Consider the following 72089-nt stretch of genomic DNA (forward strand, 5'->3'; position numbering starts at 1 on the left):
ACAATCTGGAACTTAACTGATAACTATATCATCTCTTTGGAAATTTATTTCTCCGTAAGCAAATACGTGTAGTAACTGATACATGCAATTGTGAAAACCATAGAGGAATGCATGATCTGCGCATAGTAACTAACTGCTTGATACAATATTTCTTTTTTCCAACATGTTTTAAGTCAATGATAATATGAAAATATATGCTTGACTTCATAACGGAAATTTCTCATTTTCTTTATTCCCCTTTTCAATAAACAAAACAAACAAACAGACCAAATTGATCCAGATAAATATAATTATCAAAAATAAACTTAAAAAACAAACTACACTTTCATCCTTCACCCACAATATTGCCTTTTCGATATTTGTCATCGTGGTAGATCCGTGTAACAATCTATTAAGTAGGTGCTTGCACGACATAGAACCGGCCCTTGCTGATCAACGATTTCATTAACGCATATAAAGGAAAAAAAATATTTAGATTTTTTCTTGGATTTTTTTTGATGTTAATAAAAAAGAGAAGAAATTAGTTCTCAGTCTCACTTTATGCTTGTTTGTTAGCGGTTAATCTAAGTTCATTTTGTATATCCTTTTGTAATTTAAAGATATGCGATGTAAATCTTTTTTCCATGCAATATTTCGTATAAAACAACGAAGAGTAGTATCTTGAAACTTCATTCAAAATTTTATTAGACCTTTATTGTAAAATGCTAACATTGAAAATTGTGCCCGATTTCTTTTTTTTTTAAGGTAAAACTTTATTGATTAAAAAAACCTGATTCTTTGAGACAAAATAAATTGACATAATCAGTTTGACATTCTCTAAGTGCAGGTCTGTAGCTCTTAGTCTGAAAAAGAATCGGATGGACGACCTAGGACCCAGATCGTCCATCCAAATTTCTTGAATATTGCCATTTCTTTCGTACGCGGACGCATGTTGGCCGAATACTCACCGAGACTAAATGGTTCGTATTTTAAGTTTTAACTGTGTTTAAAGGTAATATTGGAATTCCGATAATTTTGAAAATGATTAATTAAATAAAAATGGTTAAAATTACCGTTCAATTACCGGCATCGGTCTTCCCCATGCGCGAATCTAGAAGAGTAGGGTGAGGGTTCCAGACCCCACCCCAACCCCCGCAAAATTTCTTTCCATTACATGTACAATATAAAATTACAAAAATATGCCTCGTACATCCCCAGGCAAACTCAAATAACCGTCAGACACTCAACCCCCAACCCAGGAAAATTTTTCTTATCCGCGCATGCCCCCCTCCCCCCCCCCCCCCTCAAAAAACAAAATTATTCTTCAGAACCCCCTGTAAAATTTCCAGGATCTCCGCATACATTCTAAAAGATTCATTGGCCCTTGCTTTTGATAAAAAATGCGAGTAAAATGTTTGGTCTTTTTACGTTCATACCGGTCATACCCACTTTGTGATTATAATCGTCGTCCATATTCTGTGTATATTGAGTCAATTTTGATGATTAGATAAGTTTCTCAAAATAAAATGCCAATGCAAAAAAACAACATGCGGCGAATCAAACTTCAGACAACTTTTAAAAATCTGTATTTGCTTATATACATGTACTTTGTTTCTTTTACACAGTGTTTATTCATCTAATATTGCACCATGGTCAGGTATCAATTTTTGTATTACGTCACAAGTATGACGCAGCTACGACGGAAGACCTAATCGTTGCTTGCAACGAGCTCGTCTCTTGTTACTTGTATAATTCTTCACAAATTAGTTCTGTAAAATTGTGGGAAGTATTATGTTGCGAGTTTAATCGGGATTTATTGTATTATCACAACCTGGTTGGGCTTTTCAACTGTTTAGTGTGTGTTGAATAAACGAGGAAATTGTGTATATCGTGCATTACTTGTACCATTACTTTTTTTTCTTTCTAACAAACAAACAAGTTCTGGAAAACAGTGTCAAGAGTAGTAAGTAGGACAGAGTGCAGTCACTCTACAGTCAGGATGACGTCATGGGTTTTCCCCATAAACGAGGTCAAAGGGGGAGTCTGCAGTCAGGGGGGAGTCTACAGTCAGGGGGTGGTCTGCAGTCAGGGGGGAGTCTACAGTCAGGGGGTGGTTTACAGTCAAGGGTGAGTCTACAGTCAGGGGGTGGTTTACAGTCAAGGGTGAGTCTACAGTCAGGATGACGTCATGGGTTCAGGGGGAGTCTACAATCAAGGATTCTACAGTCAATAAAGTCACCTTAGTTAGCAACAAACATATGCTATCAGGGTCACTATGTGCTATCAGGGTCACCTTAGTTCACATAGCAACAGTTGAAGAATGTTAATATAAATATATGCTATCAGGGTCACCTTAGTTCGCATAGCAACCGTTGAAGGATGATGCCATAAATATCTACTATAAGGGTCACATTAGTCATCTGTAACCACAGCAACAGTGTAAAATATTGTTAAAATTAGAATTACCAAAATATTGTATCCGGGCATGGTTTTAGAACACAGTTTTTCGTAGGGTCAGTCCTTTATTATATAAACGAAAATTTGAGTATAAAGGTGCAAAATTTGAAGCATTTCTTTACTTCACTTTTTTATTTGCAACAGAGGTAGAACCATTCCTCAACCCTTTACAGTAAGTAAACTATCGTTATACTTTTTACAAAGTTTTGAGATTCTCTAGGTCTTTTTGTTATCAGGAAACTTAAAGACAACAGAGATAGTACATGTACAATATCACAAGCTTGAACACCTTTACAGAACTAGAGCGTTGTAAACGCGACCCTTTTAGCCGAGGTTCTGTTATCTCCTTTCGACAACTTGTCTTCTAAAAAGTTTATGATAATTTTCATTTGATCGACGTCTACTGTCACTCTGGCCAGGAGGGTTTTTAACACGTTTACTTGTTCTAGCAAGACATCCTCCTGGGTTTTTTCCTTCATCCTTTTTTCCAATTTTTGAATCTTGTCCTGGTTTGTTCACCTGTTAATGAAACAGAATCAACTTTAGTTACAGAATGTCACATTGAATTTTTTGATATGCCCCATTTGGTGATAATTGATTTGCGAGTTGTAATAACACACATCTTTTATAACAAAGAGTTTAGCAAAAGTAATGCGATCACATTTTTTTAGAACCGTTTTGTAAAGAATTAACATCGATGGTAACCAATAAGACGGTAATGTAAATAATGTGTTTAAACATTTATTACCTTAAAGTAGTCAGAATAGAGTCTTCGGCCTGACTAATGGTACGTGTCACTGGCGTAAAGGCACTACATGAATCCAGGGCCGGCGAGTAGCTGGCAACTGGTGAAAAGGTGTCGCTCTCTGGTGTAGGACTTAGAGGTCTAAAGAGATCGAGAGAGAGAGAGCGTGAAAGACACTAACTTTTTAATATGGTTAAAAACTAAATTATCTAACTTATTTAAATATGCTTTTTTTTAAAGTCCAAATTTGTAATTTTTTTTTATAAAAATCAATTTGCTAATAGTTTAGAAATTAAACAATATGAAAATGTAATGACTAAAGATTCTTTTTAAAAAAAAAAAGTTATTAAATACACATATAACACCTTTTGGTACATTACGCGTTGCACAAGAATCCAATTTTTACCTTTTTAATGACTCATTTTTCTTGCCAAATGTGCTCAATGTGGAATGGTAGTCTGGAGATGGAGGGGGTGGAGTACAGCTTTAGTAAAAGAGTGAGAAAAAAAATGTGAAAATAAGATACATACACACTTACGGTTTTTTCTTTTATATTTTTAATTTTATTTTATTATCATTAAAAGGTGTAATGATGCAAAATTGATTGGAAAATTTAAATTGGTTCTAAAATCATTTCAATTCTAAAATTTAAAGTAGAATTGTTTCGGTTTGCATTCACTTGTTCTAAAAGCAGTTATTTTTACTTTTGGGGTAGGAGTGGAAGGCCTTTACACACTTTCTGAGTTCAATTAAAACCATATAAAACCAAGCCGAAGAAAGATAACTCTAACAAAAGCTGTTGAACTCACCCCTTTGGCAGGACTTCTAACTCCAACTCCTCCCCCATCTTTAACAACATTTCTTCAAACTCATTGAATGAGTTTGCTGAGTTTGTGGCGTCCCTGTAAAAAAAAAAATACAGTAATAAAGAAAATAAACAAAGGTGTTACACCCTACCATGTTTTATATTACTTTCGTTCAAAATGTTAGGCGTTTAAATAATAATGCATAAAATAGCCTTAAAATTTGTAATAATGAAATGAACGAATCTATGCCTACTCAGTTTATAACTTGTGAAATACCGTTTACTTTGTTATGTTTCGTTCACTAATCACAAACCATTTAGGGGTTTTAATATTGTGAAAAGAAATTTTTATTCTTAAACTCTTAAGCTTTACAATTAATGAACTTGTAAAAAATGAAACAAGTTTCAAAAAAAAAAATTAAGGAATTATTTTTTTTTTTAAAAAGGAATATTTTTACTTACAGAAATTCAAGGAATGCTTCTGCCATATTGTCCGATAGTTTGTCAATGATGATAATTCAGTTTTTAACAACCCCTTATTTATACTTTACCAAAACTGTGAACGTGGCATTAGGCACTTTAGAAAATTTGAATTAGATAATTAACCGCGTTTTTAAAAAAAAAATTAGGGTGGGAAAGCCCAAGAGCCAGCTGCTGAGGGTGGGAACAGTGTCAAAATTTCAATTTAAAAACACCGCTCTATATCATGACATACTTGCGTGGTTAGATGCGCAAAAGTAGACTAACACGACCTGACCTCGTTTTACTGAGTAGATGTAAATTTATTCAATCTCTATATCTATCTAAAATGTTTCATCTCACACATGCGTGACGATGGTGCAATTAACGTATCCCGACCTGACCTAATATTAGTACTTTTATTAACGGACAATGCGTCCTTTACTAATTTGTTCAGTAATATTCCAACTTTAAATGAAATTGCAATTAGTAGTTTGATCAAATAAAGGGATGAGATAAGATACTGTGGATTGATCTAAATCTACCTTTTAACCGTTTAAAAAAAAATCACCTAACAATTATTTTTTCATTTAAATAAGGGAATGAAGACAAGTACTTTAAACCAGTATTCATAACGTGTATATACAAGTACAAAGTATGTTGTGTAAGGCCACATCATATGCTCATTTGCGGTTGGAAATGAAATAGTGAAAATATGTACATAAATATTGCAATACTTACTACGGTCTTATAATATTTCTCATGATTGCATTTGTAGTGTACAATGATATATGCATAATTCGATAGAAATTGTTATTTATACGAATCAACCATATACACTCTGTACCATCAAAAATGTTTTTCGAGCCAATTATTGCAACCTGGTATGCGGGTTCTGATAACGTCTTTATTCTGATCAAAAGGGGGTTTTAAAGACCGATCTACCGTGAAACGACACATTTATTTTACAACATGGTCTAATTTTACAGCCTCTGATATAATATACTAGCCTCTTTTTTAAAACTTGTAATGTTGAGATAACGTTAACCTCAAAGAAAAATAAAAGTTGTGTGCATTCAAAGTTCTTTTCATTTATTAATGTATCACTTATTGTAAAACCTGGCCGAGTCTTTATTTCTGTCCGGAATTACTTTTTCATATTCTATACCATTATTTTTGTTTGTTTGTTTGTTAACTATTGTGTTCACATATACAGTGGGACTATTACCATTAAAACAACAGACATAGCATGTATAATGCAAAGCATCAATCATTCATCGAGTCAATTTTTAATCATGTGACGAGTATTATCAAACTGCACGTGCAGATTTTTCAGTTTAGATCACTTTCCAGTTTAAAGTTGTTTTCATAGATTTAGAACAATATATATGGGTCTGTTTGGCTAATTTAAAAACAACTTAATCTAATTACTAATCTTAGTCACTCTAACATTTCTGTCATCCAGTTTAAAAAAGTGGCGCCACTCTCTAAATGATCTGTATTGTCGCGCCCTCATGTTAGAGCTGTATTGTCGCGCCCTCATGTTAGAGTATAATTTACCAAATAAGGTTACATTTTGATCACATGATAATGATCCGGGTACGAATCTCGTGCAATTTTCGCGGCATTGGAGAAATCAAGGCGTGAGAATGAAGAAGATCGCGATCATTGTCTGGTTATTTCCATTAAGTATAGTTTGCGGAACCGTTTTACCATGTCCTCCGTGTACAGGAGTGCACGGGATGTACATTTGTACAGATTCGACTACATGCGTGCGATTAATAAAGGATGAACTCGAGCCTGCAAGGAAAATCCGTTTGTTTACATGTGCTGTTACTGTTAGGGTTCACGGATGGGGCGACGAACGACTGCCTTTAATAACGGACAGACACGGAAAAATCTGCCATCGTGAGTATATATTTTTGTTTTAATATCAACCCCTCTTACTTCATCTTATTTGATCCGCTAAGGTGCTTTTACTAATGAATTGCAAAAGTTGGAAGGCACCGTGGGAAAGACTAATCACGTGACTAAAGTAGACCCAATAGAAAGGATTGAAATTTTACTATGGAATGTGGGGGTCATCTCATAAGTCGCTTGAATTTCGTTTTTTAATATATTATATATATATTTCCGGTAATTCAGTGATTTAGTTTGTAGAATGTTCTATAATGTCCTCTGGACCCGGTTTAACGATAGAATGCGTTCCTTGTTTTTACAATGTAGCAAAGTGGTGCATTTACTATGAACAATCGAGAGAGTTCCGAATGTAAACATGAAGCGAGAAAAAAAGCTGGGGAAATTTGTTTTGAATTTTCGTCTTTATTTTGATTAAACTTTAGGTTTAAATACTTACGCAGCCCCAAAAAGGTTTGCTATGATTAATTTATAAGTTATTTTCAGTGAAAATCCGGTGGTCTGCAGTTTGTTTGCTACGGTGGTATTCTAACTGTGGTGAGGGCTTGTCCCTAGACACATTAGATTATTCTAACTAGATTAATACTAGATTAATACCAGATTTTACAATGTTTCTTCACAGAACCCCAGGTCTCTACTACTACAACTGGGACCCGTACAACTCCAACAGAGACCCGTACAACTCCAACAGGGACCCGTACAACTCCAACAGGGACCCGTACAACTCCAACAGGGACCCGTACAACTCCAACAGGGACCCGTACAACTCCAACAGGGACCCGTACAACTCCAACAGAGACCCGTACAACTCCAACAGGGACCCGTACAACTCCAACAACTGGGACCCATACAATTTTCTCGAGAACCAAGAATCGTTCATCCAACCTCTCTTTTAAGGGTTAGTGTTTCATTTATAATGTACGTATATTAAAGTTTTTTTAAAAAAAAAAAGACTTTTAAAAAAAAAAAAAAAGATACCATGGTATTCATATAATTATTTGTTTTTGCATTAGAATCCCATGGTAGCGAAGATGATGAGATATTTGACGTACCCTCAGCAACAGGTCAGCATATAATAGTTCTTTTGTGTATTAATGTAGGAATTTGTACTTTGATAGGTATATTTATTTCCATCAAAGATACAATTAAAATCTAAAACGAACAAAACGTCATTTAGAAAATGAAAATTTAAAAGACGGAAAATCCATAAATCATCTGAACAGGAAGAAAAGCTATTACTTCTACTTCAGACAATGATTATGATTCCATATTTGAAGTCTCAGAGATTTAATTGGGAGATAAATTTAAAAAAAAAGTTCAGATTTGTTATGCCTTGAGAAAATGTTAAGTTGATCAAGTACACACACTATGTATATCATCATTATGAATCGTTGTTTGAATAATTTCTGTATTTGTTCATTTATTTTAAAATCTATTTGTGATTTCTTAGGGTTTTTAGCCTGGGCTATCACCTGCACCTTAGCCATCATCCTTATAATTTTGAAAAAATACCTGGTAAAGACCTTTCATCCATGCAATCAGTGTAATGTAGAGTCCCAACCACTACCAGACACCCAGCCAACTTCCGCAGACACCCAGGCAACTGCCGCAGACACCCAGACAACTTCCGCAGACACCCAGGCAACTTCCGCAGACACCCAGGCAACTTCCGCAACTTCCGCAGACACCCAGCCAACTTCCGCAGACACCCAGCCAAGTGTCGCAATCCCAACCATTAACACACCATCACATTCCATTGCAACCCCATCATCATCATTTTATGACACCCCTCTGCAGTCAGCTACACTCCCAACACCGTCCTCGACAACTGTACTTGTAAGTCCACCAGCGAAAAACACAAGATCAAAGGCAAAGGGCAAAGTTTTATTTAAGTTGTAAGCTAAAAGGAAATTAAAGTGATTTCCCATGCAAGATAGAATTAGAGAATTAATGTTTAAGATAGTTTCAGTGTTCTTTTTTTCAGAGATACATGTAGGGGTCGAGTTTTGTTTTTGGTGTGTTATTCTTTTGAAAAAAAAAAGTATTGATCAAGAGAGAGAGAGAGAGATGTAAAAAAAAATTAATAAATATTTAATGACAGATGATACAAACAAAATTTTCAACCTCTTTCATTTTTTTACACTAAAGAGTTCCATAAGTAAATATATAAGTTGACACCTGTTTTGTATTTTAGGAGAAAAAAAAATATAAAATTTCGTAAATTTGAAGTTAAGGGGATGAAATATCCCTGTGCAATTTATTTTTACATACTAATGACATGATAAAAAACTCTTTTGCAGATAAAAATTGTGTTCGTATCATCTGTCCTTAAGTTGTAAATTACTGGTTTTTTTCTATGTAGGGGAACATTACAGAACTGACGTTTAAGATGCTGCATGTGGTTGTTTTTTGCTTAGAGATTTTCAGAGAAATGAGGACGAGTTTAATTTCTGTGAGTGAGTTAGTTTTTTCTTTGGACAAACAGAGAGAGAAAAAGGGGTGTTTACGTTGTAAATTAAACAGATGTCATTTTGCATGTAAGACCAAATTAACAGAAAATGATGTTAAGATAGTTCAAGTGGAGGTTTTTTTTTTTGTTTTGCTAAGAAAATTTTCAGAGAAAATGAGGTTGAGTTTTATGTCAGTAAGTGGGATATTTTTAATTTTATTTTTTGGCCCAGAGCCTTTTTTTTTATTCAGTTATGCCATAAAAAGTATTCAGTATTCAGTACATGAAAAGTATTTATGTACTTGTATATCACTATATGATATTTCTTGTCTTTTTTTGTGTGATTTTAAATCAATGTTCATTGTGGTATTTGATGATTTAATCAATATTTGTAATATGTAATCGAAGCTGTGATTATCGGTTTTTTTTGCCTTTCATAGATAATGTTTGGTATTGATTAACATTTTGACAAGTATTTTATTGATTACTCAGATGATTTTTATACATGCTTTATTTTTTTAACATTGGTTGAGATTAAACTGGTGCTTTGTATACATGCCTTTTTTTCCCCATTGGTTGAGATTATACCTTTGTTGTTACTGAATTATGATTTTTTTCGGGTTGTATTTTATTATTGTTGTTAGCAAATTACAATTAAAGTTTTTAAAAGTTGATAGTTTCTGTGTTATTGTTTTATCATAAAGGAATGCTGAATAATTAAAAGTAACAAGTAGTAAGTGATTGGAATACAGGATAAAAAAGCAATCAGAGATCCATGAAAATAATAAAAATTATTTATGAAATAATGAAAGTTTATAGTAAACAGTATGTATGTACATATTGTTTTTGATTAATTTTTTTAACATCATTTTCATGGATAAGATTATATAAAAAAGGTTTTAAATTGGAATACAGATTAAAAAGCAATCAGAGATCCCTGAAAATGATAAATAATGAAACTATTTATGAACTTATGAAAATTTATAGTAAACAGTATGTATGTACATATTGTTTTTGATTAATTTTTTTTAAGAATCATTTTCATGGGTTAGATTATTATAAAAAAAAGTTTTAATTTTTTTGTGTGTGTGTAATTTAGAGAATGGCGGCTGGTAGTTTGTTAAAAGAAATCTTGGACTCATTGGAGGATCCAGATGTTGTTCAGCTATTTGCCGCAGCGAATGGTTTAGTCGGTGATGCTGAGGTCGAGGACCGATTAAGAGAACTCCATTGGGAAAAACACATCGAAGACTTATGGCAGGAGGTTCTTTCCGAGATGGAATCCCCTGCTAAAAAAAGTCGACCTACCCTCGCTGATGACGATCAGCCTTCAACGAGTGTACAGCTTGGGGCAGGTGAGGAGAGCTCCGATTCTGAGGACACATCAACTAAACCTTACTATATTTGGAAGAGGGATACCAGAACTTTTATGAAACATTGGGTACGCGACACAACATTCAAAGTCAAATTTAACGAACAGTGGCGGGGTAAGAAATTAATAGATACACAAAACAATTTGCACGACATGTTTGAAGATCTGTTGCTGCAGGCCAGAGGGCACGATGCGGATCTAGGACGGGTGGTCATCAGTCACCCGAGTCTCAACAATGCAATAGTCGTCCCGCTACAATCCTGGGAAACTCTGAATGCAGATGTTGCAATGTCAGAAATCGTCAAAGTACTCAATTCGAACGAAAGCTTACCCATAGACGAAAGCCTTTTGGTCACCATAGGGTCCATCGATTTGCCCAAAGGAGGAGGTAACCCTAGAAAACTACCCATCACTTCTCTTTTCGGACCCAAAAATAGCATAGAAAGAAAAAAATCACTTTTTCATGTACAAAACGATAACAATTTATGCATGGCTATTTCCATTGGTCTGTGTTTTCTTAAAACGTGTAAAAAAGTAGATGCGGATACCTGGTCACAATTAGTAAAGAATGATTCCAACGAAGAGATGTTAGATAACGTTCTCAAACACCGTACTGTATCCAAGGCTTATTATGACAACGTCCTGAAAACGTCGAGAAAAAAAAAAGCAAACCGAGTTGGCGATGTGGCTGTGTCAAAGAGCAGGGGTGCCCACCGACAGATATTTAGGTCTAAATGACATCGAACCTTTCGAAACCTTACTTGATGTCTCTATCAATGTCGTGTCCTCTAGAGTAGGAAACAAGTTCGTCAGGGTGACGAAGGACCAGGAAAAACCCCGTCTTTATCTATATCACATCGACTCGGAAAACGAAAAACACTGGCACGGGATTGCCAGCATACAAGGGTTTTTCAAAGCGTCATACTTTTGCCATACCTGTTTAAAACCGTATAAAGATAAATCGAAACATTCTTGTGCCACTTCTTGTGAGGTATGTTTACGCAACAACTGTCCGGAAACGGATGTCCAAATGGGCTGTCGTTCCGGTGGCCGAGTTTGTCGATCTCTAGCGAGTTTCAAAAGCCATAAAGAAAAACGAACAGTCAAAAATGAGAGTTATCCCCCTGCCTGCGACCTGTTTTACCAGTGTACAAAGTGTAGAGTCGTTATGAAACGTGTGAAGCGTTCCCCCGAGTTACACGTTTGCGAAGAATGGCAGTGCCCTAACTGCCAAGAATATCAAATTGGAGAACATAATTGTTACCAGAAACCGTTTGGATCTGACATCGAAAAGCGAAACAAGAAATTCTTCTTTTACGATTTTGAGACACGGCAAGATGACGTGTTTCAGTGTGAGGCGGGATACAGTCCGTCTCGTGTCAGATGTCGACATTGCGTTAAAGAGCCACGTCAGTGCGTCAACTGTAAACTATGTCAGAACTGCCGTGATCCTTCCTGTGGTTTAATGCAACACAAAGTTAACTTTGCAGTGCTACAGAGCACTTGTCATCAATGCGAAAAGGAGGAATTGGTAGAGGGTGCCACCTGCAGTCATTGCGGAACACGATGTGGAAGTTGCTCTAGGACACTCAAAGGAGAATACGTTTCACCGCCATGTCAAGACACATGTGGAAAAAGGGAACTGGTGTTTTCCGGGGACTACACCGCCGAACACTTTTGCGCTTACGTCACCAGTAAGCACTGCAAAGACTCGATTTTAATTGCACACAATGCAAAAAGTTTTGACTTGTACCCCGTTTTAGAAGTTCTCATCGACCGACACTCCATTCGACCAAGCAAAATCATATACAATGGTTCCAAAATTATGTACATGCACATAGCCCAAAAACTGAATTTAACCTTTATGGATTCTCTCAATTTTCTTCCCATGAAATTAGCTAAAATACCAGAAGCGTTTGGTCTACAAGAACTCTGCAAAGGGTACTTTCCTCATTTATTCAACACCAAAGCTCATCAAAATTACGTGGGTCCGTATCCAGACTTGCAGTACTACGGATACCAATTCCTGTCGACAGAAGAGCGAAAGAAACTGAAGACTGGCATGCAACGAAAAAAGACGAGACGTTTCATTTTCGAGAAGAAATGTTGCAATACTGCTGCTCGGACGTCGATATATTGCGACGGGGCTGTCTCGAATTTAGAAAGTTAATGATCGACGTGACGACCATCGAAGAAAACGTTGCACAAGCAGACGGAACGTTAAAAACACAAACTACTTATGGAGTCGACCCTTTCGATTACGTCACCATCGCAAGTGTATGCATGGGCATTTTTAAGTCTTTATTTTTGAAAGGCAAGGAAAAAATACAAATAACCAAAGACGGGGACACGAAATGGTACGACATCGAACATTTAAGAGGACTGCAAGTGGTCAACGTCGAGGAATCATGGGTCTCCCTAGTCGACCTTCAAAATGACGAGAACGTGCAAATAGGCAAACGACAGTTCGAGAGTCCCATAGCTGTCGTGCCTTCTCAAGGGTATACGAAACGTGATAACTACAGTAAAGTTTCGATTCAATGGTTAGAGTGGTTAATGGAAAAAAGCCGTCAGCGGGGAAACTCCATTCATATTTCACACGCTCTTAACGGAGGTGAATTTCAGATACCAGGCACCAATTACAGATGTGACGGATTTGTCCCCTCTTCAACCGGAAAAGGAACAGTTTACGAATTTTATGGTTAGTCCATAAACCTATATATCTTTAACATTTACCCCCTCTCCCTCTCAATTGAAGGGGGGGGGGGCGGCGGCGGCGGCGTACCGAGTGTTGACCATAAAAATACGTTTACTGTTTTCTCTCATTTTTTTTTTTTAAATAGGTTGTGTGTTCCACGGTTGTCCGTCTTGTTACGCCGAAGATCGTCATCATCTCAGACATCCTTCCACCAATCAGACGATCCAGGAATTATATGAAATGACGAAGAAGAGAGAACGAGAGCTCAAGGATCTAGGATACAAAGTCGTCTTTATTTGGGAACATCAATTTAAATATCAACTGGAAAAGAATGCGGTCTTACAGCAGTTCGTGTCGACATTGGATATACAGGACAGATTGGACCCGCGTGATAGTTTTTTTGGCGGTCGAACTAATGCCATAAAATTGCACTACAAGGCGGCGGAAGACGAAACCATTCAGTACTACGACTTTACCAGTCTTTATCCATGGACAAACAAATATTGTCGATATCCCGTTGGACATCCTACCATCGTCACGGACAATTTTCAGGACATCTCTCAGTATTTTGGACTTGCTAAAATTAAAATTTTACCTCCCAGAAAACTCTATCACCCCGTGCTTCCTTACAGTTCTAATGGAAAATTGAAGTTTCCCTTGTGTAGAACTTGTGCGGACAATGAAAATCAGAACGATTGCACGTGTTCCCTAGAGGAAAGGGCCATCACAGGCACGTGGTGTACTCCTGAAATTCAAATGGCAATGTCTAAAGGGTACACAATCTTGAATATCTACGAAGTCTATCACTTTGCCGAGTCAGCCATGTACAACGCCGAATCGTGTGAGGGGGGATTGTTTACTCAGTACGTCAACATGTTCTTAAAAATCAAACAGGAGGCGTCGGGATTTCCAGATGATTGTAAAACGGAAGAGGCAAAACGTAAATACATCGAGGATTACAAAGAAAAAGAGGGCATAGATTTAGAATACGATAAAATCATGCTGAATCCAGGGTTGCGATGTTTAGCCAAACTCTGTTTGAATAGCGTCTGGGGCAAATTTGGTCAGAGGTTGGGCATGCAACAGTCCACGTTTATTCACGAAACGGAGGCCGATAAATTTTTTCAAATGCTTTCTGATCCGACCAAAATCCCCCACAATTTCCACATCGTCTCAAAAGACATTCTTCATTTAGAATGGAGCAACAATCCTTTATTTGCTCAATTCGATAACAAAACCAATATCTTTCTGGCATCGTTTACCACTATGTGGGCTCGACTGAAATTGTACAGTGTTCTCGATCAATTAAATGAAAACGTATTGTATTTCGATACAGACAGTGTCATCTTTAAGACGAAACGGTCGGACGATTCCCATAGGCAATTACTTAGGAGAATTAACGAACGAGATCCGCCCCAAAGACGGCTACATTGTTGAATTTGTCTCGGGGGGTCCAAAGAACTATGCCTATCGCACATCGTCTGGCAAAGAAGAATGTAAAGTTCGAGGATTTACATTGAACTGGGCCAACTCGAAATTAATCAATTTCGAGGCCATAAAATCCATCATCTGTACGTCACCCGAAAGTAAAATCGAGATCGTCAATCCTTGTAAAATTTCGAGGGACAGTAGAAATAGAAAACTGCTCAACAGAGTCGAAACAAAAAACTATAAAATGGTTTATACTAAACGTAGAATTCTACCCAATTTAGACACATTGCCATTTGGTTTTTAAAAATTAACGATAACGCTAAAATGTATATTTGTACATCATTAAGGTCTTCCGTTTTCCAACGGAAGACCTTATTGTTTTCGTTCGGTTTCTTTTTAGGGTCTTCCGTTTCCAACGGAAGACCCTCTTGTTATTCTACGGTTTCTTTTTCTTTATTAGGGTCTTCCGTTTCCGACGGAAGACCCTCTTGTTATTCTATTGTTTCTTTTCCTTATTATTATTTTATTTTTTATTTTTTTTCTGACTTTTTTCGAACGCTATGTTTCGTGAACTACTCGACCGATTTGCATGAAATTTACAGGACGTATTGAGCATCAAACTTACTTGATATTATAAAATTTCTGGCTGATGACGTCACTTCCGGTTTGAGATTTTGAGGATTTAGTAAATTTTTAAGGACCATTTTGTCCACGTAACTTCTCAAAAACTAATTGCGATAGAAATATGAAACTTTCAGGGATAGTAGATGAATGTTTGTAGATGATCCTATTTATTTTATATTTTGAAAAATGCGCAAGGCGGCGAAGCTCGCCCGAGCTCGAAAATTGGCACCAATTTTTTTCACGAAATTTTCGCACATTTTCGGCCCTAGCTTTTAATGTGTAAATATTTTGTTAAGACATGTAATGCAAAAGTTGTTTAGATTAACTAGATCTTTCGTTTGATTTTAGAAAAAAGGGGCTGGCCCCTCAAATTAGGGGCCAAAAGGGCTCTAGAGTATTTTTGCAATAACTCTTTACTGAAAAATAATTTGTTATCAATTATAGAATAAAAAATGTTCATTGTACATCTGTTTATCTAAACAGTACCATGTCTAAGTCATATGTTACGTCATTAGGGGCTTCAAGGGGCCAAAAGTCCGAAATTTTGATCTTAAATATCTAGAAAAGGAGAAATATTTTGATAAGCATTATAGGACAAAAAATGCTTAAAATAATGTTCTTAACAATATGCTTTCTAAAGAAATTTTGTTGGTGGTCCCAGTAAGGATTTTAAGGGTCGGCCCCTAAAACACATATGTTCAGATATCTTTAGAACGGTCAACAATTTCTGAACACTTGTTGAACAAAAAGAGTTTATATTTACAAGACCTTTTATTTGATATCAAGAAAAAGGGGCTGGCCCTTCAAATAAGGGGCCAAGAGGGCTGTAAATTCTTTTTATAATAACTCTTAAATGAAAAATAATTTGTTATCAATTATAGAACCAAAAATGTTCATTGTACATCTGTTTATCTATGCGGTACCATACATATGTCATATGATACGTAATTAGGGGTTTCAAGGGGCCATATGTCCAAAACTTTGATCAATAATACCTAGAAAAGGAGAAATACTTTGATAAGCATTATAGAACAAAAAATGCTTAAAATAGTGTTTTTAACGATATGGTATCTAAAACATTTATGTTGGTGGCCCTGGTAAGGAGTTTAAGGGTCGGCCCCTAAAACACAATTGTTCGGGTATCTCTAGAACGGTCAACAATTCGTGAATACATGTAGAACAAAATATGTTTATATTTACAAGACCTTTCATTTGATATCAAGAAAAAAGGAGTGACCCCTCAAATAAGGGACCAAAGGGGCTACGAAGACTTTTCATAATAACTTATTTTTTGCGATAATTTGTTATTAATCATAATAACAGAAAATAAGAGCTTATTATTCATAATTCAAAACTGAAATCCGTTCTAAATAGGGGTTTAAAAATTGATTTTTCCGGACATTTTGATTCTACATTCTTGGTTAAGAAAATAGTTTTATGTTCAGACTTAAATTAACTCGTACCTAAAATTATTCGATAATTGTTGAATCGTACTTTTACACATTCGGATTTGTATTTGCTAAGTCGTTCTTGAAACCGATTAGCTTTGTTAATTCGTACTTGGAATCATTCGGATTTTGTTAATTCGTACCAAGAATAATTCGATTTTTTTCGTCTTAGTTTCTTATGTTGGTTTAAGAACCCTGCTTTTTACAGGAACTTCTAGCTTTACTTTCGACATTACAGGAAGACCCACTCGTTGCTTTGCAACGAGCTTTGCTCTAGTTCTTATTATTCTTTTTTTTCTTTTTCTGACTTTTTTGGAGCGGTATTTCTCAAAAATTACCCAACTGATTTGCACGAAATTTTTAGGAGTGATAGAACATCATCGTCGCTACATATTATTAAATTTTTGCATGATGACGTCACTTCCGGTTTCAGATATAGACGATTTGGTAAATTTTTAAGGGTTATTTTGTCCACGCATCTCCTCCGAAACTAATCAAGATAGAAGCTTAAAATTTTCAGGGGTTGTAGATGAATGTCTGTAGATGTACCCCCATGCTTCTAATTATGAAAATTGCTCAAGGCCTCGAAGCTCGCCTGAACCTGAAAATTAGCACCAAAATTTTCCAATAAATTTTTGCACATTTTCTGTAATACCTTTCGATGTGCACATAATTTGTTAAAACATGTAATGCAAAAGTTGTTTCAATTTTCACGAGCTTTCATTTGATATAAAAAAAAGGGGCTGACCCCTCAAATTAGGGGCCAAGGAGGCTCTAAAGTCTTCTTACAATAACTCTTTACTGAACAATAATTTGTTATTAATTAAATAAGCAAAAATGTTCATTGAACAGCTGTTAATCTATACAGTATCATACTTAAGTCATATGTTACGTAATTAGGGGTTTCAAGGGGCCAGAAGTTCAAAACTTTGATCATTAATATCTGAAAAAGGAGAAATATTTTTAAAAACAATCTAGAACAAAAGTTGCTTAAAATGGTGTTCTTGTCAATATGCTACCTTAAATGTTTTTGTTTATGACCCCATCAAGGAGTTAAAGGGTCGGCCCCTAAAACCCATTCGTACAGATATCTCAAGAACGGTTAACATTTCATGAACACTTGTTGAACAAAATATGTTTAAATATGCAAGACCTTAAATTTAATATCAAGAAAAAGGGGCTGGCCTGTCAAATTAAGGGCCAAAAGGGCTCTAATGTCTTTTTACAATAACTCTTTACTGAACAATATTTTGTTATTAATTATAGAAGCAAAAATGTTCATTGTACAGCTGTTCAACTATACAGTACCATACCTAAGTCATATATTACGTAATTAGGGGTTTCAAGGGGCCATAACTTAAAACTATGATCATTAATATCTGAAAAAGGAGAAATATTTTAAAAAGCAATGTAGAACAAAAGTTCTTCAAAATAATGTTCTGAACAATATTAAACCAAAAAATTTGTTGTTAGTGGCCCCGGTAAGGAGTTAAAGGGTCGGCCTTAAAAACGCATTTGTACAGATATCTCGAGAACGGTTTACAATTCATGAACACTTGTAGAACAAAATATGTTTATATTAGCGAGACCTTTAATTTGATATCAAGAAAAAGGGGCTGGCCCCACAAATTAGGGGGTACAAGAGCTACTAAGTCTTTTTAGGATAACTCTTTTCTGACCAATAATTTGATATTTATTATAAAGCAACAAAGCAGCTTTTATTAAGCTTAATTTTAAACTGAAATCCGTTTTATAATCAGACGATGCATTACAGAGATATCGGGTTTAAATATTGATTTTTCCGGAAATTTTGTTTCCGCGTCCTTGGTTTAAAAAATAGCGTAATGTTCATAGTAAAATTAACTCGTACCAAAAATAATTATTAAGTCGTACTTAAACACATTCGGATTTTTTGTTAAGTCATTCTTGAAATCAAAAAGGTTTTTGTTAAATCGTACTTAAAATCATTCGGGTTTGTTAAGTCGTACCAGGAATGAATCGATTTTTTTCATCTTTTTATTTTAGTTACTCTTGTTATTGGTTTAAGAGCTCTGCTTCTTACAAGAACTTCCAGCTTTACTTCCAACATTAACGGAAGACCCACTCGTTGCTTTGCAACGAGCTTTGCTCTAGTTCCCTATTATTATTATTTTTTTTTTTCTTACAAAATTTGTGCAGGCGATTTCTCGGAAATGGCTGAACCGATTTTCGTGAAACTTTCAGATCTAATAGATATTAGTCCGAACTTAATATACATTTTTTTATTTTGATGACGTCATTTCCGTTCTTGAGAAAATGACGTTTTAGTAATTTTCAGAGGGTCGGCTTGTCCAGGGATCTCCTCCTAAACGGTAAAAGATATTGAGTTCAAACTTTCAGGGATTGTAGACAAGAGATTGTAGATGTGCAAATTGGCATTCAAATTTGTCATGCTCAAAAGGCGTTAAAGCTCGCCTGGTCCCGAAAATTGAGACTAAAAAAACGTCGTAATTTTTCATGGTTTTCTTGGTTTATCTCTTTTCTGAAAAATATTTTGTTAACACATGTAATGCAAGAAAGGTTATATTTACAAGACCTTTCATTTGATATCAAGAAAAAGGGGCTGGCCCCTAAAATTAAGGGACCAATGGGCTCTAAAGTCTTTCATCTGTAGCCCTTTACTGAGGGATATTTTGTGAACAGTTATAGAAGCAAATATGTTTATTTTACAGTTATGTATCCAAGCAATGTAATGATTTTATCATGTGTTACGTAATTAGGGGTTTTTAGGGGCCAAAAGTCCAGAATTTTGATTACATTTATCTAAGAAAGGAAAACTATTTTGAAATGCAGTATAGAAGAAAAGATGCTCAAAATGATGTATTAAATATTATGTAATTTTCAAAATTTCGTTAAACGGCCCCTATAAGGAGTTAAGGGATCGGCCCCTAAAATGTTCTTTCCCATATATCTCAAGAACGGTAACGAATTTCTAAACAGTTGTTGAACAAAATGTGTTCAGATTTAAATGACCTTTTATTAGATATCAAGAAAAAGGGGCTGGCCCCTAAAATTAGGGGTCCAAAGGGCTCTAAAGTCTTTTATTTGTAGCCTTTTACTGAGGGGTATTTTGTGAACGGTTATAGAAGCAAATATGTTTATCTCACAGTTATGTATCCAAGCAATGTAATGATTTTATCATGTGTTACGTAATTAGGGGTTTTTAGGGGCCAAAAGTCCAGAATTTTGATTGCATTTATCTCAGAAAGGAAAACTATTTTGAAATGCAGTATAGAAGAAAAGATGCTCAAAATGATGTATTAAATATGTAATTTTCAAAATTTCGTTAAACGGCCCCTATAAGGAGTTGAGGGATCGGCCCCTAAAATGTTCTTTCCCATATATCTCGATCAAGAACAGTAACGAATTTCTAAACAGTTGTTGAACAAAATGTGTTCAGATTTAAATGACCTTTTATTAGATATCAAGAAAAAGGGGCTGGCCCCTAAAATTAGGGGTCCAAAGGGCTCTAAAGTCTTTTATTTGTAGCCTTTTACTGAGGGGTATTTTGTGAACGGTTATTGAAGCAAATATGTTTATCTCACAGTTATGTATCCAAGCAATGTAATGATTTTATCATGTGTTACGTAATTAGGGGTTTTTAGGGGCCAAAAGTCCAGAATTTTGATTACATTTATCTCAGAAAGGAAAACTATTTTGAAATGCAGTATAGAAGAAAAGATGCTCAAAATGATGTATTAAATATTTTGTAATTTTCAAAATTTCGTTAAACGGCCCCTATAAGGAGTTGAGGGATCGGCCTCTAAAATGTTCTTTCCCATATATCTCAAGAACGGTAACGAATTTCTAAACAGTTGTTGAACAAAATGTGTTCAGATTTAAATGACCTTTTATTAGATATCAAGAAAAAGGGGCTGGCCCCTAAAATTAGGGGTCCAAAGGGCTCTAAAGTCTTTTATTTGTAGCCTTTTACTGATGGGTATTTTGTGAACGGTTATAGAAGCAAATATGTTTATCTCACAGTTATGTATCCAAGCAATGTAATGATTTTATCATGTGTTACGTAATTAGGGGTTTTTAGGGGCCAAAAGTCCAGAATTTTGATTACATTTATCTCAGAAAGGAAAACTATTCTGAAATGCAGTATAGAAGAAAAGATGCTCAGAATGATGTATTAAATCATATGCAATTTTCAAACTTTCGTTAAACGGCCCCTATAAGGAGTTAAGGGATCGGCCCCTTAAATGTTCTTTCCCATATATCTCGATCAAGAACAGTAACGAAATTCTAAACAGTTGTTGAACGAAATGTGTTCAGATTTAAATGACCTTTTATAAGATATCAAGAAAAAGGGGCTGGCCCCTAAAATTAGGAGTCCAAAGGGCTCTAAAGTCTTTTATTTGTAGCCTTTTACTGAGGGGTATTTTGAGAACGGTTATAGAAGCAAATATGTTTATCTCACAGTTATGTATCCAAGCAATGTAATGATTTTATCATGTGTTACGTAATAAGGGGTTTTTAGGGGCCAAAAGTCCAGAATTTTGATCACATATATCTCAGAAAGGAAAAATATTTTGAAATGCAGTATAGAAGAAAATATGCTCAAAATGATGTATTAAATTATATACAGTTTCCAAAATTTCATTAAGCTGTCCCTATAAGGAGTTTAGGGATCAGCCCCTAAAATGTTCTTTCCCATATATCTCAAGAACGGTAACGAATTTCTAAACAGTTGTTGAACAAAATGTGTTCAGATTTAAATGACCTTTTATTTGATATCAAAAAAGGGGGCTGGCCCCTCAAATTAGAGAACTTAAGGGCTCTAAAATCTTTTATCTGTAGCTCTATACTGAGGGAAATTAAATGAAAGGCTATAAAAGCAAATATGTTTATTTTACAGTTCTGTATCCAAGTAATGTAATGATTTATTCATGTGTTATGTAATAATGATATTTTAGGGGTCAAGAGTCCATAAACTATGACCACCTATATCTCAAAAAGTAAAATTTTTTGAAATGCAGTATAGAAGAAAAGATGCTCAAAATGATGTACTTTACAAAATGCAACCTTCAAAATTTGGTTCAGCGGCTCCAATAAGGAGATAATGGACTGGCCCCTAAAACTTTTTTTTCTCAGATATCTCAAGAACGGTGACGAATTTCAAAACATTTGTTGAACAAAGCTCTTATCCCTGAAACAAAATAGTATCTGGCCCTTAGAATGTAGACCCTGTTTTTCTATTTTAAATCATGTTGAGCTGTTAAATAGCAAAATCAAGATCGAACATATATCTCAAATTCTAAAATCAGACGGAAGACCTCCTCGTTGCTCGCAACGAGATCGTGTCTAGTTTTTATTGAATTTCGTTCACAAGTCATGTAAAAAAATGGGTTTTTTTATATTCAATTAATAAATGTCAATATGTCAGCCAAGGAATGTTTTTGTTCTTCTTTTTGCGTCTACCATCAGATATTCCGGGAGGTCTGCCAATAGTTTGCTTCTTGCTGACAAAACCCCCTCCTGCTTGTAACATGTTGTTTTTATCTTCTTTATCGCCCATACGTTCCTTTGGGAAATCCGGAGTATTTTGAGTCTCTGTAGAGGACAGTTGTTCGGCATGCTGGCCCACAAGACGGTCATACTTTAATTTAGGCACAAGTATCAATTCTTTTGCCATTTTTATGAAAAACTCGACACGATGGGTTTCAATAATGAAGGCACCAATTCAATGTGACTTAATAATATTCGGCGTTTTTCCTTGTTGCTCACTTCCCTGGATCCCAGCTTGCGAATGTCTGATTCGAATGGTCTTAGCCCATTTATATATTTGTTGGGTAAAGGATATGTACCAGTATAAATATTAAGAGCTATTTCACTTATCACGTCGAATTGTTCGCTAGTTAAGGTTTTCAGAATTAGTTTTTGTTGTGAGCTGTCAGCATATAAAAGGAAATTTAAGAGATCTCTATGCTTCTTCACCGTCTGCTTCATAATTATGAACTAAGACCAAATGTTTTAAGTACAACTTTATATAGGTTGATAAATTATCATATCTTCTCCGGGGAGTATGCGAGACCTTAACTGGTATTCCCTCTTTTGTGTAGGCTCTAAGCAGACTTGTAAGTACCCAAAATTTCTTCTGGTCGCTGAGTCATAAGCGGCTTTGAAAAAAGAAACCTGTCCCGGTAATACCTGAGAACCGAACGTGATTACCTGTCTGGAATCGCGGTAATTTTTAAACAAAATAACATTAAGACAATTTAAAGATATGGTCCTGGCATATTTCCCGGGAGGATAAAGGTTCTGTGAAAGCATCACTGTAGTCACGTTTCTATGATGAGATGTCACCGTAAACAGGTGAACACAATCTTGCGATTGAGCTATTTTTAACATCAAATCATCCAAGACCAAGATGGTGTGATTGACACCCTCCGTAAACTGTTCTATGTCTTCTTTAGATGGCAAACCTTGGTGTAATGTGAAGTTTGGGATTGACCGAGACATGTCGTCAAAGATGGGCTGGTATTCGGTGTAGGCGTAAATAATCTTGTCCACCGGAACAGAGAACATTCCATTCGCATGTTGGAGAAGTGATTTGGTAAAATAGGTTTTACCACTCTGTGTGCAACCACAAATCAAAATAGTCGTAGGGGCAGAAAATGGAAGCAAATCTTGTGTTTTCCACCAGTCGTTCATGATCACTGTTTCTTTTTCCTTGGTCATTCTTAAACTGACAGCACGTGGCGTTTAACCTCATATTTATATGATAACACATTGTACTGTTTGAACTCATTTTATTAATATCTCACATAGTCATGCATAAAATGTTTTACAAAGGTATCATTGACATGTATGTTAGGAAACAAAGCATACACACGATTCAACGAATATTTGAAACACAATCTGGCAATTAAATACACCAATACATAAAGCCCACACCAATCAGAATAATAGGGTTGCAATGGAATTGTTTTGAAAGTACAATGCATTTTATTTTTATTGAAAAAGTTCTGTATATCGGGATTATAATCGGCTGGTGATTTTCCAAGACTGTCAAAAAATTCTACATGAAACGAGTCAAACACAATAAACGCAACCCAATGTTCTCCGGGGGACGGTAAAGGTTGTGTGTTCACGATAAATGCACTCGGAAACTGAGTCACAGTTGCAGGTAGCGTGTTGCTAGCAAACACTCCTCTTACGTAACGTCTTAAGCATGGGTCCGTTCTCACAATATTTAACATCTGCGTCGAGTTCATGGTTGAATATAATTGATGTCACGTGACTTATCCACCTCAAGCAGGGAAGAAAACGTAGCAAATACAAGGGCGTTTGCAGCTTTAGTTGTAGCTTCTTTGAATTTCAGTTCCAGTCTGGTATTTCCTCGACGAATGAGGTTTAAATATTCTTCGCCAAACCCACAAGGATCGATGGTGAAGACAAACAAGGAGTATCCCGATCCGAAATTTTCTCGGGAGATATCGAGTCCAGCATCAGAGTTCCATTTTTCCGAGGCTTCAAACGAACGCGTGTAAGCAGCCACATACTGTCCCGCCGAAAAGTCTGTTTTTAGTGGTCTACCAGGTACGCTTTCTCCGTTGACGTATATACCGACATCTGTTACCCCCATGTGTTCGAAATTGAATGGGTTGGCCGTATAATCACCATTGACAGCTTTTTGGTCTACCAAAGCTACCACAATACGGTCTGGTACAGCCTGTGGGAAAATGTTGTCCCAGTAAAATTCGGTCGATCCTTTGGGTATGGTGTTCATCTTTAGTTCGTTCCTTGATATCGTATACTTTACAGGCGTCGATTCTATTTGTTTACTGTGGTTCAGCAATACTCCAGGATCAACTCGTACCTTTGCAACTTTGAACACGACATCCAGCAGTTCTAGTTTGTAAGCTGCGGAGGATTCTGCAGACATGATTACAAACGGGGTACTTGATCTAAATAGTTTGATGTAAATATCTACTCCGTTTATCAAGTACTTGTCAAGATCAAAAATATCTTCCTTCAGATTTCCTTCCAGCTCAAAAGTTTTACTTTGCTCAGTAAAACCGTATCGTAGCACCAGTCCAGCATTACCTCCGTTGTAAGCGTTGGCGTCGTTCATCGCCCCTTCGTCTTTATAAAACAATTCTGACTGCTTTTGAGATTTCAAGTCGTCTTTCCCACTGAACAAAATTGTCTTGATATACGCTTTCCATGGATAGTTGTTTGTATTGAAGGACACCAGTTTGTTGTTTAAATAGACGTCCATCTGAGAAAACATACTTTGCAGAGGTAGATTGACGATACTCGTTTTTTCTTGTTCAGCCAAAGCTGTTCCGTCGGCTTTTAAAATCCGTGCTTTTACGTAAAATTTACTTCTTTTTAAATCTATATATTCTGCACCCGACCCCGAAACTACAATTTCGATTGGTGTGTCTGATACACCTATGCTGGATATTGGTCTAGCTTCCGTGAAATATACTTTCTCTACAGCTACTTGATTGGTAGGAGATGCAAACAGAGACAGTTCCATAGGCTGAGCTATGTCTTTGTTATCACCGCTTAAAAAGGCCATATTTATTCCCGAAAGATACTCTTGTAGGCGTCAATCTTGAATTTTTTCACTTGAGCTGACTTTGTTTTCTTGACAGGTATTTGCCTTTTCTTTGTAACCGGCTTTGTTTTGATTGATTTTCGCTGCTTAGCTAGTTTACGAGACTTGGGTTTCTTCTTCTGTCTTTGATTGGAACGTGCTGCCTTCTTCCTCTTCTTTGTAGGAATGACGGAATATCCAGAACGGGGCCTTTTTATACTCTTACTGTCTACCTTGACGGATGGAACACCTTCTTTGATATCATTCGCGTGTACAGTTTTCGCCCTTTCCTCCACTGCAGCTATGGGAGTCACGTGAGTTGAGTTGACGGTAGATTCTAATTGTGAGTGTGGCCTCAAAGGAATGACGTAAGATCTCTGTCGTTTTCTTCCTCTTCCTATTTGCTTAGGCTTGTACCTGTAAGGATTAAACTTCTTCTCTGCCATGTTTTTGTAAAACGCTTCCCAGATTCTGGGGTCACTAACGTAAGTCTGACTGTTCATTATAAAACGTAAGGGAACTTTTTAAAATGAAGTGTTACGGCCACCGGTCCATCTAAAAATGAAACCAAGTTTCCTTCTCTGTCCGTTATATATATACAGATCTGTTGTAATTCGCAGATTTTCACCGGAATGTAATAGGGTGCAGTAAACGTTATGTTTTCCGGGTTTTCCCCAAGACATGCACGTCTCAAAAGAGGAGCGTCTTTTCCTCCAACAATCGTTTCCTCACAGATATCACAACACACAAACAACTCCGATTTCTTCTTCTTTGAAGAGATCCAACTCTCTGTTGAGAATTCTGCCAATGCAACCGACCAATATCCTTCGAACGGAATTTGCTTATTTAATTGAACTCGGAAACAATTTGGTTTGTTATCAAAATATTCAGAGCAGTCGGTAGACGTCAATACCATTCGGACGCTCATTCTGAATAAAAAAGGATAGATGAAACTTGCTCGTTTTTATTGGGCGTTTTCTAAAGAACTTTCTGGAATCCATGAGTTAAATTTACGCGGCTATCCTTCCCATTTTACAAAGGCCTCTTTTATGTTCCCCCGACGCCGCCTTTTCAACACTTTTTCAACTCTGTACAATACATCTCCTGTTTTTATGACTTTCTGAAGTTCCGATTCGTAGAAGGTACCTTCGATTGCGTCATCGTCTAAATCTCTTACTTTGTACACAGGAATTCCTCCTCTTTTATATCTGACACTCACTTTAAAATATTCTCCTGTCCATTTTTGCTGATAATCTCTTTGAAATGGATGCTTGAGTTGTGATATTCTCACATTGTCTCCGATTTTGAACTTGAACACAGGTTTTATTCTTTTTCGTAATACTTTGTTTGATGGTTTTACGTCCTCTTGAACCTTAACATTCTTGTCTAGTTTGGTCTTTTTCTGTCTCGATAAATATGTATCTAGTCTGATTTCGTCAGCATTATCTTTATTGACACTAGCGGGTGCATTTTTACCTAAGGATCTGTGTGGTCTTCTGTTATAGCTGTTCACCAGGTCTTGTAATACAGTCACATAGCGGTAGGTTCTTGTCTTCATGAAATAGCGATACATTAAATTTTTCGTGGTGCGTATAACCCTCTCTGCATAATTTGCTTTAGTTTCGTTTTGGGTGTATATAACACTAATACCTTCTTTTTTTAAGAAAGATTTTACCCAACGATTTTTAAATTCGCTACCCTTATCTGTTCTCAATGTTTGCGGTTTTCTCCCTTTTTGAAAAACTGATTTCAACCCCTCAATGATCGTTTGATTTTTTTTATTTTTCAAAGGAACTATGAATAAAAATCGACTGAATATGTCTATTAACACTAGCAAAAATTTGTATCCATCGTTATGAGACGCTATATTGCTGACGTCTGCCAAATCACCATCCCACATAGAATCAATCGTGTCAACAACCACATTTGAGCGAGGAAATGTCTTTCGAATCGGCTTAAACAGGCCGTAAGCATCTTCGTTATTTAAAAACTGTTTAATTTTTTGTCTACCAATCTTATATTTGCCCTCTGATTTTACAGCTTGATACAATTTTTCGGGACCAGCAAATGCGCCTGGTTTACCGGGTGTATAATAAAGCTCCCGTAAGTAATCCGTGTAGTTTGACATACTTGACACAAACTATCTACATGATTCTAAGAGCACAGTTTTATAGCAAAACACAAGTCTTGTTTGGTCGATTATCATTTTATTTTTGTTATAAATCAATGTTTTCATACATAATATATACATGTATAGATATATTTATATGAATAGATGTATAGATATATATCTTAGCCACCAAACGTAAATTATTAATTTAAAAAGTTGTCATTCAAAATCACGCTCCCTGTTCATTAGATCTTGAGAATCTCCAGGGTTACATTCCATGGAGGAGGGTAGAGTCTCTTGTGGGTCATATCCGAAAGGAGTACATTCGGGACAGTTAAGCATTCCAAGTTGATTCTGGTGAGACTCGCTCAGCATGCAAAGTTCTACGTCTTTTAACTCCGGAACATACTCATGCATCTCTTCGACAGCATAGCCAAGTCTTGCCAACTTGTTCCTGTTTAGTGTGACTCCCTTCTTTGTTGGGACTGGTTGTGTAGCGTCATATGGTTTCCAGAAATGTCTTATGTCTACTGTAGGATTGTTCGGTGATAACGAAACGAACACTCCTCCGCCAACATGCCACTGTGCTTCGTCATTTTCTTGTCCGACATTGTCGATGTAGCTTTGGATATCTGGTAAAGGAGCTTCAAACTTTAACCATCGGTCTAAAGGAAAGGTAACCCCCTTCTTTGTGGCAATGAGTCGGCCGTGGGACTCTGCAAGGTGTCGGATATGTATGTAAAGTATCCCCTTGTAAGGCATGACAGTGAGGAAGAGGTCGTTTACGTCATCTAATGGTATTCTGCATCTTTGCTCCTGCAAACGCTTGTCTTTTTTAGATTCAGACATACCCCTGTCTTTTGTGTTGATCACTAACGACCTTGCCATGGCTAACTTCTTTTCGTATTCGGTTTTTGAATCTTCATCAGTGTTCATCAGGAGTCTTGATAGGTCGCCTTGGTTAGCTTTGAGTAATGCCTTCCGGAGTCCCATAAAAGCAGTAGAACCTCGACGCAAAATAATGTTTAATAGTTTCCTGTTTTTGTCATAACTGGTCTTTTCGGCTTCTATTTTCTGTCTCATTTCATCTGTAATAATGTGCGAAGCGTATAAGTGTCCTGCTACTGAACCAGACATCATCTTTTTTACCAATGTAGAGTAGTTTGCTTTGATGAGATCTTGGTGTTTTTGCTCCATCTTGCTGACGACAAGAACTGGTAAAATTTCCAAATTGATTTAAGTTTATATACAATTTAGATCACTTGGTGTGTGTAATCGTATGACGTCATTGACTGTAGACTGCTCCTTGACTGTAGACTCCTCCTTGACTGTAGACTGCTCCTTGACTGTAGACTCCCCCTTGACTGTAGACTCCTCCTTGACTGTAGACTGCTCCTTGACTGCAGACTCCTCCTTGACTGTAAGTTCTGATATTAAAATAGGATGCTGTCTTTGACTGTCATCATCTAGCGTAGTGTAATTTCTTACTATTATTTGTAAATGTTTCTCCAATACAGGGCTTATTATATTTGATGCGTTTTCTATTCTTCTTTTAAAGCGATATCTGTCCAAAGCCATGATCATCCATTCCCCTTTTCGTTCTTCATAGGGAATAAGGATAACCGTAACCGTTTCTGAAAAGTGCACAGTCTTGTTCTTATTCTTCATCCCCTGATTTATTATTTCTCACTTTTCTATGCTTTAAAATAGAAACATCCATATGATTTACAGATGCTTTCAAGTATTGCCACTGTGTTCTGGTCAAGGTAATTCCTTCGTCTCCAGGTTTTCCATTATGAAACCGTCTTATATCAATCTGGACAGTTTCGTTGACACATATCCTGACGTAAATCTCATCTGAAAGGGGGTACTGATCCACAAATGAACAAGTTTTAAGTTCAGTTTTTAATGTAGGACGTAAAACACAGTCTATCAGAGTGTCGTCTTTCTTCTTCTGGTGTAGGACACTGACAACAACGAACAAAGAAATAATGAGTGCGACCGCAAAAATCCCAGGTATAATAATTTTTATTCTTTTTTTCAACTCATCATTTAGCATGCCTTTACACTCGTTTCCACAGTTATTTGTTAGAAGTTCCATCATGACCATTTGTTCAGCCATTTTTGTCACACTGATTGTGTTTTTGTGTTGTCTAGCTTTTTATACCCTAAACTCGTATGGTCATCCAATGAAAAATTAACGCAAAAATCTCCATGTGTAACTTAAATCGTATAAGTCCTTCTGGGCATAATTTGACGTTTCATTAGGTATTCTTCGGATCCCCAGCTGTCTACAACATCGTAACCGTTTTTCATTTTTTCTTTAAAATCATTCATACATGCCTGTTTTTTGTCAAACCATTGACTCTCTTGTAAAGTCCATTTTTTCTTGTCACTGTTTTTTAAAGCATTCCAGGCTACAATTTTCCATTTGTACTGCTTCTCCTTAGTTTCCATTTTTAATAACAAATCAGTATCATCGTTGTATTTATCTAAAAACTACCCCTAACTGTAGACTAACCCTTGACTGTAGAGTACCCCTTGACTGTAGAGTTCACCTTGACTGTAAACCACCCCCTGACTGTAGTCTGACCCTTGACTGTAAACCACCCCCTGACTGTAGACTCCCCCCTGACTGCAGACTCCCCCTTTGACCTCGTTTATGGGGAAAACCCATGACGTCATCCTGACTGTAGAGTGACTGCACTCTGTCCTACTTACTACTAATGCTTCATAAACCACTATTGAAATACTTTATTTCAATAGTGGTTGAAATGAAAGGTATCCCTAACCACTATTGAAATAACTTATTTCAATAGTGGTTGAAATGAAACGCTTCCTTAACCACTATTGAAATAACATATTTCAATAGTGGTCGTAATGAAGTACACCCCCAACTACTATTGAAATAATTTATCTCAATAGTGATATTTATAATAATATTTATCAATAATTAATTTTTCAATGTACAGCTGGGGGTTTGAATAGAAGTTCTGGCAATTTACAAGATTTTCACTATTGTGCAAATAATATGCATTATTCATTGGACATGATATGTTTGTAGAAGGAGAAATGTAAAGAAAAAAATTTAAATTTTCAAAGTAATATTTATGTACTTCAACAGTGTCTGTAAATTGATTTTCAAAATGGAATACATCCTGGAACACTATTTAAATAGTTTATTTCAATAGTTGGTGTATTTCAATAGTGGTTGCAAAGTGATTCTTCAAATGAAATACATTCCCAACCACTATTGAAATAATTTATTTTAATAGTGGTTTTATTTCAATAGTGGTTGCAAAGTGATTTTTCTAATGAAATGCATTCCCAACCACTATTGAAATAATTTATTTCAATAGTGGTTTTATTTCAATAGTGGTTGCAACACTGCATTATCATTTCTTTAAAAAATCGGTAACACTGTGTTGCACTACAACGCGAGTTCTTTATGAAATAAAATCTAGAGTAGTGCTTGTTGAACTGTAACGACTAGGACTTTTAAAAAGAACTAAAGCAGTGGTTTTTGCACTGTAACGACTAGGACTTACCAAATAGACTAGAGTAGTGCTTTTTGCACTGTAACGACTAGGTCTTTTACAAACTAGAACAGTACTTGTTGCGTTGTATCGATTAGGTCTTCAGTTTCTAAATTGAAATTTATTTTAAAAAAAATGAAAATATGTAAAAAAAATACAGTTATTTTTTGTCATTGAAAATAGTAAACACATAATAAAAAAAAAATTATTAGATAAATAAAACTTCCTACCAAAATGTAATACCAAGTAATTCATATTAAAGATAAAACAAGAATTAAAATTGTTCTAAACTGAAAAGAGAGGGGAAAAAATAAATGTTTAGTTCAGTGACAGACTAATTTTTATGTACACTTAGTTCATTGACAGGCTAATTTTCAGTTTAACTTATCAATTTTTTTTTTTACATCCTAGATATTTTATTTAAATATTCATTATACAGCTGATTTAGTTTTATAGATAATCAATAGAAATTTTATGTTTGTTTGGTTTTTTTTTTAGATCAGATGTCCAGGGACAAGACCTGTTCACAGATCTGGAAGACATTGACTGGAGCGAGGTGACTCTTGCCGAAGGTGATGACTTGCTAGATGCGGTCCATGCATGTGACTTTCATGAGTTACCAGGACCTTCCTTCGCTCGGGACTCGACAGTGCAAATTGGAGGCGGGAGGGACGATTTCAACATCCGTCTGCTTAAGGAAAAGGCTCTCAAGACAATGGGGGTCAAAGAAGTCTCATACGAACTGACTTTCAACGACCGCCTCTTTGGTGAGCAGAAAAAATGAACGAGGTGTTCGACCTTCTCAGGGAAGCCTTCCAAAAAATGCTTGATCGAGTCAAAAGAGACCTTCGTCCTGGAGATATTGTCCGTGTGGCCATTCACAACGAAGGACTTGACCTACCGGTGTTCGTTCCCTTCCGTCCAATGGAAAACATGAATACGGACACCGTGCTGGAAACCTTGACCCACGTTCTTAATAGTAATGAGGATGTGGCTTTTGATTCCTCATGTCGGGTCGATGTAGGAGCTATCCGATATCCGCGAGGGGGCAAAGGGCGCAAGATGTCGACTTTGGCTCCTAAGACTGCCAAAAAGCGTTCGATTGTGGCGATCTACAACGACGACAACATCTGTCTTGTTCGGGCTACTCTTGTTGCCCTCGCCGGCGCCTGTAAGCTTCATCCAGATGAGTTCCGCAAATTCCAGAGGCGACAGCCAACATTCACTACCGGAGAAATGCTCATTCATTTTGGGGTGTGTCCAATCTGGTATTATAACGATCTACGCGCTAATCATCAGCGGGCACAAGACCTCTTGACGATTCGAGTCTGCGAGGCCCTAGGGATTGTCGCGGACAAACCCTTGACTTATGCCTGCATCCCTCGCCTGGAAGAATTCCTGAATATAAACTTATATGTCATCAGTGCAAGTATGGGGGATACGTTTTAGTACATCAGCGCCTACCACGATCAAGAACGCAAGAAAGTTTTTCTGTACCACGAAGACATAAACGACAAGGAACACTTTCACGCCATTCCTAACATCACTGGATTTTTCACCAGTTCTTACTTTTGTCAGCACTGTCTCGTGCCATTTAAGAAACCTTACCGTCACCACTGCGTGAATTACTGTGGCGTGTGTCAGTCGTATGACTGCCGCAAGGGTCGAGAACTCCGTCCGAATGTCACCGGACCTGTCGCTCCCAGGTGTGTTACCGAAGACACAAAACACTCACTGACAAGGGGTTCGTTCCTTGTCAGACCGCATACAAGTGTCCCTTTTGTCTGCAGACCTTTCACATCTCCGACAGAAAGCCAGAAGATCATCGCTGCGGACATTACACGTGCAAGTCCTGTCATCAGTATGTCGAACCCGAACACCTCTGTTACGCCAGAGCTCAAGCGGTCTCCCCGCCAGAGCCACGACGATACATATTTGCCGACATCGAATCCTCCCAGCGAGACGAAATCGTGCAGTGCTAATTTGGGTACGCTCCCTCCTCCGACCCTGACTGTGTCCGCTGTCAAGACCGCTCCTGTGCGAGTTGTCGCCTCTGTCAGCACTGTCAGAAATCCCACTGCGGGCAAGCCAGACATTCGTTCGTTCTTGCTATGTGTCGGACCGCATGTTCGGAATGCGAGGAGGGAAATCTGACTTCCGACAGCACGTTTTCGCATTGCGGAGATCGATGCTCCGCTTGTTCCAAGATCGATAAGAAGACCAAGAAGTACCTTAAACCTCCCTGTACCAACACATGTGGGAGACGCGAACGAGTCTTCGAGACCTTGCACGATCTGGGGATCTGTATGTTCAGTGACACGCACAAGGGGTTTACGGTCTTCTTCCACAACCTTTCTTATGACGGCTGCTTTCTCATTCAATACCTGATTTCGCAGACCATTCGCCCGTCCTTCGTCATCTACAGAGGCAGTAAGATTCAGATGTTCAACGTCGGTAAACTGAACATCAGGTTCTTGGACTCGTTCAATTTTCTGCCCATGGCCCTCGGGAAACTGCCAAAAGCATTTTAGCTCGACTCCCTGAAAAAAGGATACTTTCCTCATTATTTTACCAGTGTTGCCAACTTGACACACGTGGGGCCTTATCCCCCCGCCGAAACTTACGGACCTGATAGGACAAGTTCATTTTTTCAGCAGATCTGAACAATTAAATTTTACCCGCCAAAAAGATGGAAGTAATTATTATGTAAGTAGTTATTTTTTTACATCTGTGCAGATTTTTTAAAATTTATTTTTGTCTTTATTTAACCTTTTAATTTTTTTTAAAATATTCATTTCTTCATTTTTTTTAGAAGTAACTTGACAGAAAATAGCAGTCTTTCGGTTCAATTCACAGAAAATAACAGTGTACATCTCACATTTAGGTTTGGTGTTTTATTTAAAGCAAATTTAAAAAAATAATTTACTGTAGAGAAAAAATAGAAACTAGAACTGTCCTAATGGGACTAATACCCCCGCTAGGCTAATTTCAAATGGGACAAATAATTGAATTGAATAATAAAGGTTTGGAACACATACAAAAAAAATTTCTAGAATTGTAAAAAAAAAAAAATTAGTTAACAAAGAAAAATTAAAATCAAAATTGTTAGAATTTCACTGTAAATACATATCTATAACAGTAATACATTTACAAATGTTTGTATTTGATGACATATTTTTTTAATTTGAAAAACCAACAAAATGACAATAACCCCTCCCATTGCAGTGAATAGAAATACCGGTAGCCAAGCAATGCTCTTCTGTTGATAAAACTTTCAATATCTTTCTAGTAAGAGTCTTGACAGATGCAATTAGTTGTTTCAAATTTTCCTCACTTTCTCCTATGGCACAATGGAACTCCATATCAGAAAATTTATCCCATAGGACTATGATTTTCTTTGATGAACTTGTTAAATTTAATAAACTCCCAAAACATTATCATAATTACCATACTATGTAAAAATATGTAAAAAAGAAAATTTAATATTACAAACAATTTTAAAATTGCCAAAACACTACAATCATATCAGTAATTTTGAATTTCATTTAAATTAATGCCCAATAGGGTCACTTCATCAATTTACTTGACAAATAAATTTAAACAACCTCTAAAAATAGTTTAACTTCTTTATTAATAATTATATTATTTATTTCCTTATAATGATAGACCTTTTGGTTTACATGAAACAGTTTTAAAATAGCCCCAAAACCATCACCCATTTTACAGATTATCAATTTCCCCTAAACACATGCTCCATCTGAACCATGGCTCAGATAATGGCTCCCTTGGGACAAATGAATTCAGCCACACTTGTCTTTGATGTTCTTATTAGCTCCTAAGAATTTATCATTGGCAAACAAAAACTTTGCATTGTCAGTTGATAGAATACTTATAAAAAATAATTTTTTTGTATTAATTAAGACATAAAGACAAAAAACTCCAATTGGATGTATTTATATAAATATATTTTAGAGTGTTTTCTATTAATTAATTAATAAAATCTGTAAGGATTACCTCCCTTACTTTTCAACATTCGTGTACAATATATAGAATAAGGAAAATGAAAACTGTCATAAAATCATTAAATCTTGTCTGATCTTAAAAAAAATTGCAGGTGCACATCTTCATATGGTGTTCAACATATGTACAAATTTTCAAACTGTTCCATGCAGTAATAAAAAATTCTATAGGGGGGAAAAAGTTGCGTCTACAGACAGACGGACAGACAGACAGACGGACAGGGTGAAACCAATATACCCCCCTAAACTTCGTTTGCAGGGGTATAAAAAAACTTTTTTATACAAATCTAGACCATTCTCCTCCAATAAAATAATAAACATTTTGTCTACCAAATGTTTATCCTTGTTTTAATTTTCACTAATTTTTAAACACAAAATATAAAATCATGTATCATTGTAACTCCCTTCCTTTTTTTTAAAAAAACTTCTTTTAATAAAATTACAGTTATCCCAAGCTCCCCTTAAAATCTACCAAAGAAGTGGGTACTTCTTGTGAAGACCTAGAGCAGATAAGAGATGAGGAAGAAGTATATGAAGAAGAGAGAAATGAAGATTGACATTGACAATAGTTTATTGAAGATGATTCAAAGACAAGAAGAGTTGAAAGAAGAGAAAGAAGAAACTGAAAGACGCTTAACAGACTTACAGTCGAGATTTGATAACATTGAAGAAGAACTTGAGGATATCATGTATTTAATGGATTAACGGAAATTTTCGCAGTGCATGTATAGTTTGTAGAGTTGCCTGTCTTTTCTTATCATTAAGTAGTTTATCATGATTAAAAAAACTTACCTTTTTCACTGATGTCTAGATCACCGATGAAAATTTAGTGGTTTATAAATTGCATTTATGTTATACATCATCAAAAAGTATCTACTAGGAAATCGTACTATTAACCGTTTGTCAATATGATTTTAGCATACTCGCTTTTTGATGTACAAAACAAACTTTCCCGTAAGACATTTATCCCAACGTAAGTATATCGGAAGTTCAACCCTTAGTATAGTTTAAGATATTTTTGTACAAAATGCGTTTTTTCAATTTATAAAGAAAGGTGAATTTTTTTTCTGTTACGAATTGTGAAAGCCCTTATAAATATACACCCTGGCATTCATTATTAAACAAACATGCCCACCAAGTGATTTCCGAGACTTTAAAAAATGATTTTATGAATAAATTACGAATTCAAATACGTTTATAGATAACAATCAGAATACAGGTGTCACGTTTCATTCACCTGTGAGAGAGGCGCTAGAAGGATTACTCCACCTTAAATGAAACCTTCTATCATTATATAAGCATTCAGGGATAATTTTTTTAAATCTTACTGATCAATATACATCATAAACAATAGAGAAAACAAAACATACACAATGAATTCGTAATACCTAAAAATAATTCGGAAATAAAAACGTTGCCAGAAAAGTTCGAAAAGTAGTTAAACATCCACAAATTGTTAATTCTATCCTAATTAGGTCGCTTGGTTTTTTTTCCACTATAATGAAAAATTATCAATTTTTAGCTGATAAATTTAAGACGGATAGTGTTTCAAATGTAAAATTACTTATATGATTCTAGGTCATATGTGTTTGATTCATTTCGATAAACGTGAATAATGTTCTAAGGTATAAATTAACAATTTGCGAAGGTCTGCAGATTTGTTAACCCGTACATAATATCATTTTTTTCTCCGTTTTGAATGAAGGTCTCAAACCAGTACAATTCCAAAGTTTCACTACAAATCATGTTATAGACAAAATAATTCCCTATTTTCCCCTTCGATTTTAAAGATTTCCTGCCAGCAACAGGGACTGTATCTTTTAAAAGATAAAAAACAACATGTTAAACAGTTCAATACATGCTTGATTTGGCCTCGGCTTTTGTGAAAATTCGAGGCTTTTTTGTTTGTTGACTGTCTGTTGTTTCCTGAGGGGGTAAAAAGCCTGGACTCGGACAATGATATTCAAACTCAGTATGATATGCGCACAAGCGCGAGACTTGTCGTATTCTTAATCTGTAGCTCTCGGTCTGTAAAAAAAATCTTAACGTTTACCATATTTATTTTCGGTCTAAAACTAGTGTTTTCACTCCAACGTACTAAATGTAAACAAAAGCTTTGTTTACACAGCAATGAATTGTAAGCTCTGTAACTCGCTTATATCTCAACAATTGACACCTAAATTTTGGTTGCCTTGTAAACATTATACTGGGAAAATAAATTTCGACAAAAATCATGACCATGCCCCTTTAATTAAGAATTTAACTTTTTTTAAAAAGAAGTTTAAGTTGATGGATGAAGTGGCACTAAAAGGAATAATTTAAATGAAATTCAAAACGACTGATATGATTGTAGTGTTTTGGCAATTTTAAAATTGTTTACAATATTAAATATTCTTTTTTACAAATGTTTACATAGTATGGTATTTATGGTAATATTGTGGGAGTTTAGTAAATTAACAAGGTTATCGAATAAAATCATAGTCCTATGGGATCAATTTTCTGATATGGAGTTGCGTTTTTGAAACAACTAATTGCATCTGTCAAGACTCTTATTAGAAAGATATTCAAAGTTTTATCAACAGAACGGCATTTGCTTGGATACCGGTATTTTCACTAATGTTACTGCAAAGAGAGGGGTTATTGCGATTTTATTGGTTTTTCTTTTAAACAATTGAATAAAAGAATATATCATCCGATACATAAATTTGTAAATGTATTACTGTTTTATATATATATATATATATATATATATATATATATATATATATATATATATATATATATATGTATTTACAGTGAAATTCTGACAATTTTTATTATAATTGTTCAGTGTTAACTTTCTTTATTTACAATTCTTGATTTTTTTGTATTTGTATACGTTCCAAATCTTTATTATTCTGTTCAATTCTTTGTTATTAGTTAGACTAACTTAGACTAGTAACATGAAAGAAGGTGTTGCAGTTTCTATGCTAATTTTCCCCAAAGGAGTAGCAGATAAAATAGAAAAATAAAAGTTACAGAATTTGATGTTATTTTTTTCCCCATGCAACGTTGTACATAAATCGGTGTGGAATTTTAAGGGAAATTTGTACTATCTTATTTAAGGTAGCTCCATACTCGTTAAATTATCTGAGGAAAGTTGAAAACCGAACTGATTTCGACTTAATAGACTTAAATGTCATCAATTGTTAGAAAAAATGTTAGAAAATGTCATCACACTTTTAGAGATGCCAGATAAACATAAACTAAAGCATAATTTAGCATTAGAAAAATTTTTTTTTGTTAAAAGTAAAATCTTGTAGGCAGAAATTTGTTTTTCTTGTTTAATTTTAATGTCAACTTTATCAGAAAACTAAAATTACAAAAATATTTTAAAATTAATCGTTGGAATAGGAAAAAACTATAGCATTTAGACATACAACTGAGAGAAAAGTCAGAAAAAAGTTATTTCCCCTTTGCATAGATAAAATATATACAAATTTGGAAATTTAGTATAAAATTAAGTGCGAAAATATCTTGAACATACTAATAATTTTAATTACATCCATGTGATTATATTCACATAAAATAAATAAAACTATCTTGCACAATTTTTAAAGAATTCAAAGTCTTACAAAAAAGTGTGACATCACAGAACACTGGATCTATTTTAAGACCATGAAATAAATTTTAAAATGGTTACACAGACAAATATGGCAGAATTCACGCCATATAAAAAGGGAATCCTCATCATTGTGAAAAAATGCCCCTTTGAAACAAAAATAATTTAACCTTAACGTTTTAAGTAAGACAATTTCTTATAATCTGCCATTTCCGATTTTTGTTTCAAAGAGGCATATTTTTTATAAACCTGACTTTTGGAAAAAATCATTAATACCTTTGAAGTCTAAAAACGACGTATTAAATTTTCCGTTCTTAATTCATGTCTAGATTAGTCGAGTGGTAACGCAGTTACAATAGACTAATACCGTGTCTTATATTTTTGACTGGGTTCGAATCCCGAAAAAGTTGGAATTGTTTGTAAAATTTTATTCTTTCTTATTTCTAATCGCATGGAAGGTAGTGTATAGAGATACTATAAAAAATGTCAGAATAAAGTTATTTAAACTATTATATTTTTTTAACATTACTCTGTGAAGTCCCCGTTAAAAACCATTTTCTTCTGAACAAGAGATTTTAAAGCAATGTACTTAGTATGCATCAATGTAGAAAGTAGATTTTCCACCCTTTCTATGAAATAACGGATATGCTGATTTCAAAGATACATGTACAGGTTGTTAACAGCAAATAAAATCATTTTAAAAAGTTTGATTTGGTGATGAAGCAATAGGTTACTGAAAATATGTACGTAAAAATTGTACTTTTTACTAGACTTAGCGTTTATTTAGATACTATAGAAACATATACAACTCTGACGGATTTGAAGAGCCAAAATAAGATTTATTCATGTATTTCAAGAATGATATTTTAAACATATCAAATTGAGATATGTTGAAGCAATATAGGCTGTCGGCGACGGCATTTTTTTTTTAAATCGCCAAAAGCACTCTAAAACAATTTAGCCACATTAAAACATAACATATCAAAATAATGCTACCTGCTATTAAGTCTAAAACTCGTTTAATACGTGAAAATATGCACAGCGAGAATTTTTGTCTTGCAAGACAATATTTCACTGACGTATTCAGAAATATGCAAGTGACCCTAGGTCAGACACTCGGACAATGGGGTACGCATGCGTAGATAGTCGGAGGAGATGAAAAAAGATGTCGGAAAAACGTGGAGCGAAGTTAAAACTAACGGACTCCGCTAGGAAGAGGAATAAAAAGAAAGCAAATGCCAGACTTAACAAAAACAAAATCTATATCGGAAATCAGTATGATCGATGGACGGAATTACGGACGAATTTGTGTTTGAAAACAAATGTCGAACTTGCAAAGATGCTACTTGATAAGTAAGTGTAAACATTGTTTATATATAATGTATATAAGCCCATTGTCTTCAAGATTGTTGCATGAAATATTTTTAATCACTTCAGTTCGTCATGTCCCCCATGTTTATTAACCCGATTTCAGTGATTGTTGCTGTAGATGAACATAGTAAACAAAAATATACGTCAGTCATTCGGTAAACTTTGTGAAGTACGGAAGGGGAAATTTTATCGGGGAAATAGCCTACGTGCATTTCACTATTTTTTTTAGTTACAAAGATGTTCAAGGAAATGAGACAAGAGTAAGTAGTGAGGGTAGTAGTCTGAAGTCAGTATAGGGTCACCAATGACCTTGATACCTATAAATGAGGTCAAGGTCTGGTCATATGAGGTCAAGGTCAGGTCACCTGGGTCACTAGGTCAGGGTCATGTCAACTAAGGTCAGGTCACCTGGGTTACTAGGCCAGGGTCAAAGACAGGGTCATGTCAACTGAGGTCGAGTTCAGGTAACCTGCTAAGGTCAGGTCACCTTGAGGTTACCTTGATAAATGAGTTCAGGGTAAAGTCCGCCTGGATAACTTTTGAGGTCACTAACAGTCTGGAGTCATCCTGATAATTAGAACAGGCTTATGTCACCTTCAGAAGGTCACCTTGATATTTTCCTATATAGATATGTACGGTTTATACCACAATATGTTTTAAAACAGCAATGGATGAATTTAAGAACTTTATATATACCAGAATGTACTACAAGTGAAAAATTGATGGAAGAGTAACTGAAGATTTTTCTCCTTCTGAAGGTACGTTTTATTTTTATCTAGATTTTACGCCAAGTCCAATAAGAGTTTATGATTATACGATGCTCCAGGAACATGAAACATTCTGGGCCGTGGTAAAAATCTGTCTTTGGTAATTACTTTCTTTGGAGAAACACACAGTCTTACATCTTTAAGCTGCTATTTTCAGTGTATGTTACTTCATAAGTCAGAAGTAATAAAAAAAATAACAATATTAAAAAATTAAGTCTGGAGTCTTTGTCGTGTCATAATCCAAGGACAATGGATCCATTAGAAATATGATTTATGACAAAAAATTCGTACTGTTTGTAATTATGTTTTAATAGTGACTCAATACATGCGTAAACAGAATTGTATATATGGTAAAACATCTCTAGACTTTAAGTACATATAAAATAAAGGTCAATACCTTTTTGTTCATTTCACAAGCAATATTTACAACAAGTTTCATACTTATATAAACACTTTTCGATCTCATATCCATACTTGCCGGTGAGATCTCCTGATTATTATTTCAAGCTGTTCTATATCCAGAAACATTCGTTTCTGGAGATCCATTTAAACTTCGAATAGTAATTTTATATGTTTCACTGTATAAAAATTGATAATTGTTTTTTTCATGTCGCAAGCGATTGGGCTTATCGAAGGGAAATAAACTTAGCCCGCTTCTTCTCTGGTTCATCTGCGCCATATTTATCGGTGAGATAATTAACTATTATCTCACTTTGTTCCATGTCCTGCATTATTCTCTTCTGTAGAGCCTTTAAAACTTTAAATTCCCGCGTGGCAGTGACCCGTGGCTCTGTAAACCTCCGGTTAAGAGCTTCGTATTTCTTTGGACTCTTTCTCCTAAACAAATACAAAAAGTATGTTGAAATTAATGTTATTTATCAGATAGAATATATATTTATTCATTTATATACCTTATTGTTCATTTAGTCATATGTGTAAGAGAGAGAGAGGGAGTTAACAATATATATATATATATATATATATATATAAATCTGATTTAGGCATTGAGGAGACCATACCCTAAAATGTAGTTTAGGGAGACAATATACAAAATTTTTATATGTGCATATTTTTTATTGCAAATAGTCATTAAGAGGTCTTCAAGATTCAAATAACTTTACATGTGTTTTAATTTTTCAATATATCTTGTCTTTAAAAAAATACAGCAAAAATGGTCTCCTTTATATTTTGTTACTCTCTCATAAGGCTTAAGGAGACCGTGCATATATTTTCATATATATATTTTTTATGGCTTAAGTAGACCATTCTTTTTTCCCATAATTTTCATGATTTGCAAGTGCTCTATCATTTTTTATCGCCACGCAACATAGAATTAAGATATAATGCAAGGTCACTGTGTACATGTGCATGTATATGTAAGCTTTGTTAATATCTCACATAGTTGATGGTGTGGACTTTTAATATTCATAGATGGTCATTTAGAGGTCTGTGGAATGGCAATAATCTCACATCTGTTTTAATTTTTCATTACTATTAGCCCTTAAAAATATACTATATTGTCCCTCTAATATTTTGCTACTGTCTTATGCGGCTATGCGATACCGATAATACATTTTTATTAATATTACTTAATTAGGGTTTAGGTAGACCATTCTTTTTTTTTAACCATAACATTCGTGATTTGCAAGCCCTTTAATTTTCACTGTCCGGTTTTTTTTCGCATGTCACGAAATTTGCAAAAATGGGGAAAATATGTAGCATTTTAAATTTGCGTCCCTACTGAAGATTATCTTCTCAATTCAATCCATTCTACATGTATCCTAATGTGTTTTAGAATTTCACATTAATAAATGAAAAAAAAAACATTTCAAGTTCATGAACAAACTTTACTAATCATCAAAACTAATTTCAAATAGATTTCATTTATAATTTATGGACCAGGGTGTAAACATTAGTTCAATTTTGAAAGTTTAAACAATTAATCATTTCAAATTTATTAATAGAGCAATCATTTCCATTCAAAATTCAGTGTACATAACATGTCCATTATTTTGGTGAACTTGCAGTTCAATTACAACAGTTTCATTTTTTTCTGTGCAACAAAATCATGTATGTAAGGATCTGTAAATTTATGAAATCAAAATATTCATAATCTATTTTCAACCTTCATATTTCAAATTTCATACATTTCAAGAAAATAAAGCTTTTAAAATTGATTTACTTAATATTCTTCATAATTCATATATAACAATAAAAAAAGGTGATCAAAGATCACGTATTGAATGAACCATTCATTAATAAATGTTAATGAATAACATTGATAATAAGTACACATGTAAGAAATTGACAAAGTTTAAAAGTTACTCTGGGAGCAAAAATGACTGATCAAATGCATGGCAATAAAAATATTAAAGGACGAACAGGATTATGCAGCTAAAAAAATTTCAAAATTTTCAAACATAAAGACATTAGGATGTCGTCTGCAACACATATCACGTTTAGGGGCCACTTTCTTGCCTTATAAGAAACAAAGGTAATCACAGATTACAAAGCACCGAGACGAGGCATCACCTTTATAAAGCATCACCTTTATGAGACCACCTTTATCATATTACCTGAAAATCATAGTTAATGATCTTGGATATCTATGGATACTGTTTCGAAACAATATCATATTACTATATCATATGTTAAAAAATTGGATAATAATCATTCATTTCATATATTAATATAAGATACACACATATAATAATAAAAATAAAATACTGTAATAAATAATGATGCAATATGATATTGTAACATATGATATGACATAGTGTCATGTTAAATACATTATTGCATTTGATCACATAACACAATATCATAATATATGATACAATGTCATATCACATAATACATCACAATTTTGTAACACATTATATTATCATGTATACTTAAGTATGATATTGTATGATATTATATCATATTTGATACATAATATGATATTGTATCATAAGATACAATATAACTTGATTCAACATTGTATCAAATCATATGATACAATATCATGTGATACAGTAATATATTATATAATACAATATCACTTTATACAATATCGTATCATATGTTACAATATTATATATTCCAATATCAAATAATACTATTTCATGTGATAAAATAATATATTATATAAACCAATATCATTTTATACAATATCATATCATGTGATAAGATATTATATATTACAATACAATATTGTATCATATTATACCATATTAAATATGACAATATAATATGAAACAATAGCATGTGATAAAATAGTATATAATACATTATCATTTTATACAACATTGCATCATAATAAAAAATACTTTACATTACAATATAATGATACAATATCATATCATTATGCACAAAAATATTGATACAATATCCTACTAACTTTTTATAATATACTATATGATATAACATTGTATCATATAAAACAATAGTGTATCAAATCTGACAATACTATATCATTTGAATCATGTTATATCATTTAACAACAAACACATCTATCAATCAGGTTAGAGTGAGGTAGGATATTCTTTTTAAACATCCTTGATAATAGAGATCAGGATCTGAAACTGAAGCAACCTCTATGATTCATTTATATTATAGTTAAATTAACTATGCAAGCTATTGTCTATAAATCATGTGACCTGTTCCAAAATAACTAAACCTCATCCAGCATCCAAAACCTATGACTCAGATTCGGCATTCAAGCCTGCCAGATGCATCAGTATCATAAGACGCATCATCAATTCAAGTTTGGTTAAATTAGGACCAGTCATTACTAAGATATATTTTTAGCATCCTTGATTATGAAGATCAGGCTCTGCATCTGAAGCTACCTTTGCAATTCATTTATATTATAGTTAAATCAACTATGCAAGTTTGAAATAGTACTAAATAAATTTAATATATGACCTGTTCCAAAAAACATAACCTCATCCAGCATCAGAAACCTATGGCTAAGATTCAGCATACAAGCCTTTTAGGTGCATCAGTATCTTAAGATGCATCATCCATGCAAGTTTGGATCAGTAGTAATTTAGAAATTGCTATCAAAGGCCACCTGCACCAAAAACTTTAACCTGTTCCAAAAACCTTAACCTCCAGCATCTAAAATTCATTGCCCAGATTCAGCATCCAAGTTTTTCAAGTTCATAAAAAGGTACAGATGCATCATCCATGCAAGTTTGGTGAAGGACAAGAAATAACTAAGATAAAGGACCTGCGACAAAAACTTTTACCAGGTCCGGACGCCAACGCCAGCAGTATAGCATAAGTTCCCCCGAACTTCGTCTCGGTGAGCTAAAAATAAATTATCATACATGCCCTACGTCTTGTTGTTACATTACAGTTACATTATATGTAAAATGATGAGATTCATGTTTGCTTTTTCATTGATTTCATTTCATTTAATTTTTTAAATGTCCTAAGTCTTGTTGTTTTTCTCTCGTTGAAGATTTTAGATCTAATCTTCAAAAATTTGGTCCTCTCATCAAGCCGTTCCAATGAATACATTTCATGTTTTTCCAAAAACTCCTGGATTTCTCTTTTACCTTGAAAAGATTTTAAAAATAATATGAACAATCAGAATTATTATATTGTTACATATTCATGTAAAAAGGATAATACCTATGTATAGATTCAAGGCATACCATACTCTGTATGGTTTTTGCTTCCACTACTTCTTGCTGAATATTTTGATTTTCATAAATACATTCATGCTCGAACTACATTCATCCACTTATATGTCAAGATTATCTGTTTTGAAATGCCCCCTCTACCGCTTTAGGCTTCAATACACAACCCAAAATAGAAAGCCTATAGGGATTTTGCATTGCATCGGCCATGAAATAGCCTGGATGACATAATTGAAAAATTGTATGAGGTATTTCAAGTGGGTTCCGAATGGTGAAAAGATGTAAATATTTCACATTATAAATCTCCATGAGAAATTTGTTTCTATTCCTGTAACGGTCACCTGAGTAGCATATGACCCATACACAAACTTGTCGAGGAGTCTCATATATGCATTTAATTAATTAGGTTTTATTCTGGAGTAGAAAAATTATAAATTAGTAATGACGGCCACCTCCCTGCCTGAAATCTTTCAAAAAGAACTGTGAAACCTACAATTTTGGCAAAAAACTTAAAAGATCGGGTCTACAAAATCATGAATTCAGTTTCCTTTCAGGTGTGTGGGAGTAAAAAGGATAATTTTTTAACATTATATGCAATAACACCTATACATCCATTTTGGCCCTGCCCTAGAGTTAAAACCCATACTCCAGGGGACATGAAAATTAAAATTTCAGTAGAGGACTTCCTGGTAAACATAATTATAGGTCAGTTTTTATACAGATGTGTGAGAATAGAGAAGAAAATGTTATAACATTATATGCATTAACACTATATTGCCTCCCCCTCATGTCCTGAACCCCTGACCCAGGGGCCATGAATTTTACAATTTAGGTAGAGGAGTTAGTGGACATCGTAACCATGTATTCAGTTTTTTGCCCACATGTGTGGGAGTAGAGAAGAAGATTTCTTAAGATTTAAAACATTTTACTATATGGCCATATTGGCCCCACCCTAGAGCGTGAACCCCTGACCCGGGGGTCATAAATTTCACAATTTTGGTAGAGGGCTTCATGGACTTTATAACCAGATATATATATATATTTATATGGGAGTAGAAAAGAAGATTTTCTAAGATTTAATACATTTTTACTATATGGCCATACTGGCCCCATTCTAGAGCCTGAACCCCTGACCCAGGGGCCATGAATTTCACAATTTATGTAGAGGGCTTCATGGACATTATTACTATGCAACCAGTTTTTTCCTAACATGTGTGGGAATAGAGAAGAATATTTTTTAAAATTTGGCTCTTTTTTTGCAAATTTGGCCCCACATGTGGCGCCCCGGGGGTAGTAGAGCCATGAATTTTACAATTTAGATTCCTCTCACCATAGAGATGCCTCACATCAAAAATGGTAATAATCAGCCCTGTAGTTTTTAAGAAGAAGTTAAAAATGTAAAATTGTTAAGGCACGATGCACGATAACGGACGAAAACGGATTGCAATAAACTCAAGTGACCTAAAAATTGCTAATTCATCAAATTGTGGATAGATAGACCAAGCAACAAAGATATATCACCTGAGCTGCTTTTAGTCTTCTTGACTGCAACTGGGCTTGCAAGAACTTTAGTTCCATTATCATCTTCGATCTCAAAGAAGCACTCTGTAATAACAATATCATGAATATCTTACTTTGCAAATACTAAGGACAGGCATGCATAAAACGTAATGAAAAGAGCAAACATTATGGATGGGTTTTAATTATTAAACGATGCAAATCAATGTACCATTGTCATCTTAAAGAAAGAAAGAAAATTATTGAGAAAAGTTTTTATCATTTCAATAATATGACTTCTATTACCCCCCCCCCCCCCCCCCCACCACTACCACACACAGATTCACACAAATAAAAAAAAAGACTGATCACCTTGTGGTGTAACATCCGATGCATTTGCATTTCCACTCTCGCAGGGTTTGGACATCAAATCTTCTTCAGTCACATGTGATTCAGGTGCTGTACTTGGACCTTTAGGATTGTGCACATGTAACTCCGACACTCACCCTTTTAGATTAAATTTCAAAAATGTATACAAATACAAAAATTATTTAATGAAGAAAAAAGAAAAAGAAATACATACACAGTGATTTACCACACTAAAGCACTGCCCATATGCAAATGTGGGGGTATTTTACCCAGTTTTAAGCTTAAGTGTAAATTTTCCCTTACATGTAAATAATCCCTTTTACAGTATTGAAAGTGGTACTCAGCAAATGTTATTAAACACTTTACATTTTCATTACTATCTGAACATTTCTTGAAAGTCAAATGGAATTGTGCACTACAGCCTCTGTCACAAGTCACAAGGAAATAACTCCATCTATACATTGTCATTCAAAAGCCAGAAGCCTAACACCTAGCTGCAATAATGTAGCCCTCTCCTGTTTTTTGTTTTTTGTTTTTTTTGGGGGGGGGGGGAGGGGGGGGGAGTAAACATCAGTTATAAAAAATCGGAGAGGGCTACATTGTTGCAGCTACATATGTATGACTATCCTATTATCAAACAAGAAAAACATTCACAAAATAGATTGAAACAAACCTATCAAGTTGACTTCTTTCATCACAGGAACTGAGAGAGGGAAAACAATGGTATGGAACTGCAAAAGATCAAAGAATCGTTATTGCATAAATAAAGTTTAAAACAAGAAATCTTTTAAAGAAACAGTTGCCCCTTTTGTGGCTTTATCAATCTTAAAATGATTACTTTCTTTCACAAGTCAAAATTAATTATTCTTACTAGACTTTGACCCGTGCGTGCACGGGTTGACATTGCATATGATATCGGACATTCACTACATCGACGCACCGTATTGTTTACAATTACAGAACCAAGCTTTAAGCCTACAATAATGCTATTAATTTCACTACACTCTGCTTAGTTATAATAATCTGACAGGAATGCTTCCCATATACCCGTAATGTAGCAGAAAATTGCAGAATCGCTCCGAATCGATTTTTGAGAAAAATAATGAAGTTGTATTGAAAATAACAGTCAAATTATTCATAACAAACCATTCTGAGGCTGTAAATACTTTTCATCTAAATATTTAATTCATATTATTAAAGGAATCAACACTTTTTTGCTCGCTTCAAAATTACACACCATGTTGATATTCGGATCTCTTGGGATTTTACTCTAACACAGTGTATTTATATTTAAGAATATTATTACATATAGGAGAATTTATTACATCCATTACATTCCACTCATATCATGGAAATCAAATGCATTATCACAGCATTAGGGAGACCAGACAAACATGTTAATTGTTATACATAATAACGTTGCAACTTTGATTCTAATTCATTTACTTTGTTCAAAATGCTCACTGTTTTCTCTGAGGTTCAAGATGTCCTGTTTTTCCATTGCGTTGCGGCTAGCTCTCAATATATCTGTGGTGGACTCTGTATAAAAGTACTAATATATTGTATTGTAAATACAAGCTTCAACATTTACTTTTTAAATCATTGCAAATTTTATTCCTTATGACTAATTAAAATAAATATTACAAATATATTACCGGTACATCCATTACATTCCACTCATATCATGGAAATCAAATACATTATCCCAGCATTAAGGAGACCAAGCCCCAGGATCACATAATAACATTGCAACATTTAGTTTAATTCATTTACCTTGTTCAAAATACTCAGTGTTTTCTCTGTGGGTCAAGATGTCCCGTTTTCCCATTGTGTTGCGGCTAGATCTCAATGAATTTGGGGTGGACTCTGTAAAAAGTACCAATATATTGTATTGCAATTTCAAGTCTCTAAGTTTACTTCTTTATATCATTGCTAAGTTTATTCCTAATGATTAATAAAAATAAATATAACAAATATATTACATCCATTAAATTCCACTAATATCATGGAAATCTAATGCATTATCACAGCATTAGGGAGACCAGACAAACAATTTTATTATTCTTTCATGTTAAATGTTAAATACTGAAATCTGATTGGTTTAGACGCAGTTGGTAATCCGTTCTATTACCCTCAACGTTAGTAACACACTTGGCAATTGGTAACACAACGAACTGTTACATGCGCTTAAATTATGAGCGTACGGTTTGTCGTAGAATTTACTTCATTTCTAAATAAAAGCAGTAAAATTTTCTTTAGAAATAAGACATTCAGTAAAATAAAATGAATAGTGCCTGTTTGGGAGGGTATCTATTGAAATTGACACCCCTCGAAAACCATTGTCAACCTCCGCTCACTGCTTTACCTTAGGGTCAAGCTGTCCTGTTTTTCCATTGTGTTGCAGCTAGATCTCAATGAAACTGGGGTGGGCTCTGTAAAAAAGTACCAATATATTGTATCATAAATACATGCTTCTAAGTTTACTTCTTTATCTCTTTGCAAAACTTATTCCTAATGACTTATACATGTACTTATAAGTATAACAAATATATTACATCCATTACATTCCACTCATATCATGGAAATCAAATGCATTATCACAGCATTAGGGAGACCAAGCCCCAAGATCACGAGCAATCTTAGACTTGAGTAGTAAATTGTACACTGCCAGTGGCGTAGCTACCATGTATGCTTATATGCCTGAGCATGCACATCATTTGGGGGAAAAATCAGTAAAAAAATAAATAAAGAAAAAAAAAATATAAAAAAAGAATTCAAGTATTAAGGTCCATACTTAGTTATTCCATCAGCCCGTTTCCGTCACTCGGTCCTACTTTATCCGAAATCAATGCTAAACAAAGACGTATTAAGCACCAAATATAGCCACACAATATGGTCTTAAAGTACCATATTAAAGAAACAGTACACAATGCATGTACCTAAAAAGGCAACTATTTATTTTGCAGTTGAACTTAGTTTTACACATTTTAAATTTCCCCGAGAGAATATCACAGCTTTATTGAGATATTCATTACCATAAACTATGTGAAAATGAACTTAAGAATAAAAGCTTTGAGTGGGTCAAAGGCAAATGTCAAAAATAAATTCTTCTTTTAACTTTTAATAAGTTTTGTGATTTTATTTTATGCCTAAACTATAGCCAAAACAATTTTAACTGCCTAAAAATAGGCTTAAATAGTAAGCATTCCTTTCAATTTCTGCTTTAATTTTTGGTGTTAAAAATCGTCAGAATCCATGAGCTTCCAGGGGCTTTCGCCCCCTGGGCTTTGTCCTGGACCCACTGGGGGCCTCATGGTGGCCCCCACACCCCCTGCCATTTTAAGCATGCACTTCGTTTCAGGTCTAGCTACCCAACTGACTGTATTAATGTTTCTTGCTTAAAAACATAATAACATTGCAACATTGAATTTAATTCATTTACCTGCTTCAAAATGCTCACTGTTTTCTCTGAGGGTCAAGATGCCCTGTTTTTCCATTGTGTTGCGGCTAGCTCTCAATGAATTTGGGGTGGACTCTGTAAAAATACCAATATATTGTATTGTAAATACAAGCTTCTACGTTTACTTTTTTAAATCATTGCAAATTTTATTCCTAGTGATTAAACAAAATAAATATAACTGTTACAAATATATTACATCCAGTACATTCCACTCATATCATGTAAATCTAATGCATTATCACAGCATTAGGGAGACCAGATCAACATGTAGATTGTTATACACAACTACATTTCAAAGTATATCTAGTTAATATAAATGGATTTACTTTAGTCTGAATTAAAATGACTGGGCTCTCAGCCTCTTGTTCTTTCAGGTATTTTTTGCAAAGTGAAAATGGACTGCAGATGCAAAATTATTCTTTAAATAATAACATTAACCAAAACCTTCTTATTTCCATCTGATTCAGAATCAGAACTTGGCGAGTAGTTTGATACACTAAATGGGTCAGAATCCACATCAGAGGGAACTGAAAGAAATTAAAACAATATTATAAATTATGAAATTTTCTTTCATAAACATTCATCAATTATTAGTTTACCACATTTGGTAATTGATGTTTCTTTTTTATAAATCTGACAACAGACCACTGACTAAATCAAACTTTTCAGCCATGGTACAAAAACAAGACTGTACCAATATTCAGTGAAAAATGAATTCCAATTCAGATTGATGCTTAAATTAACTAACCTACCAAATCTGATAATTCTATGTAAATGTATATTTTTCAAGAAGTACATTCTGTAAACAATTTGCAAAATATACATATTTACAACAGAAACAGATTTTGTAATTTATCTAACAAAAAACAATTTTGTTCTGCAAAGGAGACCCTCCACATTAGTGACAGATTCACAATGCACACTGACTTATATTAATAGCTTTTTGTTGGCATGGATGTTAGCGCGAGTGGGTCATGATGTGGGAAGAAGTTGGGGTGACTGGAGAAAACCCACGTGTCCAAGTAGGCGACCAATGTACCCTATCATATACAACAACTGTCGATCATGGGGATTAAACTTGGGTCGCAGTGGTGATCAGCAGGTGCATTGTCCACTGCACAACTGGACACCTCTTTCAAGCTTTTAATTTATTAGTGCTTGATAATGAAAACAAAATAAATCTATTCAGGTCAGCACAAGAACCGTATATAATGTTAAAATTGAAAGAAAATCAAACAACTATAAACAAAATAAAGTGAAATAAAACCTAACAAAACCATTACCAAAATCAAAAGGATCACAGCCTTTTCTGAAATCGATCAAAAATAGTACCGGTAAAAACATGTACATGAACAGGGGCTAGTGTTGTCACGATGATTGAATTTCAATCAATGATCAGTTGAAAAGGTTGTCGATTTATCATAATCGATTTAAGATTTTATCATCAATTATACTCAGTCTGGGTTTATTACATTAATATTATACCTATCATTTTGTTTTCTAATCTGTATTGAATGAAATGAAAACTGTTGTGAGCTGGGGGTTTTCTTCAATCTCAAAAGATGTGCAACATTCTACCTAATAAAAATACAGCAAAAGTCTTATAAGCTTTTAAAAGGAAGTGAAAATAGCACTTATATATTTTAGATTATACATTATAGCATAAAATTTAGTGCCCCATATTATTGAATTTAATATAATTTGTTACCGATTCGATTATTGACCGATCATCAGATGGCAAGAGACAACCAATTCTGCTGATTAATTGATCACGATTTTTAACCTATTTAACAACACTAACAGAAGTTTTAATTAGGCTTGTTTTTCAATAAAAACATATAATTATCTATTCTGATACTTTTTAAATTCTTGAGAAAAACCTATTTTTTAGATTAGTTTAAAACAAATCAATGTACGAAAAAATGCAAAAACAAAACCAAAGCCAGATAACAAGATATCCAAAGCCTGATTGTAAATCACTAAACTCTCTCTTAATAATTATTTTTTGTGTATAATTAATCCAACCATTTTCCTACCTTGCTGGGCCACCGCAAGCTTTTCCCATCACAACCATAGTCATACACATGAAGTATCTCTTCCCCAACCACAATGTCTCTCATAGCAAACAATCATAGGTATTCCCTTCCATTAAACACTCTGAGTTTATGGTGGAGTTTGCATCGTCCTTGCCATCATTTACAAACTGGCAGATACATGTATGGTTGTTCACTCCTGACAGCATCAATACTACAGTGTACATAAAAAGAAATCAAACCTTAGATAAGAAGCATATAATTACTGGTATTTTTGCTTGACTTAATTAGAATTGTTTATAGTTATTTCTAGAAACATTACTGCCATACATAAATGTTAAAATATTACATTTAGCTGCAGGTCTGTATCTCCTGGTCTGAAAAAAAAAATTTGGATAAACGTTGCTTCAATTTTTTTGTTTACATCAGGAGCTACATACCTCCAGCTTCATGTAAATATGTTTAAATCGTATTACCAAAGTTCTTTTCCATTATATTTATAGATAAATATTTTGTTTTCTGTGCTTGTCTTCAGTCTCTCCTCCCCATCCTGTCCTTTTAATGTTTCTCCTGCAGGAGAAAATCTCCACTGACATGACTGGTTGTGCTAATAACTCCAAAACCTACATTAAAACCACAAGCACCTGTGTGAAAGCATTGTTTATATGCAAAGAAAACTTTTGGATTCATAAACATCTACATTAAGCCCCATTCACAATTGGCGTACGAGCACTTTACAACTCGTTGCGATCGGAATGTTTTAGATTCGCACGAGCTCTCTCATATATTGCATGAGGTCTCGCATTTGTTGCATGCGTTTTAGTGCTTGCATCAAGTCTCCTTAAAAATTGTGGACATGCACACTATTCAGACGCGACTGAATGCGATCCAAATCATCGCAGTGCAATGCACGAACAATATATAGTACTAACATTTTACAACATTTTGTATACTTGCAAGAGTGCAGGTGCATGATTTTTAAAGGTCATAAGATGAATCGCTGCTGTAGAGAGAGAGAGAGAGAGAGAGAGAGAGAGAGAGAGAGTTAGAGTTGAATGTGATAATAGTCTACCATATATCATATGTGCATGTTCTAGTGAGAACATACATTAAATTGGTAAACAACAAAATATTTACAACCATCGACCATTTCTAATGCTATCATGTATGAAACATGTCATGTTATTCTAATAAATCAACAATTACAGGGGGAAGGGCGCCCCGGGTGCGCATAAACATTAAAATTAATACAAGTATCAAAAAGTAGTTTTAAAAGTGTTGCTACATTGGTCATGCTTCTGGATTGAATGTTCTTGAGAGCACATTGTGCATAACGCTGTGTAATCAAGACATACATGTTTTGCCTGGTCAACAGATCACACTCAGCCCAACGGGAATCTGCAGACACATTGTTTACATCATTATTAATCATCAAAAGCCAAAAATTTTACAAACCTGATAATATCCGAAAAGCCAAACGAGAGTGATACTATGATGTCACATTTGTAAATGTGGGTCACAATTGTAAATGTGGGGTGAGCATCCCGGTTGTAAACATGGAGGCCTGACTATCTTACCTATAATAGTCAATTCGTACATAGAATAGTCGGCTATCTTTCCACTATACAAGTGAAAAAGAGCAACTGATCTTAATTTGCTTTTAATTCATTTAGGTAACAAGGGGTACATGTACATATATCTACATTACGTACATAATTAATTTAAAACAATATTACTGGTACATATAACTGTAATATAGAAAATTCTTCATGTCGATCTATTTACATAAAGCGACATTCTTCGGTTAACTTTTCTGTCCATTTTCAATAAACTAGCTATATAATTCAGGGATTTTTCAGCCTTTTTTTATTTTGAAAATGCCAATTTTTTTGGAATTGGGAAAATTGTATCGACAATTTCATGCAGTTGGAAAAAATCATATGTTGCATACATCATGATTTCTGAATTTATTATCATAATGGAAAATCAAAGAGCTAGACTTTAATTGAATAGAATCTAATTAACTTCACAATATAGATATGTGTATAATATTCCTATATTTAGTTATTAGAACAAGTCTTTTTCCCTGAAATAAACACCTTCAACACTGGTCATAAAAGTATTACATTATTAAGAATTTATCAACATCCCCTTTTAAATTGAGAATGTATTTTTCTGTTTGAAATATTTCATTTACCTTTAACTTTTATATCAGTCTAGTGTGTGTAAAAAAAAAAACATGTACCATTTACAGTACTGTACTGTATACCACAAAATAACGATGTTTTAGAAAAACAGAGGAAAATCGGATTAAAAGTTGGCGATGTTTACAGCGTGTTTGGAAACTTTTATGACTGCAGTTTTGCTAAATGGGTTTAATCATTTGTTAATACTGAACATTTATGGACATTCTGGTTATTTTACGAAGTATTTTTTGATAAGAAATAAACATAAGAACTATTTACCAGTTGGGGAAAAATACTGCTATACTAATTGGGATCATAATTTGGACAGCTGCTGAAGTGAACTTATTTCCAATTGGGAATGGGGACGACTTTTGCTCTGGAGAAGGTACTGATAAATCCTTGAATTACATATTACATCAAACGTACAGTGGAAATGAAAATCATGCTTTTATTGTTAACTTCGTTTCGAATGTCCTCGAAGATTAATCAACATTTGGTGTAAAATAGTCAAGTTGCACACATTATCGCCCTATTTTATTTGAATATTTAAAAAAAAACTTCATAAAAACATTACTTTGTTCAATTGTAGTAGGATTATCAAAAGTACTTACCATAAAATGGCTTTGATTCCTAAAAGGCAACACGCTGGCGTTAAAAGGTCCATTGTTTTAACCCGAGACGTTCCGAGAGTACTCGGAACAAATGGCGGAGAGCACTTGCCAAATGTTCAAACATGGTCAAGAAATTAACGACTTTTTTTCTAGTTAGGCTTTATACATAAAAAGTGAAAAAGTATTTTGAAAACAAGTTCATTTAGAATAATTAAAGGCTAAACAAATTATATATGTTAGATTTTTTGCAATATTGCAAGTTTTCGTTGGTCTCCTAAATGCAGAAAAATAGTCATTGCTAATTATACGATGGAGGCAGATTGAATTCCTTTTTACGAAAAAATATAGACAAAAGGCAACTATTGGATGTCAAATAATAGACACATTGATGCATTTTAGGCAAAGACACACCGTTCATTCATTTAAAGCTAAGCCAATTACATTTTAGACAAGGTCAAAATAATACGGAGACCAAAATATGTCTCCCTAATCTACTGGTCTCCCTAATAAAGATAAAATAATACAATCGGTCTACCAAATGCATAAGTCAGATATATATATATATATATATATATATATATATATATATGTATAGTCATATCAATTTAATTACCTGAAAGTCGTCAGGATAGAATCCTCAACGTTGGTAAATGGTGCAGAACTGGCGGGTGGCCAGTTCTCATCCAGAGGCGGGGAGTATGTACAACTAGTGGTAGTGGTACTACTGGGGCTACTGGATGTGTATCTATTTAATATAAAAACGATGAAAAAAAATAATGCGTCAGAATTTTTCCAAGGATTTTGGTATTAGCTTACAAAATAATCATAAATATTTTTTTCAAATAGTGAATATCATTACCTTTTGAAAGGTATTTCTGTTTTCACTTCTCTGTCCTTTTTAATTTTTATTTCGCTAGCTTGTTGTGTATTGTTAAGCAGAGTTCTTAATACGGAAGTCTCCTCCGTCTTAGCTTCAGATTTGGGAGTTGGACTTTCAAGACAAGGAGGCCTTTTAAAGAAATTGACCAAATTAAATAACCTACCTTAATATATACAGATTTAAAATGCATATATCAACATCTGAGTCACGGACTTTTCTTAATTACGGAAATACAATGATGGCGTAATTATAAAACTTTTAAATTTATACTTATAAATCAATAATCATCGTAAAAATAAATAAACCCTTCTTTAAAAAGTTGTTCCCTTGAAGAGGGAGGAACTTGTTCATCGATCTGTTCCCAGAGATCATCAAAGTCTGTGGATGTTGCAAAATCACTGTATAATCAATGAAAAAAAAATGAAGAGAAATTTAAGACGTGCGTTTGCAATACCATTAATTCCTAAGAACCATGGAAATGACAGACGTTGCATTCAGTAAGTTTTGAATTAAAAATGAATAAATTTAAATAAATAAAATAATGGATTATATTTAAATTACTATTGAAGTTGTTTCTTCAGCAACCCTTTTATTTAGACAAACCTTTGATATATGTTATCCTGGGAGGGACGGGTGTGGTGGTTTTGATTTTTTCGGTGATGATTGTTTGTGCGATCAAGAGAAGGTGTCTGAGGAGACGGGTGGACATCGAGATCGAGTCCCTGTCACCCGCCGAGTATGACGCAGTTGTCATGAGGGACTTTAAAAATGATTAACTTTTTTTTAGTGATAAATCTGACGCTATGTGTGAGATGAAGAGTCCACGATGTACCTATTCAAGTTCGACACCCCACACCCCCACCGGTCATGCCAGCTCCTCAACCAAGACCACTCCTCCGTCAACAAGGCAGAGGCGCCCACCCAACAGACTGACTTATTGCTTTCTCCAACCTCCTTTTGTAATGATAATCTTTTTAACATATTGACTTTTCTGAAATTCTTTCTGTATTTAATAAACGAAATATAAATCTTTGAATTATTTGTAATCTTTGAATTATTGTGTCAGTGGTTATTTTGTAAATGTTGAGTACATTGCTACAGACTGTTTCAACAGTTAATATAATTGAAAAAAAACATGTTGAATTTGTTTTTACATTTCAATTTTTGCAAAAATTGCATACATTTAATTTCCGGAGGATATTCCTCCCTTGCAGCTCCTGTTGAAGAGAGCTTCCAAGCTATCTTCAAGAATTCAGCACGCGCTGCTGAATGCTTTCTTCTGCGCTTGTATGAAAAAAGATAAATTACCTAAATACCCTGAGCAAGTGTTTTACAGTTCCACACATTACATATAGTAAAGTAAATGTGAATTTGCATTTATACCGGTTTGAGTCAACAATCATTACACAAAAGTAGTGTAGTAGTATAAATGCATAACAGATGTCACCACACAAGAGAATATATTTCTTAAATATACATTGAGTGAGTAACATGTAATTTCGCAAACAGTAATTACGGATTAATAAAGCACATTCGATATATTTAGCAAGACCAAACAAGCAGATATGTGATCTGAGCCCAAAAAGTGATGTAATTTAATTGGAGACTTATAATAATACTCGCTTACATATATTTTTTCTTTTTTTATATTAGTTTGAACGCAATGCTAAAAAATATACAGAAATTTTTATTTAAGATATGCAAGTCAGTGCCAAGCATTTGTATTTAATATCAATTATTATATCGAACAATTGTAAACAACCTTCAAATTTTTTTAACAAAACGTATCAATGCATTTGTCAATAGTTTATGGAGCATGAACAATAAATTTTTTTGTATTGATTCATTAAAAATGCGTTTCCATTGAAAAAATCAATAAATTTATTGAAAAAAATATGTCAAAGTATCCCAGTACAAAAACAGCAGCAAGGATAAGAATTGCAGTGATGACGCCCATAGACAATTTAAAAAACCAAATTATCAATTTTGTTCCAATATTTGTTAAATAATTTTCAGACCATTTAGATACAATGCAATCTTCAACATGATCAGTTACCTGAAACAGTATTTAAAAAAGAACATTTTGTCACCGACAGTTTTTTTTCTTTCAAAATGCATTTTTTCCAAAAAAATTTTTGGAAGTTTTATGTTTTATGAAAAAATCAATATATAGAGAAAAAAACATGATTAATCACAAAATCTATATCACATCCCATATCAACACAAGACTCCAATACATGTATCAGCTTGTGGGCCAAAGATTGTTAAGGTCCGAGGTAATCCGAATGAAAAGTACAAAGGTGGTACGAAAGGTGTAATAAAGGGTGATGATTCAGTGTGTGTGAAAAAAGCGCATGCCACTGCTCATATCAGGGGTGCAAACACACTGTATAATATACCGAGTATATATAAATAATAAATTATATTGAACAATTCTTAGATAGCCTAATTTTTATCAACCTCTACAAAAATGCAACAGACGGTATATTCTGAAATGGCCTAAAAATTACCTTCATGAAAACCTTCCACCAAGCAAAACAAGCCTTCCAGGCTCTCTTCTGGTGTATCTCCATCTAATCGTGCCATATGAGCTCCTCGAATTCTTTCACATGTTTACTGATCACCTCCTACAGGTATTTGTCGCATTTCAGCACTTGAGTCATCCCTAATTTATAAACTACACAAGTAAACACAGTTCTTTCAATAAATACTGGTACATAATAAAAAAAAAAAAATCAGCAACAAACTAATGTGTCCGATTCATTATCTCTAAAATTGCTTATATCTTTCTATGCATGTTTACCGCACATCCACATTGTCTAATTCCTCTAAAGTTCTTGCATTTGGGACATATTTTTGTAGATATCTGAGTATCTTGATCATGTCATTCATTTTGTTTTCATTCTTGGCCAAGACCCCTAAAGGTAACTACATAATAAAAAAAGTACAAAAAATTATCATAAATTATATTTGAATATTTAAGCATAACCCCCTACCCTCTTGATTGATTGATTTATTTTCAAATTAAGTGCATATTTTCAAACTAATTATTGAAATTGAATTGGTTATGCGAAAAATTCATGTATCATTTTTCTTGGCTCTTTCATTGTAAATAATGTTCAATCTTGTGTTGAAGAGAGGAGTATGTGATATATTAATACTGGAAATAAAACATATAATCTTTATCATGCCAAGTAATTAAGAGAAACATGCAATTTACTCATTCAATGGATTTTATTAACATGAAGGGTACTGGGCAAATAATGATTTGTATTTCTAATTCATGCAAAATATGTCCAATAATAACATTATTCAAGTCAGTCACATAGAGTTGCCAAACCGTTAGATGAATATTTTCCCAGCAAAACCATATTATAACTTAAGGTATCGAGATGTTCTGTAGATGGAGGACTGTTTTCGTTGACGGTGGTAGCTTGCAAGTTGGTCTTTCTGCAGCATATTCTTGTAAAATGGTTCTTTTGTCTTCTTCCATTTCAGTCGCCATTTTCCCGCTAGGATCACCATGGACTTGCCGGTGCCATGCGAGGAGGAGTGGACTGCAGAGTGGCACATGGCTGTGAAGTTCCTGGCCCACGTGGTGTTCTTGGGCGCGTACGTGAAGACACGCTGGTGGAGGTTCTCACACCTGTTAGTGGTTGCCAGCTTGCAGACTTTCCGGAGACCATCATCGCGGAAATGCTTGCAGATGACGGACTGAATGGCATCCATGTCGGCAAAGTCCATGTCCAGGTGTTTTCCATACGGAAGGTAGTGTAGCCCGGAAGATGGGCACAACAGGTAAATGAACTTCTCCTACACTTGTCGTGTATGCCCGAAAAGCAGGGTAAAACATTGAGGACAGCATTCTGTGCATGACGTAGGAATGCAGCATCCACCCTGCACAGTCTGCGAATCTTCACCAGCTTATACCTGATCCTGGCACGGATGCAGGTGACTAGTCGCTGGATAAAGGCTTCTCGGTCTTGTCCCGCAGCCAGTCTGGTTTTGAGTCGAATGCTTCGGAGATTCTTCTGGAGGGTCCTCAGCTTGTGGATGAAGCAGTGGTAGTGCTTTGTGTTCAGGTTGTGGTCCTCCGAATAGTCTCTGATGGGTTTTTTCCACTTGGGCCGAGGCATCACTGGTAACTGAGCGGGGGGTCAAGATATTCTTGTTTGAATGAAGTCCAGATTCTTCCGCAGCAGTTTTGCTTCGCTCGAGGAAATGGAGTCCTCGGTGTAGTAATTATTTTTACATTTGTTGTGATTTTCACATTTCCTCTTGCAGCATAGCTTGTTTGCAGTCTGCAGGGACACAACCAGTTTCCTAGGTGTGCTGGCCTCCACCATGGGACTAAAGCTCTGCATCGCTGCTTTAAATCCGGCCTTGGGCCGGTTGTTGTATGAGGTGTCCGTCTCCAGGTCCACGGCGTCCCCTTCACCCCTGAGTGTGTTTACCTGCCGTACGTACTGCTAGTTTTCCACCATGGATGCTTCGTTGATCGCCTCCACCCGGTCACACATCTGGTTCAACTTGCGCTGCAGACCACGGCCGTCAGGTGGGTGATGTTTAGGCAGCTCATCACCAGTTTCGCGTCTGCAACTCCCAGTTTGGATTTCGTCAGGGCCAGAGCGAGTCCGTCATTCAAGGTACCGGTTTCAGGCCCTCTCTTTTTCTTAAATGCTGTATGAAGCTTCACTTCTGTGGACTTGAAATAGCAGTAGGAGCACTCTGCTCTGCCAGTAATGCATGGGCCCTGTCTCTTTGTGATGTAAAAATTCATTGCTGGATTTTCACAATGATGATCACTAGAGTTTTGTAACAGTGACCCTAGTGACTGTATGTTCACAATAAATATATATAAATAAAAACTCCTGTAAAGCTGTTTGGACTGATATTATTTCGCCATCTGACAACATTTCCCAACAAAGGTGTTGTTTAGCTAGTGTATGTGAATTATGTTTAAATTGGCAGTACATTTCAGTGCAACAAAACAATGAAATCCACAAGATGTCAGTTCAGTTCAAATTTTTCAACTGCATTTTTTCATGAAACTGGTCACAATATTCACTCCTATTAAATCAATGCATGAGCTAAGTTTGAAACAAGTTTTATGTGTTAATAGAACTTTTGTTGTATTATCTGAAAATTTAACTAACTCGTCTATACATTGGTCGTTGGTTAGCCCCCCTCATTCTTCTAGTAGTAGCTAAATTATTGTCAATAAAATCACATCCCAACCCATTAACCCTACCCCTATCAATTATCTATAGCAAAATCTCTAACTTTTCCCGCCTCCACTCAGCATCCATGATGATCTGTAAAAAATCCTCTGTGATACCTAAACACCCCATGTGTAGTGAAATGATGCTGAACAAGTCTAATAAATAGAATCCCTTACCTTCCTAATTTTATTTTTATTTTTTATGTATAAAATGATTTACTGGAGCATTTTAAATGATCGGCCAAAATACTGAATGTTAAAGTCAAGTTAAAAGCGAGATACAGAGGTAAGAATTGGTTGTTATGTGAACAAAGCTCGAGTCTTATAGTTGTTTACAAAAAATGTAATGTAGAGAATTACCATTTCTTAGACAAAATTACATGTAAAAACAATTTAAACAAACTCAATATCTTAATATATACTATTATCAACAAAAGAAAGATACATTTGATCGAAACTTACACCAATACAACACATCTGAAAAAATGACAATATTCGAGCTTTGTTTACAAAACAAAGAACTATGCACTCTGTATCTTGCTTATAACTTTATATTTGACTTTCAAATTTTGATATAGCATTCAAAACTTCTATATTTATCAGTATAAACATTGAAAATGGAAAAACAAAATTTGAACATTTTAAGTCAAGTCGTGTCAAAGTCCCTTTAAGTTGTGTAATGCATCAACATTGAAATTAAAAAAATAGAATTTTGATTGATGTTTTTATTGGAAGGTAGATTCGTGTGAAAGGGAGTAAATATACGGTATATTCATCATAAAAGTTTAGCACATTAATATTTTTATAAGCTGTTAATTGGAAAAAAAAATGTTCAAGAATTTGTTTTACAAATTGGTGAATAAAGAAAAAAATAGACTTTAAAATGGCACTATTGAAGGTAAAATAAAGCTTGCTAGCGGTAGACATTTGATAAAACTTATACTTTTAGATGGCCTTAGAAGAAGGAAAAGTACCTTCAGAAATGATTATTCTTGTTTTCGGCTGGGGCGCTTCGCCCCCCTCCCTCCCGGTCCTCCCACCAGGGCTCTGCCCTAGACCCGTTGGGGGCCTAAGGCGGCCCCGCAACCCTTCGCCGAGATTAGGTTTCCTGCTTTTCCAACATTTTTCTTTCTATTGAAAACACTGTCAACACATGAGGTTTTGTGCACTCTGATGGCAGAAGTTTGTGCAATAAAGAAGACCCCTTGCGGAAGTATCCTCGGATCCCGACTCACCAACCGTCATGTCCTCCGCAACAATACTTATCTAAAAGGCAGGTCAGCGTGTGGAGTCTTTCTCACAATTTAGAGTTAAGGACATGATAATCGCAGTGGCGTCAGGTGTAAGCTTTAGCAGAGCAGTCCTGGAACCAGTGGAAGGACAGATAGTTGACAACATTACAAGTTCGCCAGAAGTGGAACTGTGAACAGCCCAGTCTAAAGAAAGGAGATGTTGTGCTGATGAGAGACATGGAGGTTCCCAGAGCGCAGTGGCCAATAGGTGTCATAGAACAGTGTTTTACAAGTCAATATGGCCGGATTAGAAAAGTGTCTGTGTGATTAAGAACCAGCGACCAGTTGCATACATTAGACCCATAACTGAGTTGGTTTACTTGTTTGTTGAATCATAATTGAAAACTAGAGCAAAGCTCGTTGCAAAGCAACGAGTTGGTCTTCCGGTAATGTAAGCTAGAAGTTCCTGTACGAAGCAGAGTTCTTAAACCAAAAAACATAAGAAACTAAGACCAAAGAAATCGAATTATTCTTGGTACGAGTTAATAAAATCCGAATGATACCAAGTACGAATTAACAAACCTTATCGAATTTAAGAACGACTTAGCAAATACAAATCCGAATCTGTAAAAGTAAGATTTATCAATTAGCGAATAATTTAGGTACGAGTTAATTTAACTCTGAACATAAAACTATTTTCTTAACCAAGAATGTGGAATCAGAATTTCCGGAAAAATCAATTTTTAAACCTCTATATCTCTGTATTGCATCGTCCGATTTTAGAACGGATTTCAGTTTTGAATTATGAATAATAAGCTCTTATTTTCTGTTATTATGATTAATAACACATTATCGCTAAAAAATAAGTTATAATGAAAAGACTTTGTAGCCATTTTGGCCCCTAATTTGAGGGGTCAGCCCCTTTTTCTTGATATCAAATGAAAGGTCTTGTGAATATATACATATTTTGTTCAACAAGTATTCACGAATTGTTAACTGTTCTAGAGATACTCGTACAACTGTGTTTTAGGGGCCGACCCTTAAACTCCTTACCAGGGCCACCAACAAAATATTTATAGATCCCATATCGTTTTGAACATTATTTTGAGCAACTTTTCTTCTACAAGGCTTTTCAAAATATTTCTCCTTTTCTAGATATGGATGATCAAAGTTTTAGACACCTGGCCCCTTGAAACCCCTAATTACGTATCATAAGACTTAGGTATGGTTAGGTATAGATGAACAGATGTACAATGAACATTTTTGGTTCTATAATTGATAACAAATTATTTTTCAGTAAAGAGTTATTATAAAAAGACTTTAAAGCCCTCTTGGCCCCTTATTTGAGGGGCCAGCCCTTATTTCTTGATATTAAATAAAAGGTATTGTAAATATAAACACGTTTTGTTCAACAAGTGTTCAGAAATTGTTGACCGTTCTAAAGATATCCGAACAAATGTGTTTAAGGGGCCGACCCTTGAAATCCTTACTGGGGCCACCAAAAAAAATTAAGGTAGCATATTGTTAAGAACATTATTCTAGGCATTGTTTGTTCTATAATGCTTATCAAAATATTTCTCCTTTTCTAGATACAAGGGATCAAAGTTTTGAACTTCTGGCCCTTTGAAACCCCTAATTACGTAACATATGACTTTGGCATGGTACTGTATAGATAAACAGATGTACAATGAACAGTTTTGGTTCTATAATTGATAACAAGTTATTTTTCAGTAAAGAGTTATTGCAAAAAGACTTTAGAGCCCTCTTGGCCCCTTATTTGAGGGGCCAGCCCCTTTTTCTTGAAATCAAACGCAAGTCCTAGATAATCTTAACAACTTTTGCATTACATGTCTTATCAAACTATTTACACATTAAAAGGTAGGGCCGATAATGTGCGAAAATTTCGTGAAAAAAATTGGTGCCAATTTTTAAGCTCGGGCGAGCTTCGCCGCCTTGCATAATTTTCAAAATATCAAATAAAGAGGATAATTTACAGACATTCATCTACTATCCCTGAAAGTTTCACGTTTCTATCGCAATTAGTTTTTGAGAAGTTACGTGGACAAAATGGTCCTTAAAAATTCATTAAATCCTCAAAATCTCAAACCGGAAGTGACGTCATCAGCCAGAAATTTTATAATATCAAGTACTTTTAATGCTCCATACGTCCTGTAAATTTCATGCAAATCGGTCGTGTAGTTCACGAGAAAAAGCGTTCGAAAAAAGTCAGAAAAAAAATAAAATAACTAGAGCAAAGCTCGTTGCAAAGCAACGAGTGGGTCTTCCGTTAATGTCTAGAGTAAAGCTGGAAGTTCCTGTAAGAAGCAGAGCTCCTAAACCAATAACAAGAGTAACTAAAATAAAAAAATTAAAAAAATCAAATTATACCTGGTACGACTTAACAAAATCCGAATGATTTTAAGTACGACTTAATAAAAACCTTTTCGATTTCAAGAACGACTTAACAAAAAAAATTCGAATGTGTTCAAGAACGACTTAACAATTATTTTTGGTACGAGTTAATTTTACTTTAAACATTACGCTATTTTTTAAACCAAGGACGCGGAATCAAAATTTCCGGAAAAATCAATTTTTAAACCCCGATATCTCTGTAATGCATCGTCCGATTTTAAAACAGGTTTCGGTTTTAAATTAAACGTAATAAAAGATTCTTTGCTGCTTTATGATTAATATCAAATTATTGGTCAGAAAAGAATTATTATGAAAAGACCTAATATCCCTTCTGGCCCCTAATTTGAGGGGTCAGCCCCTTTTTCTTGATATCAAATAAAAGGTCTCGCTAATATAAACATATTTTGTTCTACAAGTGTTCATGAATTGTAAACCGTTCTCAAGATATATGTACAAATGCGTTTTAGGGGCCGACCCTTTAACCCCTTACCGGGGCTACTAACAACAACATTTTTGGTATCATATTGTTAAGAACAATATTTTGAAGAACTTTTGTTCTACATTGCTTTTCAAAATATTTCTCCTTTTACAGATATTAATGATCAGAGTTTTGAGTTCTGTCCCCTTGAAACCCCTAATTACGTAATATATGACTTAGGTATGGTACTGTATAGATGAACAGCTGTACAATAAACATTTTTGCTTCTATAATTAATAACAAAATATTGTTCAGTAAAGAGTTATTGTAAGAAGAAATAAGAGCCCTCCGGGCCCCTAATTTGAGAAGCCAGCCCCTTTTTCTTGATAGCAAATGAAAGGTCTTGTAAATATTAACATATTTTGTTTAACAAGTGTTCACAAATGTTTACCGTTCTTGAGATATCTGTACAAATGTGTTTTAGGGGCCGACCCTTTAACTCCTAAATGGGGTCATAAACAAAAACAATTAAGGTACTATATTGTACAAAACATTATTTTGAGCAACTTTTGTTCTACATTGCTTTTAAAAAATATTTCTCCTTTTTCAGATATTAATGATTAAAGTTTTGAACTTCTGGCCCCTTGAAACCCTTTATTACGTAACATATGACTTAAGTATGGTACAGTATAGATGAACAGCTATACAATGAACATTTTTGCTTATATAATTATCAACAAATTATTGTTCATTAAAGAGTTATTGTAAGAAGACTTTAGAGCCCCCTTGGCCCCTTTTTTGAGGGGCCAGCCCCTTTTTCTTGATAGCAAATGAAAGGTCTTGTAAATTGAAACAACTTTTGCATTACATGTCTTAACAAAATTTGTACACATCGAAAGGTATTACAGAAAGTGTGCAAAAATTTCGTGAAAAAATTTGGTGCCAATTTTCAGGTTCAGGCGAGCTTCAAGGCCTTGAAAAATTTTCATAATTGGAAGCATGGGGGTACATCTACAGACATTCATCTACAACCCTGAAAATTTTAAGCTTCTACCTTGATTCGTTTCGGAGGAGATGCGTGGACAAAATGACCCTTAAAAATTTACAAAATCGTCAATATATGAAACCGGAAGTGACGTCATCATTTGAAAATTTGATAATATGTAGCGACGATGATACTCTATCACTCCTGAAAATTTTGTGCAAATCGGTTGAATAGTTTTTGAGAAATAACGCTCCAAAAAAGTCAGAAAAAGAAAAAAAAGAATAATAAGAATAAAGAAAAAGAAACCGTAGAATAACAAGAGGGTCTTCCGTTGGAAACGGAAGACCCTAATAATAAGGAAATGAAACAATAGAATAACAAGAGGGTCTTCCGTCGGAAACGGAAGACCCTAATGAATGCTTCATTTAAGTTAGTTCATGTGATTTCTAGTAGAAATCAAGCGGGGGATGTAGTGGAACAGTTTCATGAACGACTTGTCTATTACTGTTTAAGCCATTTTACATACGAGTTAACATTCTTTGTTATTGAAAGTAAACTGAACAGTGAACACGCTATAATTACGGTCTAGCATAGAGTAAGTTAAATTAACATCAGTTACCACTTATCATCACCTTTATTGCAATATCCGTAACTCCCGCCATTTTTGTAATCGTAACTACAAATGTATGTCGTTTAAACGTTTAATTTTTGTACCCAGTTTGTGATGTTCATTGTTTGTTTATTGTAGTCTTTTTCTCTTCCAAGAGATTGTTGAATAAAACGCTTAAAATAGTTCTGCATCACAAAATAGACGCCAAATATGACAATTTGTTCATACACACACGCAATGCTGATTAACTTCTAAAAATCGGACGGAAGACCTCCTCGTTGCTCGCAAAAATCTTTGTACGAAGTTAGAACTTCCAATAATGCTCCATAAGAAAGATATTGACCGGACACGAATTTTGTATTTTTTCTGCCAGTGATCTTGTCCTTCCCGAATGACCATGGGTTAGGTTATGACACACCCTTAGGTCATAAGCAATCTTTGTGTGAAATAAAAACTTCCAATGTTTTTCCATAAACAAGATATGGACCGGACACGATTGCACAGACAGATGGACGGACAAGATGATTCCTATATACCCCCCGACTTCGTTTGGGGGGGGGGGGGTATAATAACACGTATAGTACTACTCGGTGTCAAGTGGGAGTTGTAATAAGTTTGCCTAAATAACACATGCGCAGCTGCTCCACTCCGTTCTATTATTAGGGATTCAAAAATTAGGTTCATATGTGGTTTAGTGCGCAAGTTGGAAAAATTCTTTCTTCGGGCTGCCGAAATTTAACTTTGCTCTCGGTAGAACTGTAGTTCAAGTGGGTGTCGAATGACTTTATCTCGGAGTTTGCGTCACCGAATAAGGTTCGACAAAAATTGTGGAGTCTCATTTTCGATGGTTTCGTCAATCTCGGTTAGATCCAATTTTCTACAAACAGAAATTATTCTCGGTATGTTTTTATTCGATAGATTCATGTACATGTATCGTGTCAGTGCTGATCTGTTCGGCCGATCACTGTTGTGTCCATATGAGGCATCCGGCAAATGCCAAAGTTTTCATGAAATGAGAATACGATACACATTCACATCTGGTACATTGTATACATGTTCCGAAGGAATTCAATTTATTTAGACGCCTTAAAATTTCTAATACCTTCAATAAAATCAATTATGTACCGTAATTAAGAAAATATGGAATGTGTTAAATCGAAACTCCTTTTAACAAGGTAACAAATTTATCTGTGTCTCGCATATATAAATCGTACGTAGAAGAATTGGATTACATAAATATCAACTTCTATGTTAAGTAACTTTGTTTAGTATTTTGTTATGTATTATCTTCATTTCTTTTTAGTTAATTATACCCCCGCAAACGAAGTTTAGGGGGGTATATTAGTTTCACCCTGTCCGTCTGTCCGTCTGTCTGTCCGTCCGTCTGTCCGTCCGTCCGTCTGTCTATAGACGCAACTTTGTCCCCCTATAGAATTTTTTATTACTGCATGGAACAATTTGAAAATTTGTACATATGTTGAACACCATCTGAAGATGTGCACCTGCAATTTTTTTTAAGATCAGACAAGATTTAATGATTTTATGACAGTTTTCATTTTCCTTATTCTATATATTGTACACTAATGTTGAAAAGTAAGGGGGGTAATCCTTACAGATTTTATTAATTAATTAATAGAAAACACTCTAAAATATATTTATATAAATACATCCAGATGGAGTTTTTTTTCTTTATGTCTTGATTAATAAAAAAAAATAATATTTTTTTGTAAGTAGTCTATCAACTGACAATGCAAAGTTTTTGTTTGTCAATGATAAATTCTTAGGAGCTAATGAGAACATCAAAGACAAGTGTGGCTGAATTCATTTGTCCCAAGGGAGCCATTATCTGAGCCATGGTTCAGATGGAGCATGTGTTTAGGGGAAATTGATAATCTGTAAAAAGGGTGATGGTTTTGGGGCTATTTTAAAACTGTTTCATGTAAACCAAAAGGTCTATCATTATAAGGAAATAAATAATATAATTATTAATAAAGAAGTTAAATTATTTTTAGAGGTTGTTTAAATTTATTTGTCAAGTAAATTGATGAAGTGACCCTATTGGGCATTAATTTAAATGAAATTCAAAATTACTGATATGATTGTAGTGTTTTGGCAATTTCAAAATTGTTTGTAATATTAGATTTTCTTTTTTACATATTTTTACATAGTATGGTAATGGTAATGTTTTGGGAGTTTATTAAATTTAACAAGCTCATCAAAGAAAATCATAGTCCTATGGGATCAATTTTCTGATATGGAGTTCAATTGTGCCATAGGAGAAAGTGAGGAAAGTTTGAAACAACTAATTGCATCTGTCAAGACTCTTATTAGAAAGATATTGAAAGTTTTATCAACAGAAGAACATTGCTTGGCTACCGGTATTTCTAATCACTGCAAAGGGAGGGGTTATTGTCATTTTGTTGGTTTTTCTTTAAATCAATTAAATTAAAAAAATATATCATCAAATACATACATTTGTAAATGTATTACTGTTATAGATATGTATTTACAGTGAAATTCTGACAATTTTGATTTTAATTTTTCTTTGTTAACTATTTTTTTTTTTTTTTACAATTCTATAATTTTTTTTTGGTATATGTTCCAAACCTTGATTATTATTCAATTCAATTATTTGTCCCATTTGAAATTAGCCTAGCGGGGGTATTAGTCCCATTAGGACAGTTCTAGTTTTCTTTAACTTATGATATAAGAATATTAGTTATTTAGACAAATTAAATGTGTTTGAATCCTTTAAGATATTGTTTACTCGTGAAAAATAGAACAGCGCATGGCTACTGTACATGTCGCCTTTCGATAAAACACAAGCATATTGTGGCACAATTTACAGCAAAACGTTTCCTTAGAAATTAAGTTTGATTTTGATTGTTTAAAGTTCGTTTTATCGTTATCTTTGGGTATCGTGAAAAATTAGTACGTTAGTGACCGTCCGTGTATCGTGCGTGATCGTTCGTGTATCAGAATCGTGCGTGTCGTTAGTCAACAATAACGTTGCTACCACTGTATATACAAATGGTCCCATAGCATTCAACTTGGTTGATTCTTCTCTGTATAAACTTCTGCACGTACTGCGTTTTCATAAACAAGCTTTTTTCTCTTCTAAAAATGCATCAAAATGATTATTAGTATACGTGCTTCATTTGAATGAAATATGAGGTTGAAGTTAAAGCATTTACTTAGTACTTTGCCATATTTCTTAGATGTATATGCATTGCTAAGTCATTGAAAACTTGAAGACTTCAATTTCGATGTCAAGCACGGGATAGCTGCAAAAGAGCTAAAAATAATGGAAGTGGGCTTTTTAGGCAAAATACATATATACATATATATATATATATATATATATATATATATATATATATATATATATATATATATATATATATATATATGGTTGTGTATGTGCATACATATGTGTGTAAATATATAAATTATCACATGTATATGAGAGGGAGAGAAAGACTTCCTTAAAAAAAACTTATCTTTAAATCTGCATGCAGTTGTTTTTTTTCCGTGGTTTCGGAGCATCTTTTAAGTTCCCTAACACTTCGTTTTAGGTCTTTACATTCTTGTACTGCAGTATTACATATGGCAAAAATAAACAGGAACGGTCGTGAAATTTACGACATTACAGCTGATAACTTTACAGCTTTGAATTAATAATAATTAAAAGAAATAGTTACTGGTATTTTGGAGGGACTTACAGGTGGGGGCAGGAGTGTTAGTGAAAAGCAGTATTTTCGTCATCCCATCATTACCAAGGCGTGTTTGGCTCAGCCCGACCTGATGGGATTAATTTAGAGAAGCTGGTTTAGAGGTGCACTGGTCTCTACTTCTGTAAGGAAGTTGTGTCTCTAAGACGTGAATGGACACGCGCCGCACTTATCCCCATCCTTGTGGCAAGCCCTCGCCTTTCCTCGGTGGCTAGGTTCTAGGTCAGGGATCCATTGCAGCCTGTATTCTGCTCTTGATGGCTCCGAGAGGCTTGGTTTCACAATGCACCGGTCTTCCCCAAGTGCAGTAATCTATCAGAATCTGCTCTGCAATATTTGTAACTGATGTCTACATAGTGTGTAACTGTATGTGTTGTGAAGGTGGTGAACTTTTTTTAAGAGTAACCCCCCTAAACTAGATGTAAATTTTGAAGATTCTTGAAAAAAATATTATTTTACATAAACTGCATTGAAACCAATTTTTCTGGTACATATGAGGTGAATGATTTTTAAATAATGTTTAATCACTCCAGATTACATGCAGTGACCGGTAGCCACTTTTAAAAAAATTGGACATGATTTATGTAGCAAAAGATGGGGCTCAATGATAAGGGATGATTTGTTCATCAGCTTTTCAAATATAAATAATTCATAAGAATACAAATTTTTAGTACAAACCAACACATTCATTTAAATGCATAATGTATTTTTATATCTATATATACCAATATTTATAATAATAGTATAATGATCAGAACTAATCTATATTATATTAATTTACAATAGGTACTAGAACACATGTTATATGTGTTGGCTATATATATTTAAACCTGTAGCCATTGGCTACTATTTATAGCGGATAACCTTTAGAACAGGTATTCAAGTTAAGCACGACTTTCACTCATTAGTAGCATTTTCTTTGACACATTTACACAATCCCCACCCACCCAATTATTTAGTGACATTTAAAATCAAAGGACTGTGCTCTATAAAATGTAAATTGTTTTATTACAGAAAGAAGTTTGAAGAATCTTTATATGTATTTGTACGTGTAAATAAATACAGCAAATAAGCTCTTCCTTCACTAATCATGTGTTTTGTTATTATTGTAAATAATTTATGTTCGGGTGAGTGGAACGAAGAAGAACATAAGTGTACTACCTTGGTTATGAATTGTGCAAAATTTATTTTTAAAACATTTTTTATTACCAGCTCTTAATTACCTTTTGAAGGTTGGTAATGAATTTTCAATTCTAAAACGTTACATAATTATGGAAATTTTTTTTTTTTTTAGAATGAACTGATTACCCTTGAATTGGTCATTTTTTTAAAAAAATCAAAAATAAAAACAGAACTACAAAGAGATGACAAATTTCAATATAGTGAAAGGGGGGGGGTGATCTGATATATCATGGAAGAGTTTACTTGAGAAGCA

General features: G+C 34.6%; 3 protein-coding genes, 1 long non-coding RNA gene and 3 pseudogenes across 4 annotated transcripts; 2 read left to right on the forward strand and 5 right to left on the reverse strand.

The window, feature by feature from the left end:
• Positions 1–2605: 2605 nt before the first annotated feature.
• On the reverse strand, positions 2606–4089 carry LOC128172818 (uncharacterized; annotated as a pseudogene).
• Positions 4090–6094: 2005 nt separating this feature from the next.
• Positions 6095–9272, forward strand: LOC128174655 (integumentary mucin C.1-like). The gene is made up of 4 exons (XM_052840155.1): positions 6095–6134; positions 6985–7260; positions 7376–7426; positions 7813–9272. The coding sequence occupies exons 1-4, from the start codon at positions 6095–6097 to the stop codon at positions 8259–8261; spliced, it is 816 nt and encodes a 271-aa protein (XP_052696115.1). The 3' UTR covers positions 8262–9272.
• Positions 9273–23639: 14367 nt separating this feature from the next.
• Positions 23640–24956, reverse strand: LOC128174656 (uncharacterized protein F54H12.2-like). Its single transcript, XM_052840156.1, has one exon. The coding sequence runs from the start codon at positions 24954–24956 to the stop codon at positions 23640–23642; it is 1317 nt and encodes a 438-aa protein (XP_052696116.1).
• Positions 24957–27280: 2324 nt separating this feature from the next.
• On the reverse strand, positions 27281–29075 carry LOC128172683 (uncharacterized). The gene has a single exon (XM_052838456.1). The coding sequence runs from the start codon at positions 28279–28281 to the stop codon at positions 27304–27306; it is 978 nt and encodes a 325-aa protein (XP_052694416.1). The 5' UTR covers positions 28282–29075; the 3' UTR covers positions 27281–27303.
• LOC128174657 (uncharacterized) lies at positions 28364–33151 on the forward strand (annotated as a pseudogene).
• A 7592-nt stretch (positions 33152–40743) lies between these two features.
• On the reverse strand, positions 40744–56437 carry LOC128172844 (uncharacterized). Its single transcript, XR_008242356.1, has 3 exons — positions 56025–56437; positions 55779–55910; positions 40744–41215 (listed from the first exon to the last, which is right to left on the reverse strand). It is a non-coding gene; the product is annotated as an uncharacterized LOC128172844 (long non-coding RNA).
• Positions 46531–55607, reverse strand: LOC128172773 (uncharacterized; annotated as a pseudogene).
• Positions 56438–72089: the final 15652 nt, after the last annotated feature.

The sequence above is a fragment of the Crassostrea angulata genome, chromosome 2 (genome assembly GCF_025612915.1).
Source record: "Crassostrea angulata isolate pt1a10 chromosome 2, ASM2561291v2, whole genome shotgun sequence".
NCBI lineage: Eukaryota > Metazoa > Mollusca > Bivalvia > Ostreida > Ostreidae > Magallana > Magallana angulata.

What these genes read in the sequence shown, in the direction of transcription:
- LOC128174656 (XM_052840156.1), bottom strand. Translation starts at nt 24,956, where the DNA reads ATGGCCTTTTTAAGCGGTGATAACAAAGACATAGCTCAGCCTATGGAA.
- LOC128172683 (XM_052838456.1), bottom strand. Translation starts at nt 28,281, where the DNA reads ATGGAGCAAAAACACCAAGATCTCATCAAAGCAAACTACTCTACATTG.
- LOC128174655 (XM_052840155.1), top strand. Translation starts at nt 6,095, where the DNA reads ATGAAGAAGATCGCGATCATTGTCTGGTTATTTCCATTAA. An exon ending in TGTCTGGTTATTTCCATTAA is followed by an intron (nt 6,135 to 6,984) that starts GTATAGTTTGCG and finishes GTTTCTTCACAG; the next exon opens with AACCCCAGGTCTCTACTACT. An exon ending in TGACGTACCCTCAGCAACAG is followed by an intron (nt 7,427 to 7,812) that starts GTCAGCATATAA and finishes GTGATTTCTTAG; the next exon opens with GGTTTTTAGCCTGGGCTATC.